This window comes from Lynx rufus, unplaced genomic scaffold (assembly GCF_022079265.1).
Source record: "Lynx rufus isolate CCGP_SWC_20201006 ecotype Redwood Valley unplaced genomic scaffold, mLynRuf1.p SCAF_7, whole genome shotgun sequence".
NCBI classification, from domain to species: Eukaryota; Metazoa; Chordata; class Mammalia; order Carnivora; family Felidae; genus Lynx; species Lynx rufus.
In genome coordinates, this window is record NW_025814889.1 from 3,477,171 (window position 1) to 3,539,616 (window position 62,446).

Consider the following 62,446-nt stretch of genomic DNA (forward strand, 5'->3'; position numbering starts at 1 on the left):
CTGGTTAACTCATCGCTTCTTGCAAAACGCCACTCACACCCTTCCCATGAGCATCTGTAAGGCTTTTCTCCTGGGAAGAGAGCACACGACAGGCACACCGTGATTTCACTGAGCACGAGGAGGTGTGCTGTGACCGCGCACAAGGAAGGGGCTGGAGGAAAGTCAGCTCAGGGGCAAGCCCAGGGGCCGGCCTCCTCGGGAATTCAGTCCCCCTTCAATTAAGGACTTAGGGACGGAGCCGCACTCCAGGGGACACCCAGGAGCCCCCTCCTGACCTAGCCTGGGGCCATGTGACCGTAATCAGCGCTAACGTGTAAGAATGACAATTACTCAGACTGGCGAAATAGTTCTGAGCTGACGTGTCAGCCCGCTGGACCCACAGCCCCTGGCGGGGGCAGGCTTTTATAGCTCTCTCCATGGAAACGGTTTCTCTCAAGTGCTTATTTTGTTCCTTACTCACTTCCCTGTGGAATGAGGCTTTGTAGTTTCCTCCGGGAAGCGACATTTCTCCAAAACTGAGGTCATGAGTTTCTGGGAAACCCCATCCTCAGGCCTTCAAAGCACTTTCTAAATGGCCATCTGACGGCCAAGCTGTCTTCACCCGTTGGTCAGACAGTAAACACGAATTCACTACGAGCACTACCTGAGGGCAGTGAAGGTTCTGCCACGGCCTGTCCTCAAGTGTGACGCCGGTCAGGACAGATGGGGACTCGGGGACCCTGACTTGGGGGCTCCGAGGTCCCTGCCTCGTCACAGGGTGGGCCGGTTTACGCGACTCCATCCACAACATCCCTCCCACCTCTGGAGCCTGTGTGATTCTGCCCCCGGTCACCCCAGACTATCACGGTAATTTCACATGCGACTGTCATCTAAGTTGTGGTCTTCTGTGACAAAGTCTTTTTTTTTTTTTTTTCCCAACTGGTTTCAGAAAACAAAGGCCACGTGATACACTGAGAAATTCTCAGGAAGTACCCACACATCAGTACTGCCTCCCACGTTGCGCACTGGCCAAGCTCCCGTCTCGCATCACGGCTGACACTGGCGTGCTCCCCGCTGCCCGGCCACCCTTTGTCCCCACCCCAGGAGAAAATCACGGGCCGCTCCACGTGATGGCCTGCACGGATGCCGCAGACCGGGCACCGCGGGCCTGGATGGGCGGGGAGGTTGGAGCGAGTGAGGGGTGTGGGGTATAGGCAGAGAATGGGATTTACCTCATCCGGGTAATCTCAAAGTGTCAACCGTTCATCGGGCACACATGTCCAGTCCTTCCGCTCCTACTCTGTCCTCCCCAGAGACCCAACTCTTTTGGGGGAGGCATGAGGTGAGGACGCGTCCGCTCGCCGGGGCCCCGGCCCCCTCCCAGGGCTGGTGCGATTCAGCGGCGCCCACCAGCGGCCCACCTCCCGCGTGGCAGGAGGGACTGACCTGTGTGAGTGCGCTGATGAGCTTTCAAGTGCGAGCTTTTGGTGTAAACTTTCCTGCAGCCGTTAAAGTGGCACCGATGCACCCTCCTGCGGCCATCTGGGGATGCGTCCCCGCTGCCCTTGTCACCCGGCTTCCCCGCAGTCCCACTGCGCACCTTCCCGGGAGGGTGCGGCTCGCCTGGCACACAGCCCCACAGGTGAGAAGCCTCCCTGCTCAGTTCTGGAGAAGAAGGGGGTGTGGAGGTGACGGACGAGCTCAGGGTCCCCGAGCCGACCAAGACTTCGCCGATGGGGTCGGAGGAAAACTTGGTGGTGGGGGACAGTTCCTCGGAGCTGTCGGAAGACTCGCTGCTCACGTCCGAGTTGAGGCTGTGGGTCTCCACGTTGTAAGCACAGCCGGGGCTGTTCAGCGCATCCTCGGGGGGAGTGGAGGAAAGCTTCGGGTCCGGATCCTCCTTTTTCTCCCGAGCCAGGATGATTTTGGTCCACAGATCTTCCTGGCTGTCGAACTTGATTTCGGAGGCCGACACATAGCAGGGCTCGCTCTGGAGGTAACGCTCCAGCTCCAGGCAGGTCTGTGCGAAAGGAACCACAAGAAGGCACGTGATTGTGACGACTGAAAATGGAACCGAAAGCAAGTTGCCAAAAAACATGCAGGAATCAAGGGCAGGTAGACCGTGGCCGTGGCCGTGGCCGTGGCGCTGCACGAATCTCGTCTCTAGGAGAGCGAGGGGGAGGCTGTTTCTAGGAATGGATATGCACTCGGAAGAAAGACCAGAGGTGGAGCCTCTCCTGGCCTTCCCAGGTCGGACCTGTGGCCACAAGGACTGATGGTCACGAAGCCATTTTGGTTACAGTTACCGGTGTTGACGTTACTAATGAGTTTCCGTGAGCCACACAAAGAAAACCGGCCTGAGACAGTCCCCCCTCCCCGCCCGACAGGTTTAACCAGATTATCTGACAGTGTGGAGCACCACGTGCATGAAGGAATGCCCCGGCCGCCCTCCCTTCTCACGCACAAGACAGAAAGGCTGCCCAGCCCGCAATGCAATGTGTTCTGACATTGCGTGTGTCTGTCTTTAGAGACACAGCTGAGAGCACAGGGCCACGCTCAGCCAGCAGGCGCAGCCCGCTGACGGTCTGTGTTCGGGGGCATCAGTGGAGCTGCAGACAAACCACCCCGTTTCCTGCACAGCCCCGACCCAGGAGGCTCTCAAAGAATGCCATTCCCAAGTGCAGGGGCCGTGCTCACCCACAACTTTAATGACTTCCACAGTGGTCCGAGAAAAACAAGAGCTTCAACAACAGGAGTGGAGAAGTAGTTCCAGAATGGCCATCTGCTATTGTAAAGAATGCAGGAGGGGAAATTCCTCCCCAGCCCTGCTGGGAGTCCCACAATGGACAAGAACTTTATCTACTGGCCAAGAGTACAACTGTATGAGTCATCACTCTGTTTCTTTCACGCAATGCCAAAGGAGACTTCCTTTTGAAATTCTGATCAGAGGCCAGAAAAGGACCCGGTTCAAACATACATGCAGGTGTCACGGACAGTGCCCCTCCCCAGCCCCACAACCAACCTTTCAAGAAGCTACAACTGCCGAGAGAGCAGCATCCCCTCTCCCCACCATCTCAAACTTCCTAGCCACTGGAAAAGAAAAACGGTAGGAAACATTTTAGGATTACATTGTGTCCGCCCTTATCTCTACTAGGATCAACTGCCTGGGTGCCCATATAAGGCTGTCCATACAACTGCATTTCTACAGATTTCAGTTTCTACAGCAAACTCTGCAAATCACGTTCAGGACCCGCAAAGCCTACCCAAAGGGCTCGTGCTTGCTTACTGAGCAAATGTGCCTGCTAGAATATAGCACATACCCTTCCCCCTCCCCACGGATTCGTCACATAGCCAGCATGAGCAAGCAAAGGGGAAAAAAAAAAACATCATTGTTTTCTCTTTACCCCTAAAATCAGACGTCTGAGTTACAGGGCATACTAGGTGCTCTAAGGACAGACACCAAGGGTTCCAACTGATGTTCCAGAGAAAAAGGAAAGCACATTTACTGAGGTCGTGCTAAACTTTCATAATCTGGCTAATTTAAAAATCCCCATTATGCTGATCAGCCCCAGGGACCGAAACGCAGCTCTCCGAGAGTTTAAAAGCCTCTGAAGGCCACCGGGAGCTCAGCCTGGCTTGGGGCCCAAATCCCAAATGCCCGAAGGAAACTACTTAGATCAATTTCAATCACGTCCTGGGGAGCAGCTACTTTAGGAGGAAAAGGGGGGAGGGGAGAGGAAGGCAGGACGGGGCTGGGAACGATTAAGCAGGCATGTGAAGGTTGCAACACTTTGCATTTCATCCCCTTTAAAAGCTTTCTAGGCTTTGAAACCCACAGAATATATTTGATCTGCTAATTCACTTAGTGACAAAAAGCGAACAGCCTAGCAGGGGCAGAGACAGCCCTGACCCCTCCTTCTATCTTTTTAAAGACAATGGGACGAGTGTCAGAGTCTCCTCTCTCCCTTCAGGCAATCCTAACAATTGGGGGGGGCGGGTAATAACTTTCTTAAATGTCCAACGTCAAAAATTCCAGTTCCACTAAAAACAAAAAAAACAAAACAAAAAAAAAATGCCGGAAACTGGGACTCTTCTTCTCAAACTCAGACTTGAAGCAATTTGGACGGGCTCATTGTCATATGACTGATAAGTCACTGGTTGTGCAAACATTGTTGGCTCTTTTTTTTTTTTTTTTCCTGGTCAACAAAAGAAGCAGGTAAGAAAAACAAGACAGATCCAAACACATCTTAAGGATTCCAAAGAGGAAAAAGACACTGGAAATGGCCCAGTAGAGAAAAGGAGCCGGTGGATGTGCCCCTGGTGACATTTTTAATTAAAAAAAAAAAGAAAAAAAGAGTCTATGTACAGACACCAAAAAAAAAAAAAAAAAAAACCAAAAAAACAAAAACAAAAAGCAAATCCAAAAACAAAAACAAATTCCCCATTAAAAAAAAAAATACCCTTGGCAGTCCATGCAAGTTCATATGACAAGACCCAGCTGTGGAGTCTGGAGCCGGTACAAACACCAAACTTCCGCCAAGGGCTCGGGCCGGGATCAGGCCGCGGGGCTGGGACTGCCCTCCGGAGGATGCAGTCCAGGAGCCCCAGAAACGGGCGAAAACAGTCCGAGAGGCGACGCGCCGCTGCGCCCCACTCATATGACAACTCCGCTCCACGCCGTGAAAGGCCCCTTTTAAGTGCCTTCCGCACGCAGGCAGCAGAAGTACGTTTTAGGACTAATTATTTCAAATTTTTGTTTTTAATGTACCCAAACCATTGAACAAGAAAAAAAAAAAAAAGAAGAAGAAGAAGAGGAAAAATAAATGCACCTCCAACCACACACCATCCTGGCCGTGCGTGCATGCACTCCCTCCTCGGTGCACCGGGCACCTGGCACACGAAAATTCCAATTTACCTGTTGCCAATATTCCTCCAGGGAGGGCAGCGCCGAGAAGTAACCAGTCTCGTGCACAATCTGGAGTTCCTGGAAGATGCTGCACATTGGGAGTACATCCATGTCGGGTTGGAAAAGACAGTCACTGCTGTTGTGAAAACAGGGAGGTGTGCGGTCTGGAGTCGAGAGCGCAGCAGCCGTGCCTGCAGCGCCGGGGAAAGTTTCATGCAAACTCAGTGCACAGCAATTAGGCGCCGCGGGTTCGGATCCTGCCGGAGCCCAGAGACGCGCTCGCGAGCCCACACAATATTTGCAAACACCGGACTGACTGCAAACGTAACCCCTGCAAAACTTCCCTATTCAAAGCTCCCTGCCAGCCTCCCCCTCTTCCCCGCCTGGCTCCCCCCACTCCCTCCCCCCCACGTGACTCGCCCGCGCCCGCCCCGTGCACCGCCCAATCACGCTGCGCCCGGCCCGGGGGCTGCGCGCCGGTGATGTCAGCTGCGGCCAATGGCAGGCGGTGACTCACAGCGGCCCCGCCTGGCGTGACCGAGCCTCTCCATCACAGCCCTCGCCATTGGCTCAATTCGAACTTCAGGCGGCTCTGATTGGGAGGCGTCCTCGCAGGCTATTTTTAGCAGGGTATATAAGGCGCGGGCTGCCGCGCGCCGGAGGAGTCGGCGCTGGGAGGTGCGGGCCGAGCGGCTCAGTGCGCCCGCGGCCGGCCGAGGGAGCCGCTCCTCCTGTCCCCGGCCCGCGTCCCATCCCCCGGTCCCCGCGCCCCGGTGCCCGGGTCGGTCCCCGTCCGGGTCGCCCGGGCCCGGCGCTCGGGCCGGCAGTCCCATCGCCGTCCCCCTCGGCCCCCGGTCCTCGTCAGTCGTCACTCAGGCCCCGTCCCGGTCACCAGACCGGCGTGCTCGTTCCCGTCCCGCCTCCCGGGCCGGTCACCTGGGCCCCGTCACCGGGTCCCCGTCCCCTGCTCCCCGGCCAAGCGGCTCCGGCGCCGCGGCGGGGCCGAGCGCAGCCAGGCGGGCCCCCTGTCCCCTCTGTGCACCCTCTTCCGACCTCGGGACCGCGCTGCTCCCCTCCTTCTTCCTCAGCTCCGTCCCTTCCGTCCCTCCTGTCCCTCCCGTCCCTCCCGTCGCTCCCTTCCCTCCGACCTCTGGGCGCCCTGCCCCCTCAGGACCCTCTGTTCCCCCCGACCGACCGCCTCCATCTCCTCTGACCCTTTTCTGTCCCCCCACCTTCGTCCTCCGCTGTCCCCTGTCCATCTTCTGTCCCGCCCCCCATTCTCTGTCCATTTCCTGTCCCCCCATCAATCTTCTGTCCACCGCCACCCATCTTCTGTCCCCCCCGTCAATCTTCTGTCCACTGCCCCCCCATCCTCTGTCCCCCATCCACCTTCTGTCTCTGCTGCCCCCATTCTCCTCTGTCCCCCGTCCATCTTCTGTCCCCCCCGTCAATCATCTGTCCACCGCCCCCCATCCTCTGTCCCCCGTCCATCTTCTGTCTCCGCTGCCCCCATTCTCCTCTGTCCCCCGTCCATCTTCTGTCCCCCCGTCAATCATCTGTCCACCGCCCCCCATCCTCTGTCCCCTGTCCAACTTCTGTCCCCGCTGCCCCCATTCTCTTCTGTCTCCCGTCCATCTTCTGTCCCCCCCATCAGTCATCTGTCCACCGCCTCCCATCCTCTCTCCCCCGTCCATCTTCTGTCTCCGCTGCCCCCATTCTCCTCTGTCCCCCATCCATCTTCTGTCCCCCCCGTCAATCATCTGTCCACCGCCCCCCATCCTCTGTCCCCTGTCCATCTTCTGTCTCCGCTGCCCCCATTCTCCTCTGTCCCCCATCCATCTTCTGTCCCCCCCGTCAATCATCTGTCCACCGCCCCCCATCCTCTGTCCCCTGTCCATCTTCTGTCTCCGCTGCCCCCATTCTCCTCTGTCCCCCGTCCATCTTCTGTCCCACCGTCAATCATCTGTCCACCGCCCACCATCCTCTGTCCCCTGTCCAACTTCTGTCCCCGCTGCCCCCATTCTCCTCTGTCCCCCGTCCATCTTCTGTCCCCCCCGTCAATCATCTGTCCACCGCCCCCCATCCTCTGTCCCCTGTCCATCTTCTGTCTCCGCTGCCCCCATTCTCCTCTGTCCCCTGTCCATCTTCTGTCCCCCCGTCAATCATCTGTCCACCGCCCCCCATCCTCTGTCCCCTGTCCATCTTCTGTCTCCGCTGCCCCCATTCTCCTCTGTCCCCTGTCCATCTTCTGTCCCCCCCGTCAATCATCTGTCCACCGCCCCCCATCCTCTGTCCCCTGTCCAACTTCTGTCCCCGCTGCCCCCATTCTCCTCTGTCCCCTGTCCATCTTCTGTCCCCCCGTCAATCATCTGTCCACCGCCCCCCATCCTCTGTCCCCTGTCCATCTTCTGTCTCTGCTGCCCCCATTCTCCTCTGTCCCCCGTCCATCTTCTGTCCCCCCCGTCAATCATCTGTCCACCGCCCCCCATCCTCTGTCCCCTGTCCATCTTCTGTCTCCGCTGCCCCCATTCTCCTCTGTCCCCTGTCCATCTTCTGTCCCCCCGTCAATCATCTGTCCACCGCCCCCCATCCTCTGTCCCCTGTCCATCTTCTGTCTCCGCTGCCCCCATTCTCCTCTGTCCCCCATCCATCTTCTGTCCCCCCCGTCAATCATCTGTCCACCGCCCCCCATCCTCTGTCCCCTGTCCAACTTCTGTCCCTGCTGCCCCCATTCTCTTCTGTCTCCCGTCCATCTTCTGTCCCCCCCGTCAGTCATCTGTCCACCGCCTCCCATCCTCTCTCCCCCATCCATCTTCTGTCTCCGCTGTCCCCATTCTCCTCTGTCCCCCATCCATCTTCTGTCCCCCCGTCAATCATCTGTCCACCGCCCCCCATCCTCTGTCCCCTGTCCATCTTCTGTCTCCGCTGTCCCCATTCTCCTCTGTCCCCTGTCCATCTTCTGTCCCCCTGTCAATCATCTGTCCACCGCCCACCATCCTCTGTCCCCTGTCCATCTTCTGTCTCCGCTGTCCCCATTCTCCTCTGTCCCCCGTCCATCTTCTGTCCCCCCCGTCAATCATCTGTCCACCGCCCCCCATCCTCTGTCCCCGTCCATCTTCTGTCTCCGCTGCCCCATTCTCCTCTGTCCCCTGTCCATCTTCTGTCCCCCCGTCAATCATCTGTCCACCGCCCACCATCCTCTGTCCCCTGTCCATCTTCTGTCTCCGCTGTCCCCATTCTCCTCTGTCCCCTGTCCATCTTCTGTCCCCCCCGTCAATCATCTGTCCACTGCCCCCCATCCTCTGTTCCCTGTCCATCTTCTGTCCCCACTGCCCCCATTCTCCTCTGTCCCCTGTCCATCTTCTTTCTCTGCTGCCCCCATTCTCCTCTGTCCCCTGTCCATCTTCTGTCCCCCCGTCAATCATCTGTCCACCGCCCACCATCCTCTGTCCCCTGTCCATCTTCTGTCTCCGCTGTCCCCATTCTCCTCTGTCCCCTGTCCATCTTCTGTCCCCCCCGTCAATCATCTGTCCACTGCCCCCCATCCTCTGTTCCCTGTCCATCTTCTGTCCCCACTGTCCCCATTCTCCTCTGTCCCCTGTCCATCTTCTTTCTCTGCTGCACCCATTCTCCTCTGTCCCCTGTCCATCTTCTGTCCCCCCCGTCAATCATCTGTCCACTGCCCCCCATCCTCTGTTCCCTGTCCATCTTCTGTCCCCACTGCCCCCATTCTCCTCTGTCCCCTGTCCATCTTCTTTCTCTGCTGCCCCCATTCTCCTCTGTCCCCTGTCCATCTTCTGTCCCCCCGTCAATCATCTGTCCACTGCCCTCCATCCTCTGTTCCCTGTCCATCTTCTGTCTCCGCTGCCCCCATTCTCCTCTGTCCCCCATCCATCTTCTGTCCCCCCGTCAATCATCTGTCCACCGCCCACCATCTTCTGTCTCCGCTGTCCCCATTCTCCTCTGTCCCCTGTCCATCTTCTGTCCCCCCGTCAGTCATCTGTCCACTGCCTCCCATCCTGTTCCCTGTCCATCTTCTGTCCCCCCTCGTCAATCTTCTGTCCACCACACCCCCCCCATGTCCTTCATCCATCTTCTGTCTCCCCTGCCCCCATTCTCCTCTGTCCCTGCCCATCCTCTGTTCCCCCTTCTCTTCTGCTCCCCCCCACCCTGTTCTCCATCTCATCTGTTCCCTAATCTCCTTCTGCTCTGTTCACTCCAGCCTGCCCCCTCTTTCCCTCCCCTTCCAACTCTGGGTCCACCCTCTCTTCTGTTCCCCTTGTCTCTGCCTCATCCCACTCAGGCCTCAGGCCCATAGTGCTGGTGACTCCTGGTCGTGTCGTGAGGGTCTGGAAGGCCTGAGTGCTGGGTGCGAATCGGAGTCGCCCCTCGTGACTCCTTCTCTGGCACACGCATCTGTACGCCTGGGAAACCTGGAATTGCAGGAAAAGGGTCAAAATACCTAGAAGGCCAATGTTGGGTCTGCTGTCTTTGAGTGGGATAGTTTAGGATAACGGATAGGTTTTACACTCGGATTCTGTGAGAAAGAATTTGGTCTTAAAAAAAAGAAATGCCTTGAGGTGCCTGGTGGTTCAGTCGGTTTAGCGTCCGACTTCGGCTCCAGTCGTGATCTCACAGTTCGTGGGTTCGAAGCCTGCATTGGGCTCTGCGCTGACAGCTCAGAGCCTGGAGCTGCTTCGGATTCTGTCTCTCCCTCTCCCTCTGCTTCTCCCCCACTCACGCTCTGTCTCTCTCTCTCTGTTTCCCAAAAATAAATAAAAGTTAAAAAAAAAAAAGAGATGCCTTATAACTGGATCTCAGGAAGGTCCCAGGCCTAGAACAGCATTCACATCCACGTCATGTACTTGTTAAAAATGCAGTTTTCAGGGTCAATTCCCAAACCTGCAGATCTGAAGCTGGGCGGCGGGGGCTGTCCCAGGCACTGTGTTCCAACAAGCCCGCTGCCAGGGATCTAGGACTTAGTGTCCATTTACTTGTTACCTACCACAAGGCCTTCATCCTAGGACGATGCCATCTCGTTCTAGTTGGAAGGGATCTGTTTTTCTGGTAGGGCTGCAAACCTCAAGAACCCTCCCCGAGGTTAGCAACTGAGCTTTTCCTCTGAATGTGCAAACCGTTTAAATTAGGGTGATGCTGACATTCAGTGTGTTTCTTCCCATATGAATTATGTCCTAAAATATACCATCATGTTCATTTTCAAGACAAATGCCAAGACCACAAAGAATGTGCATTTTAAAATTCAAAATGGAAAAGTGAATTATAACTAGTACTTTCATTTTTGTCTCAAGATGGAGTTTAATGAACATCCTTTTAAAGTTTTTAAGGAATGGGGCATGTAAAAGAATTTCGAGAGGATTTTATGTGTTAGATTTTAACAGACTAGAATATACCAGGATTATGACCCTGGAAGGTTCTAGGCAGGGACCTTTGTATCAGAATCTAAAGTTCGAAAAGATTATTATCCACATACTGTACCTGTTACAGAGTCTGCGATGGTGATCCAGAACGAATTGATAAAAATTACCATTGGCCTGCGTTCAGCTCATTTTACCCCGGGAACAAAGAGAATGACTAGCCTTCTGCAGGTGGGACCTGTACCTGAGTCTGTTTCCAGGAACAGAGATGGTTTGGCCTTGAACCACCCACAGGCTGAGCCCACCCTGGTGAACAGCAGCTGGTCATGTTTGGGAGATGGTTCCAAGAGCGTGGTTATATTGGGGATAGGACTTTCTCCGTCATTGGCCATCGCCAAAGGAAACAAGAGTCTGGGGAATATGCAGGTGACCAAAGCTGGCCTCCTTGGCAGATGGGGGAAATTCCAGCGAAGGGAAGGGCGTCCTCCCCGAATCAAGATTAGGACGTGGCTGTCCGTGCAACGCGTACGGGTGTCGTGGCTATGGTGCCGGTGTACCTTTTGGACAATTAATTATTCATGGTTTTAATACTTTCCTTATCTACGTTCCCACAGAATGTAGATTTGTCCTTGTCTGTTGCACGCACTGACAACTGTGTCGAAGATTGTATAGTCTATTTTTAAAATAGTGAACCTAATTGGACATGATACGGATACATTCAACATGGTAATTTTCAGCAAAAAGAAAAACAATAGTATAAAAAACAGGATAGGTAGACTGATTTTCAGAGAGAATGAGTTCTGTGTCTTCCCCCTGCACCCATGAGCCACCCAGCACCTATGACTCACGCCCTGTGACTGGCCACGTATCCAGGAGGCAAGAGATACACAGGACAGGAGCCGTCTTAACAGAGGCGTTGCTGCTCCTGGTTCGAGTAGCTGTTCAGTGGGGAAGCAGTGTCCGCTTCCTGTGGGAAAGTGTCTTTGTGGGGTCTCAGTGCAACTAGTCGCATCTGATTTCTAAACAGATCAGCCCAGAAGAATCAGAGAAGGCCAGAGCTGTTCAGAGGGGGGGACGTGTGGCATGCGTGTAGATGAAATAATGCAATAATGCATTAAAATCCCTGGTTTATGACAGAGAGTCGTTTAATGCTTTGAAGGTGATATTTCACTTATTCGGCGTCCATCCGTCTCTTCTGTGTGTTCTTGATATTTATTTTATAATCGCCCCTCCCCCGCTTTTTTAAACGGATGAATGAATGTAGACACTAAAATGAAACCCCCTTTGCAGGTCACGTAGCCAACCAGACAGTGAGATCATGACCTGAGCCACGATCAAGAGTCGGACGCTTAACCGACTGAACCACCCAGGTGCCCCCAAAGTTTGCATTTTAAACCTAACTTTCAGCTTAAGGATTTGGGGATGATATACAAACTTTTGGTACTTTTGGTACTTCCTATTATTATTTTTTTAAAGCTTATTTATTCTGCGAGAGAGAAAGACAGAGCGAGCAGGGGAGGGGCAGAGAGAGAGAGAGCAAGAGAAAGAATCACAAGCAGACCCCACGCTGTCAGTGAAGAGCCCTATGTGGGGCTTGAACCCCCAAACCATGAGATCATGACCTGAGCTGAAACCAAGAGTCAGAGACGCTTAACTGACTAAGCCACCCAGGTACCCCTGATCCTTCCTATTCTTCTAGATAATTTAGGTAGGGCTCTTGCAAGGAGTCTTATGAAGTTGCTCCAAAGGTCATTCCAATAACTCCCCCAATAATATTAACTGAGGATATGCTCTGTTGGGCAAGAAGCTGCTTTTGTTTTATTTTGTTTTTGGTGTTATTACCAAAACAGCAGTTACTATATGACATGAAGGTATAGATTTGTTATTTATTTATTTATTTATTTATTTATTTATTTATTTTTTTATTATCCTTAAAATGTTTATTTACTTTTGAGAGAGAGAGAGAGAGAGAGCATGAGCAGGGGAGAGGCAAATGGATAGGGAGAGACAGAGAGAATCCCAAGCAGGCTCCATGCTGTCAGCACAGAGCCCCCATGGGGCTTGAGCTCATGAACCATGAGATCATGACCTGAGCCAAAATCAAGAGTTGCTTTACCGACTGAGCCCCCCAGGTGCCCCTCGATTTGCTCTTTAAATAACCATTAGTGCTGAGAATAGCTAATAAGGAAAGTTCTCTATCGATAGTTTTTAATAGATGTGCAACTTAATTTATCAACATACGGAATATGCTCAGTACTATGGCCCAGAGAGCAGCAGATGGGGAGAATTCATACAGATCTAAGGCCTCAGTTTTAGTGGCCCTCTTTTTAAAATATAGTAACAGACTCTGGGATGTTTGGGAACGGTGGGAAAATACGTTGCTATACATCAGAGTTTTATAGAAGGAAATGAAAAGAGGAGAAGAAGAGAAGTAACCCACGCTGGATAAATATGTGACCCATGGCAGGCACTGTGCTGGACGCTTTCCATGGTGTTCCATTTGGTGCCCACAGGACCCTGCGAAGTAGCTGTTATAATCAACAGTTGAAAAAAAAACAAAAATCAAACTTAAAGCTCAAGGAAAGTGTGCAGTTTGCTAAGTAGCAGGATGAATGTTTCATCCTGGTCGTTCTCGTTTCCATAGACGCCCGCAGTTTACCTGCCCAGACCTTCTCAAGAGGGATTCTCACGCCAGACGGCGCACCAAGATCCCCTGGTGAGCAGAGCTCTAAGGTGGCCGATGGACGCCTGACCTGCACTCTCTCTCCTCTTGAGCGCTGGCTGGTGGGCCAGGCTGCCCTCCCACGTCACCTTCCTGGCAGCTGACTTGAAGTTTATCAGAAGGGACATTATCTTGGGTGGGCCTGACCCTTAGGTGGGCCGCCTTCTAATGTCCTTGAGAAGAAGGTAAAGCTCAAAGAGACCGTTCAAGATGTAACTGCTCGGAAATTTGAAATGGAAGGGAACATCCCTAGTTTGACAAAGGGACCTGGGACACCTGCCCTGCCTGGCAGTGGCTGCAGCAACTCTTCACGGAGCTCTGGGCTCGCAGCGAGAGCGGAGTGTGTTTTCAGCTCAGATCTAACTGCTGTTGCAAGCGCCCTGTGCACCTGCGCGTTGGGACTTGCTTTTCTCCATGTTCCTGCTTCTTCCCCTTGGGCAGCCAGGCGTCCTTGCACCTGTCAGGGGAGGGTTGTGAGGTGAGGGAGTCCTGCCCCTCTCCTGGCAAGAGAATTCTGCTTCCTGGACTCTGCCCCAGCTCTGAAAGGGTTTGCTTCCTTTGAGACGAGGGTCTGGGAGTGTGGGTGGGGCTTCATGCCTTGGTTCCACTTGGGGGTGCGGTGGTGGGGGGGCAAGGGGTGTCTGCTCTCCTGCCCCGCCTACCCATCTCTCCCGTGAGCACCCAGTGGGGGCCTGTGGAAAGAGCTCACAAGTCAGCTTGTGTCTCAGGCTCCCATTTATTCCAGACTAGCATCCCAGCCCACACTTAGGCGTTAACAAATTATTACAGTGCCACTGTTTTCTCCTGGGGTGGGAGCCTCTTCCCACTTTGCCAAAGGTGAACGGTGTGTGGCATGATTTCTCTTCACTGTGTCTGGTCACCTTTGAGATTCACTTCCTCTGGGGGCCTGTTGCCCTCTGCTCTTAAATAGGCCAAAGAAAATGAGGATTTTGTAGATTATCTGGCTTTTTCTTGTTACCAGGGTATAAGGGAGCAACGTTCTCCTATGACTTTCTTCATACTAGTCAGAAGCAGAACACAGGGAAATCCAAATGGGCACAGAAGTTCTTCGACACATGAAAGGAACACCTGAGTATACATATGGGTGGTGGGGCGGACATTAGCCCAATCTCACATCTTACACAAAAGTCAATTTGAGACAGATTAAAGAGGAAATGAAGGACTAAACAATAAAGCTTCCAGAAGAAAACATGGGAGAAAATCATCATGATATGAGGGTAGGCAAAGTCTTCTTGGACAAACACAGAAGGCCGTGCCATAAAGAAAAAAACTATTTTTTTCCTGCTTGACAAATTAGACTTCATCAAAATTTAAGAGTCCTTCAAAAGACACCACTAAAAACATGAATAGACAAGTCATAGACTGAGAGAAAATACTCTTGAAACGTGCATCTTGTGTTGAACAAGGATCCAGGGTATCTACAAGTCAATGAAATTTTTTCAAAAACATAAAAAATAGGCAGAAGATTTGAACAGATACTTGAGTGAAAAAGATATATAAACGACTAACAAACACATAAAAATACGTTCAACTTTGTCATCGGGGAAATATGAAATAAAACCCCCTAGAAGAGCTAAAGTTAAGAAGACCCGGAACATTAAGAGCCGGTGAAGATGTGTGGGGAGCAACCAGAACTTTCCTACTTGATTGGTGGAGATTGATGTGAAATGCTACAACACCTTTTGAAAAGGTTCTGGCCACTTTTAATAAAGTCAAACATATGCCTACTCTGTGACTCAGCTCTCCCATCTTGTAGGCATTTAGTTAAAAGCCCTGAAAGAACATGTTCACAAAGAAATTTGTGCAAGATCATTCACAGCAGTTTAGCCATAATGGTCAAAAACTGGAAACTGCCAGGTGTCCATCAGCAGGAGCTGTGGTATTTCTGTATCGTCTGGCACTGATGATCGGTACATGTGGCAACATGAATGTATCTCAGAAGCATTAGGCCGAGCGAAAGAAGCCTTGCACACAGGAATATCTACCGAGAGACTCAGGATACATTAAGTTCTAGACAAGGTAAAACTGATGTTTGGTTGCCTTTGGTAAACAGGGGTGGAGATTGACTGAGAAAGGACATGATGGAGTCCTCTTGGCTCTTGGTGATGGGTAATAATGGTGGGTAAAGGATGTGGATGATGGTGATGGTGATAGTGATGGGTGGATGCTGATGGTGGTGGTGGTGATGATGACGGTGATTGTGTTGACAGTGATGATGGGTAATGGGAAGTGTGATGGTGATGACAATGGTGATGTTGCTGGTGGTGATGGTGATGATGGTGTTGGCAAGTGATGGTGATGCTGATGGTGACAATGGGGATGATGGTGATGTTGATAGTGGTGATGGTGATGATGGTGATGTTGGTGATGATCATAATGGTGGTAATGGTGATGATGGTGTTGGCAGTGATGCTGATGGTGGTGATGATGATGATGATGGTGAAAGGGATGATGGTAATGAAGGTGATGATGATGGTGATAATGATGGTGATGGTGGTGATGATGAGGGGTGGCAATGATGGTGATGGTATTGGTGATGATGATGGTCATGTTGATAGCGGTGATGGCGATGGTGGTGATGATGATGACGATGGTGATGATGGTGATGGTGGTGATGGTGGTGATGGTGATTATGTGGATGGCGATGGTGAGGACGATCCTGCTGATGGTGGTCATCCTGGTGACGGTGATGGTGGTGTGATGGTTGCTGGATGATGGACCTGTTTTTGATCTGGATATAGGTGTGTGGTTACACAGGTGACTGCATTTATTTGATGGTACATTTAAGACCTGTGCATTTGGAGCACCTGGGTGGCTCAGTCAGTTAGGCGTCTGACTCTTGATTTCAGCTCAGATCATGATCTTGTAATCTGTGGGTTTGAGCCCCACGTCAGGCTCTGTGCTGATAGTGAGGAACCTGCTTGGGATTCTCTTTCTTCCTCTCTCTCTGCCCCTCCCCCACTCTCTCTCTCTAAAAATAGATGAACTTAAAAAAAAAGACTTGTGCATTTAACTTTCTGTGAATTTTGCCTCCCTCCACCAAAATAAAGAACTGTAAACAAATATTGAACTATAATTAATGATATGCAAGCCACAGAGGGGGAGTATACTAAGGTCTGCAGTGTGTTTTGATACAGAGAGAGGGGATGAGAGAGACAGAGACAGAAAGGAGGAATGTGCTATCTTGATTTAAAGCATGTAATAAGTCAGAATATGAAATTAATGTTTATCATGTATTAGTTTCCCGTGAGTGTTGCAGCAAATTACCACAAACACAACTGAAGTTTCTTCTCTCACAGTTCTGGAGGTCGTGAGTCTGAACAAAGGTGTTGGGGGGCCACACTCCCTCTGGAGGCTCTGGAGAAGGACACTGCCTTGTCTCTTCTGTCTTCTGATGGCCTCTGGCTTCCTTGGCTTGTGGCCACATCACCGCTCTTTGTCTTTCCTGGTCACACAGTTGTCTCCTCTTCTGTCTCAGATCTCCCTCCCTGTTCTAAGAACCTGTGTCGTTGGCTTTAGGGCCAAGCCGTGCAACTCAGGGTGAGTTCGTCTCAAGATCCTTCATTTAATTGCATCTGCAAAGACCTATTTTCCCAAAGAAGGTCAAGTTCCTCAGTTCCAGGGATTTGATGTGGATATCTTTCGGGAGGCCATTTTTTGTACTTTGTGAAAAGAATGTAAATGTACTTGTATTAAATAACACAGCAATAGAGTGATAGGATACGACAAACTCCACCTAGTTTCCTAGGTTGTCGGCAGTAAGCATTTTCACACGCTAGAGAATATGTTACTTACAATTTTAGAGATTTTTTTAAGATAATATGGTACCTTTTAGCGCTTGATCATTTTGTTGCTGTTTAAAACTAGTAGCCACCAGCCGTTAGGGGCCCAAGTCTTAATGTTCCCGTTAAAAACTTGGTAGAGTGTAGATACAAACCGGCAAGGGACAGAAACACCTGTTGCTTTCCTTCAAACATTTAATCACTTCAAATTGAGGGCTGTTGGTCCAGGGTCCAGGGCTGGCACTCTGCTAACTGCAGAGGAGAACGGGTTTTCTGGCCTGTTTCAGAAATACACAAAGGATTATCTGGACTTGTGAAAATGTCAGTGTTGCCCTGTCTTGGTTTGTTCATCTGGTGGAGGAGAGATTAGGGATAAGGCCCATTCCTTCCTACATTCCAGGGTCCAATCAGCAGCCTAGAGAAGGCGGCCGTGGGCACAGTGGGCAGTGGAGACACAGAGGAGACATTGATTTCGCCAGTAGGAGGGAGCAGCTTTGTGGGGATGGTCTTGAAGGGAGGTGACAGCTCAGGGAGGGAGGGCCAGACCCCGAGGCAATGCAGCCTGGCGCTTGTTGGCTCCTTGCCTCCTGGAGCTGAGGGTCTGGGAAGGTGAGGCTAAAGGATGAGGGTAGAATTCTTCCTGCAGAGAAATTGTGGCAGGAGTGTGGTTCGAAATAATCTAGCTAGGAAAACGTGATCTGTCTTATGCGTCTGGCGGTAGAAACCTCTGAGAGAAATGTTTTTGTTATGTCATTTCACAGAAGCTCAGGTGAGGAGAGGCAGATCACTTGCCTGAGGTCCCTTGGCTGGGAGTGGTAGATCTAGGTTGAAACCTGGGAGTGAGCGGAGAGGGGAATATTCCGGAGCCCACAGCACATGGTCTGCAGCCTCAGGGCAGAGGGGTCCAGCTGGGCTTTGAGTCAGGGCAGCAGAGCCCAGCCCAAAGGCACACTGTGTGACTGTAGCCGTGGGTTCCCAGAGAGAAGACGGCAGGTCTGTTTCTGAGGAACTCCACCAGGATTTGCTTGCGGGGAGGTGAGGCTCACTGTGATACCATCTCGGGTTCGGGGTAGTGAGCTATGGAGCCTACACATCAGCCTTTATGGCTTGATCGCTCCCTTGGACCTCCCTGCAAAGCACCGGGCTGTCACCTCTGGTGTCACTGCCTCTTCCAAGTTCCTCCTGATTTGGTCAGCCACATGTGTGTCCCACGTTTCAATCCCTGAGAGCCCTTTGTAACTGTCCCCTGCATGTCCTTTGCGACTCCACCCAAATGCACCCCTAGAAGCCTCCCCCAGTACTCCATCAACGTGCCAGACACCTCGTCTTGTCCTCTGTCACCTCTGCTCTAATGGCCCTGGGCTGGGGCTGGGGCTTGCTGTGCCTTTGTCTCCCCGAGGTCTGCGAGCTCCCCCAGGAAGGGCACTGACTGCCATGTCCATATCTCATTGCCACGGTGCACAGGGTTTATGGCTGAGACAGAAATGTAACTCAGTTCACTTCCTGTGAGATGGTCCTTAGAAGGCAAATTTTTTGAGTCTACCTGTCCAGAAGTGTGCCATTGTCCGCAATGACAGCTGTTTGCTAATGCTTCTTTTCCCTAGGAGACTGTCAGCTTCCGGGAAGTGATAATTGAGTCTGATCATCCTTCTTCCCTCTGCAGATCAGCAGGCACTCATCTGAAGAGAATTTTCTAGAGGCTGTAATGTTGCCTACTCCGTAAGGCAGCCTTTAAAAATTAAGATTCAGAGCTCGAGTTTATAAGAGGGCAAAAAGAAAAGGGAAGATTGCCAGAAGTTAATGATTGATGCATTTGGTATACATCCAAAGCCTGTCATTGAGCATTAAATTGTTAAAGAAAGAAAAAAGGAGGAGGAGGAGAGAGAGAGAGAGAGAGAACACAGAAGAATTACAGTTAAGGAAAAGAATTGCAGACTGACGATTGCAAGCAAGATTAAAGTCTGCTCTTATAAGTTAAATAAGGTATGATTATGTTTGCTGGTGAACGTCTTGGATCTCACTTTCACCTAGTCTGTTCTAAATAAAAAGGATCTACCAGTAATGTCTTCTAAAAACTTAGCAATCGCTAAACATTTTCCAAGGAAATCGAATTTCACACACAGGTAATAGCACAGATGGCCTTCAGGTATTGGACACCTACAAATACACACTACACACTGACCCACACTTGCAGGATATCTATATCGCCTCTTACCGCCACAGACACTCACGTCTTTTGTTACTGGCTTATGCCCTTGTCTCCTCGAACAGTCTGTACAAAGGGTGTACCTATTCTTTTTTTTTTTGTAACCAGCGTTTAGCATAATGCCTGACCTAACAGTCACTCAATAAGTACTTTTTAAGTCTATGAGCGATTTTACACATCTGTACAAATAAAGGATGTATCTTTAGGTCAACGATGTCACTTCAAAGTGTTTTCTAATTTTAGTAAATGAAGATAAAATGGGTTCTTCAATTCATTCTTGGTTTTACTTCACTTTTCTTCCCTCTTTTTGCCCTTCTAGAAATTCACATAAGGGCTGGCCCTTTTTATCCTAAAGAAGTCATAGTTTATTTTATTTTAGGTCCTAAATTGCTTTGCACTTAGGAACTAACTATATGAGTGGTAGTGCTGAATACGTGTATGCCCATGGGATAAATTACACGACAACTCAGAGGTATTTTGAAAATTTTATAGTTTGCTGGAGACACTGAAGGAAGAAAAAACACAATGAACTGTTGGACAGGGTGACCCTTTGGTTACAAACAGCAGCTGCTCCTGGACGGTACCACTCTCTGTGGATTCCACTGTGTCCTGTTTTCTGTGCTTACTCCTCCGTTTTTCTGGAGCGCATCCTCCAGGAACTTCTCGGTTCTTCTCACGTGGCTGGGGACATCTGGACGCCTGTGGTCTTGTGGGATTTTACATTTCTGGCAGTGTTTCCAGGTAGATGACTTCTGGGAGCAACTCTTTTCAGGACCCGAAGGGACAAATCATTTAGGGCAAGTGGGCAGGGAGCTCCCACAGGCTGTGTATTTACCCGATGCCGGACATTGGATCATTGTCTCTAGAGTCTTTGGGAAGGCGGGGTGGGGGGGCTGCTGAGTGGCTGAGCTCTACGGGGATGGCCGGAATAGGGGAGTGGGGACTGAAGTTTTGCCTGGTGTCCCTACCCCACAGCTGGGATGTAGTTGCTCCTCCTGACCTCCCCCCACACCCAGCTGTGTGTCCCTCGGTGACAGGCGTCTCTGGGGTTCAGCTGGGTGGACTGACTCTCACTTCGTCTGAAACCCACTTTCACTGCGCTGCAAGCTGCAGACTTCTCGGCCTAACACCTCGCTCTGCCTGCTGTTGACGGCTTTGTTCTCTAGACCCTTATTGAGATCGCCTGTATATCTCCCTATTTAATCCGTCTTACGTATTTGTGATTGTAATGGTGAATTTTTATTTCAATGGAGCCTAGAGAGAAGGGGGGCAACATTATGGGCCCGGTCTGTTGGCTGAAACCAAAGGGAGTGAATTTCATTAAAAAAAAAAAAAGTTGAACAACCCACAATAATGATCATGGTTATGTTTTTTCTTACTCTGCCAATGATAGAATCTATTTTCTTTCTGTTTTCATGTACTGGGTTTTGTAATGCTTGATAAGCCTAAGATGTAAAAGAGAGAGAGAGAGGGAGGGAGAGAGAGAGGGAGAGAAAACATGAGGCTTGGAGGAGAGAAAGGATGGGAAGAAAGAATGAGAAGAAACAGAGCACCTTTAAAATGCTTGCTTGGTATTTCAGTAGGAACCCAAAATGAACTTCCCATAACCAGAGGGACCACACTGGGAGCTTGGCAATCCGTACGTGGGCCAGATTTTTGTGCCACTTTCCTCTGAAAAGAGAAGTCTCCTGAAGAAAGGTGATCTCCCACTTAGGCAGCTCAGAAGGTCGTCTACCCTTCCATGCAACTTTCGTCTTTCCATGAAACGTCCGCGTTGTGGACGATTCACAAATCTGTATCATCTCCGGTAACGCCTTCCCCGGTGCACTTAGGCAGAAACATCCCGAGTGCTCAGAGAAAAGCCCAGTTTACTTCCAAGCGCTTACTCTCTTTCTGGGCACTGGTCTATGGCGTCAGGATACAACGGCGTCCCAAACTACGTCCCCACCCCGCTCCTGTTCTATCAGAGGGACCAGAAGGTAAACAAATAACAACGCAGGTGATGACAGATGCCACCACGAAGGGGTGGGGTTGGGCATGCTGGGCAGGAGGAATTAGTAAATGTTATCTTAGGATGGTTCTCGATGAGGCGCGTTTGTGCGCAGAGAGGGGGAAACAGTATCTGGCAGGAAGTGCCTGCAGAATGGAATAATCAAGCGACGATCTTTTCTCTTCCACCATGATTTTAAAAGATAGTTAAGGATTCCTTATCACTTCAGGACTTCTTTACCTATTAATTGCTTTTTTTGGTTGTCAGACAATGTTTCTTCTTTGGCGATCTCGAATATAAACTCCAAGGACGTCATGGAGACCTGCACTTAACGTTTTGGAGGAAGTAAGTACTTAAACACTTAGAGTAAGTGTGTGCCTAGAAAGTCTTGTGTTTGAATATGTTGTAAGACTATTTGAGTTCGAGGCAGGAAACCAGGGCGACCACCGCCCAGGGACGATGAGACCATTTGAAAAGCCCCTCAGCTCTCCAGCCAGTGCCACATCTCTGTTCTGTGGTTTTGTTGATCCGATAAGGAGCCTAGAACAGCCTGAGACACAGAGAGGTCTTCTAGAAGCTGCAGAGGCCGGAGTGCTTTAGCCTCCTTCCTGGAATGTTCTGCAAGATTTATTTCCGGTGGGGCCAGAACTCCCAAGAGTGAGGCAAGCACAAGCTGGCTTCTGAACAGCAGTGTTTGCTCGGGACACATGCGCAGCTGGGCCATGTGCACGACCGGGCTCTGCACAGCTGGGTACTTGGAGATACTTCTTTTGTGTTTTAATAAGTGATCCTTTTCTTCTCTTGGGGTCAGTGGCCGCAGACCGGGAAACCTTGCTGCTCTGAGCCCTGCATCTCACACAAACCTTGGGCAGCCTGGTAGGCCACCCCACCTTTCCCCAAAGCCAGAGGTGATGTCAAGGACTGGCCTGATACCGAGGCACTCGTCCACTCCACACTTTCCGGAGTCCTCGACACCTGTGAGGGGCTCTGGGCAGTGTTGCCTGTGATAACAGATTTAGGCGTCCGTCCGCAGAAATGGAATTTTAACAGCAAAGAGCTTAGTGATTTCCCGCTCCCTGTTTGTTACTGAAGAATTTGGAAGCCAGTCGGGGGGACTTGGGATTGGTGACTTCTGATAACATGGCCTTAGTCTATGGAGTTTAAACACAGAATGCTGATTTCATTTCATTTAACCTCCTTTACTGTCAAAGCAGAGGGTCTATTCTTGGACACAAACCTGGGTTTACCTAATCTCTAATGTCTAACTGGCTGCTTGACTCAACTCTTCTGAATTTCAGTTACAAACATGCTTCCTTTAGATGATTGGCTGGGATTAAATGAGATAATGTGTGCTTAGCCCACAGTTACAGACACGTTCGGTGTGAGGGACAGCGACAAACCCCGCCTTCCTCCCAGGCAGATTCCACAGACGTTAAATGTGGGGAAGCATTTGCCAGCAGACTACAGAGGTGTGGTTTTCCTCTTTTGGGGTGCAAGGACAGCCAGATTTGTGGACGGCGTGGGGACAGGTGAATTTTTAGAGGAGGAACGCTTGTTGTGTTGGCTTTTTACCCCCCATATTTCCATCTCTCCTCGGGTGTACTGACATCTGGTCACGCACTGGCTCTAAACGGCCTCAGACCACAAGAAAGTCCCCACGTCCCACTGTTGTGGTGCCTTCTTGGTTCTTAATGGCTAACATGTAAGAGGACTTCGGCAGCGTCTGTACCCAGCCGTCCTCGTGACCATGGTCCAAGTGCACACCGTCTGCCTTGATTTCACTCTTTGCTTGGCTTTCGTTTGCTTGTTTGCTTGGCTTTTTTTTTTTTTTTTTTAATGATTATTTATTTTTGAGAGGGGAGGAGGGGTGGAGAGGGAGACACAGAATCCGAAGCAGGCTCCAGGTTCTGGGCTGTCAGCACAGAACCCGATGCGGGCCTGGAACCCACAGACTGTGAGATCATGACCTGAGTCAAAGCGAGAGGCTTAACTGAGTTTTTATTTCTCCTAGAATAGTCTTGGTTGGGACTGGACACACACAGAGACACACATGGACACGCATAGAGAGATACACAGGCTCACACACACAAACACTGAGATACACACAGGTACACTCACAGGCATACTCAGAGGTACACACGTATCCCCATTCACACGGATAGACACATACAGAGACACACATTCAGACACAGACACACAGACACAAATAAGCTAGGGTACCCTGGTTATGTCGTAGCCAATTAATTCATGGGCTATTAGAGTTTGTATCTGACCTAAGGCAAATTACAGTCTGAATGAGTACTTTAGATTTACTTTGGAATAAAGTATAGTATTGTGGTGATAAACAGATTCGTAAAAAAAAAAAAAAAAGCCAGATTTCAAGAGTATTTTAACGGTTAGTTTTAAGGACTGAGCGTGTAGCAATATTTGGCTAGAATTACCTGTCCTCAGACAGTGCAATTGCAAGAAAATCCTCGGAAGGATGAGCTATTTATAACACTATTTTAAAAGGTTACCCTGTTGAAATGCAACATCTCATTAGGAGTTAAATCCTGGAACCGGCTGGCACAAAAAGAAAAAAAGTGACACCGTAGTTATTTATTTTAACGTTTATTTATTATTGAGAGACAGAGCGTGAGCAGGGGAGGGACAGAGAGAGAGAGAAGGAGACACAGAATCCGAAGCAGGCTCCAGGCTCCGAGCTGCAGGCACAGAGCCCGACGCGGGGCTCGAACTCACCGACCGCGAGATCACGACCTGAGCCAAAGTCGGACGCTTAACCGACTGAGCCGCCCAAGCGCCCCAAAAGTGGTGCTTTAAAATAACGTGTTGTCAGGGCAGCATGGAAATGGTAGACTGTGACACCTGTCTGGGAAGGGAGCACGCGACCACAGGACTTGAACTCCGTGCTGAGAAACCCTGTCGTCCTCCTGAGCCCAGAAGCCCTTACAGGTGGCACAGATGTTTTCCTAATGCTTTAAGGTAAAATATTACATGACAGAGCACAAGAAAACATGTTCCTCTAAAAAGCAAATTGAAGGAATCTGTCATTTCGGAAAGCTAAAATTATCAAGGACTCTTCATGTCTCGAGGAAAATAATGGAGAGGAAATGTCAGGCACTGTGGTTTTCCTGAAGAGGCTTTAGCTGCCATACATCACAAGTCATTTTTTAGGAAAGTCAATTTTTCACACATTTACAGAAATAATTTGCTTCAGATCTGCAACGAAGGCTCGAAACCACACGCAGTTTTTTGAAACTGCCAATCCAGGATAATGTCTGGGGTATCTTTTTTTTTAAATACCTAAATTAGATCTCCATGGAACGTGGAAATAGCAGCTAACAGCCACCGTGAAGCTAATAAAGGCAGACCTTTCAGGGGCACCTTCTTGAAGCACATCCCTCCCTCCAGACAAAGTGAAATGGCGGTCGTGGGGGTACCCCCACAGTCACAGGCTGCGGACGCAGGGGCCCTTTCAGAGACGACGCCAGGGCTCTTGGTTCGCTATTTAAAAATAGAAAAGCGATGATCACACCTAGAAATTATTCATTTGAGATGTAAGTGGCAGGACAAGCCGAACGCAAAGTGAGACGAGCCGGTGTCCTGACCCCTGGAGCACCCGGCAGGTACCTGAGCCCGGGCGATCCGGACTGGCCCACGAAGGGACAGGCGGGACGTGGGGAGGGAGGGAGGGAGGCACAGGGACCCTGCGGTGGCTCTGGCTCTCCTTCCCCCCCCGCCCCCCCATGCCTGGGCACGCGTCCCAGGGCCCTGTCTCCCAGGGTCCGTCCACAGCCTCCCACCGTAGCAGACACTCCTTCAGAGCAAGCAGTGGGTCAGGTGGAGAATGTTTCCACCAGGAAAGCCGGCAACTGACGAGAACACCGCCTGCCTAACCCGGCGGCCAGAGAAGCCTCTCTGTCTGACTCATTGAAAGGCTGGGTGGGGCCATTTGTGAGCACCTAATCGTAGAATTTTTAAAACCCTTTTTTTCTTTATTTCCGCAGCAGAGGCATTGTTCTTGAAGAGCCCACACACTAGAAACGCACTCTCAGTATTCTATAGACAGACAGCTTCGGTTGTGTATATGGAATCACGTTTCAATGTTTTCAGCACTTGTCCTGAAATATAGGTTTTATATTGCCAGTTTACACGGTATAGATGCAAAGATTTAGTGGACAAAGACAGGTTTTATCCCCAGCCCTGGTCACAATGAATAAAAATTCTGAAATTAGTAATATCTAAAAAGTCAGTGCCTTAAAAAAATTTTTTTTTAATGTTTAATTTTTGAGAGAGAGACAGACAGACAGAGTGTGAGTGAGGGGCAGAGAGAGGGAGATACAGGGTCCGAAGCGGGCTCCAGGCTCCGAGCTGTCAGCACAGAGCCCGACGTGGGGCTCAAACTGACAAATCTCAGAACCCTGACCTGAGCTGGAGTCTGACACTTAACGGACTGAGCCCCCCAGGCACTTTGGAAAAATCAGTACCTTTTGGTGTCTTAAAAACTTCCCCTGACTGATGTTAAGTTTCCAGGGTATAGTGACCACACTACTGTTGAGTTTGTAGGTTTAACGAAGCCTACCAAATACCAAAATCCATGCCCTGGAAAGTATGAAATGTGCTTTCTCTTTCATTAAAAAACACTCATTTGGTTCCATCATAATACTCGTGAAACCCATTTTGCAATATTTTAATGATGAGCTATTGATGGAGGAAATCTCTCTTAATTTCCTAGAAGCCATTAATTAAAATTTCAAAGCATGAGTCTCTGTGTTACATTTTCATCCAAAGAAAATGCATTATTTGGAAAACAAACGCTGTTGCCTTGCGATAGGTTTCTTTCTTTTTTTTTTCGAGGGAGCCAACACAACGGAATAAAATATATGATCTGTCCTGGCTGACTCACTTCCTGTTTCAATAACAACAGTGTCATCAGCTAAATGCTAACCAGCACAGTTTGTCGCTGTGTGTGTGGCTTTATGTATACGCGTTGCCAGAAAGTTCTTAGGGAAAATACACTCATCATTCTAATACCAAAAAAGAAACTTTCGGTGCGCAGTTGTGGCCGCGGCTGTTGCCTTGTTTCTTATTTATGGGAGAACCAAAGCTTCCCTAATGGAAGAGAGAGTGCTTGCCTGGCAGCATAGACAAGAGTTGTAATTTTGCCCGGCGAAGTGGTGATTTACTCCTGTCCTCAAAGTCCTGACACAAATGAGCAATGACTTCCCCCAGATTGAGAGATGGGCCCCAGCTGTGTGACAGAGAGAAAATCCTAAGAGTGGACTCTTGGCTTGGCTTGGCTGTCACGTGACCATTGGATCTCGGACTTCCATTTCCACATTTCCGAAATGATGGTGGGCGTCCACTAGCATGATCTCCCCAGGCTTCTTCCAGTGACAGACCTGTACGGCTCTTCCCCAGAAGCACGAAAGAGCGCTGGTAGTTTTCTGTGTGATCAGGGCCCCATGCTCCCTGAGTTGTCAACATCTCTGGCCCCCCAGAGATGTCAACGGGACACATTTTCAGTGCTTCCCCTGTGTGATTCACGGCCACACCACCTTCGGGACAAGGCAGCTGACGCCCCGGTGTGTTTTTGCAAATCGCTGCAGCTCAGCAGCTGGAGGGCTCCATGCTGCCCCTGGTCAGCTGGCCTGGGACACGTTGTCCAGTGCTCTGAGGACATGGCTGGTGGCGGGGCCGGGGGAGGGAGAGAATTTGTGTATCTAGTCAGACCACTTCTGAAATAGTATCCTTAACTTTCTTGGATGTTAACGTGGTTGGGGGCAGATTCTCTGTGCACTGAGACACATTCCAAGGCCCTTGCAGAGTGTCCCAGCAGGGAGCCACCTCCGTGACTCATGAGGTGTGATGCGGCCCTGAGAGTGAGAATTGAGCAAGGCCTTCTCGGAGGGGAGCAGTGCTTCCTGTGGTGGAAAGGGAACTTCAGACAAACACGAAGTCATGGTTTTGCCCCAATTTAAAATCTTGTCTCCTATGTGGCAGCATCTGGGTACTAACCATTCCTCTTTCAAAATCCCCGTAGAGAATTACGTTATGACCGTGTTGCTCTCTCAAGTGTGTGTTAAAAATTCATCTGGAGCCTCGCTCTGAAGGCATCATGAAGTTATAATAATTAACATCTTATTTACATTCAGTAGACTTCTACCCAAGTGTCTAATCTAGTGGAAGGCATTCTATGATTGCTAAGTCAATATTTGCTCTCAGTGATAAAGAATGAATAAAATGGGCATGACCCTGTTTTCCTGTCCCCGATTGCCCAAGGTGGACTTCGGTGTGAGTGGTGTGTGAGTGGCGCTGGGGCAGACAGAACTGTGCGGTCGGCCTGTCGCATCACACACTGTCCCTGGGCCCCCACGGTCGGGGCCAACGCTCTTAATGTCACTGTGCTTCCTCCTGGGCCTCAGTCACGTGGACACAGTTTAAGATTATGCTGCCCCATAACTGCTGACGATATGTGAGTACCCCTGTTTTCTGCCAAAGCCAGAAATTCCTAGAGGGGGAATGTATCGTCCTCAGGAGCTGGGCCCACAATCTGTAATGGGCCGTAGGCATGGGCTCGCGTCCCAGTCAGACACAATCTGGGCGTGCTGAAGCGGATTGAGCTCACTTCAGGGTTTCAATCCATTCCAGAACGACTCGGCTCATCGCTAGCATTTAGAAGTCATTTGGATCTCCGGGTCCCGTCAAGAACCCAAGAAATACCAAGTCGACCCCTGAATTTGTTTCTGCTTATCAAGAGCTTATGGGCTGGGCAGGGAATGGGGCTGGTTACCTCTTGTCTCTGCTCGAATTAAGGCAGCAGGTCGGTCATCTGTGGCCTCCCTCCAGGCCCTGTCCTGCTGCCTCACTCGAGCATCTTTGGGGCATCGGTTCACCTGCAGCAAAGGGACAGGTGTTTCTCTATGTCTCGCTCTCACTTCCCACGGGTCCCTCCGGCCCGAGTCCCAGAGCTTGGCCACGGGAGTTGTAAGCTTCTCGATCTCCAAGCCCCACAGCCTACCCGCGACTAAGACCTGCAGACTCGCATCTTCTCTTTCGGCTCATCTCCCGTGAGCTGCCCCCGTCCCCGCCCCCCTTTCTTTGCTAAGGCGTCCCTTCCCTTCCTCCGGCCACTCCTGGTTTGATTGATGTCCTTCCCCTGCCTGTCTGCGGGGCCCCGTGTCACACGGTTTGTTCGGCGATTGGAAATGGGTAACTCCATCTGCCAGGCCGCCTTCCGTTAGGTGTGTCTGTGGTAACTGCTTCCTTGACCCCCAGCTCACCGGTAGATGCGTGGTTTGCTAGAAAGAGCTTTCTAGCTGTGGGCCCTTGGGCCAGTCTCACGTTGGCCTCGGTCTCCTCATTTGTGGCATGAGGACCCGAAGACGGACTTCGTAGGGTCTCCGTGAGGGCGGAAGCCTGGTCTGTTGCTGGCACAGAGCCGGTGCGCGGCAAACACCACTTACCGACCCTCCCCGGTCTCCGGGGGAGCTAGTCTCTTGTGAAAACCCCCCAGAAAGGTGACTCTGCCCCAGGTGTTATTGTTAGAGTTTCTGATTTGTGGTTCTGAACTTGTGTGCTGGGCGGCCCGCTCGCTTCTGAGCCCCACGCCCCCACACCCCCCAACAGTGACGAGCTGAATAAAGGGCCCTGGCCAGTGATCAGCAGCTGCTCCTGCTGTGGTGGTTACAAACCCTGCTGCTATTTTAGGGCCAGTGGTGTTCAGTCTGGGTTTCGTTTCCTTCAGCATCTATTTTGGCACCGCCTTGCTCTGAAAGGGCAGGCTGTGTCATGGCCAGGGGCTCCTCCTCAGCCTCCATCTGGTCTTACATAGTGAGATGTCACCCATGGAGGAAATAAGGGATGGGAGATGTTAACAATTATCTTTCATTCAGAGTGTCTTTTTAACGTTTATTTGTTTATTTGGGGGGGCATGGAGAGAGAGAAAAAAGAGAGAGAGAATCCCAAGCAGGTTCCACACTGTCTGTGCAGGAGCCTGTTGTGGCTCGATCCCACGAAGTATGAGATCATGATCGTGACCTGAGCCGAAATCAAGAGTCGAATGCTTGGCCGACTGAGCCACCCAGGCGCCCCTCAGAATGGTTTTAAAAGTATCTTTTTAAACATGGGAGATATCCCAGAACATTTTAAAATTTGTTTTTATACACTGAGTTAAAGGAAATCAGATTTACCCAGGGATATGCAATTGTAAAGAACATTCTAGAATGTCTATATGTATAGGAAGAAATTGTACCGAAATTGTAAAGAACATTCTAGAATGTCTGCATATGTACATTGCAGTCTCTGTGTAATAAACATTCTAGACATTGTATAAATTGCAAATTTATAGGAAGAAATTGTACAGAAATTGTAAAGAACATTCTAGAGTGTCTAGATGCATACATGACAGTCTGCGTGGGTGTGTTGGGGGTGATTACGGTGTGTGTGTGTGTGTGTGTGTGTGTGTGTGTGTGTGTGTGTGTTGGGGGTGAAATTCCTCATCTATTCCTGGGTTTTCTGAACCGGATTGTTCCTGGGATCCCAGGAAAGAGGCTTTCCTTACACCCGTCAGAGAAGTCTGTCAATACTCGTGTCCTGAAGAACATTAGCATGTGATTGTCTCGTAATTGAGGGGCTGGCATTGGGAGTTTTGGCCGTGGGTACTTAATACGACTTGACACCACCTATTAAAAACTACAAGATTCGCTTCCTGCTCACAGGGGTCAGTGTACTTTGTATCGATCATTCGATGTCATTCAGGTGACTGGGCAGCTGTGTGAGGACCAGGGCAGGCTGGTAAGTGTGGCCACTCTATGTGGAATTTTCCATAATCCAGAGATACCTGGGGAATTAGTCTTGAGGACGATGCACGTAAAACCCGAAGAGGTTTGCGTCACTGTCAGAACCGGTCGGCTCCCCACGCGTAGTCAGCCGGGCTCGCAGCAAATGCACTCACAGGTGAGACACCCTTTGGCCCAACCTCCAACTTTGAGTTCAGAGAGCGGTGAGTTCCCGGTACTGGGGAGTGGAAGTTTATGTCATCGAAGAGATATTGCCTTGTTTTGAATCAGCAAGTGCGTTCAAAGTCCTCCAGCACGCACACACACACTGAAAAATGTGTTTCCGAAAGGCCACGAGCCGCCCTTTGATTAACAGATGTGCCCAAAACAAAAACAGAAAAATAAAGACAGTATGTGGTTTCTGCTGGAGAATGCCACACAGTTTTTACACGGGCCTTATGATCCGATTTTCACTTACAGCTTTCCCAGAAGATATAGTTGGGAGTGAAAACCCAAGCTCGCTTCAGGCCAAGAGTGAATGATTTCAACAACCGTTCTAAAATGGCTTGTATGTTTGGAGCCATATATGGGTGAAAGTAACAATTTCAACAGGAAGCAAAAAAAAAAAAAAAAAAAAAAAAAGGAAAACTTTTGCACAGAACAGAAAGTACTTACACTTTCATTTGTGAAAGAGGCCAGATTTCCACGACTGACTTAGTGACATTCTAGGTAGTTTTCAAATTTTGGTTTTATAAGATATATTTGAAATGCTTCGCTGACTTTCGGGGCCGAATCAGGAAACGTCGCTTCCAGCAATTATTATTTAACAGCTGGCCAGCGTTTCTCTCCTGTATGTGTTCTCCGTTTCGTAACGAACATCCAGTGAACATTTAATTGAATTTTGATGATAATCTTCAGAGCGCCATTCTACATTTACTCCTGAAAGCAATTTCATGTTTGCAAATTGCTTTTGTGTTTCTTTTAGCTTAGTTACATAACTTACTTTGCTCAAAGAGTAAAATTAAATTCTTACTAATATGATGTGTTTTTGCTTTTCCGGGGTAAACATAAATATGTCAAGAAATGCGCGGACAGTGGATTCACTTTGATAGGGACTCATCGGTGCTAGTTATTAAGTGTCCGTGGCGTTTCTCTTAGACTGCACTGCCGTCCTTTCAGATCAGGGAGCGGGCACTGAAATCAAGTCCTGAGATATGGTGTTTCCTGGCATGCTATCAGGTGACTTCATCACCCAGACTCCCATCAGCTGGCATCCTGGGCAGCCGGGTCAGAGTCCAGAAAGCATTCCAAACTTATGTTTCCGAGGAGATTACAGGTCCCTCCTATTTAATGATCGCCTTAAAGATCGCATTGATTTCAAAAGAGCGCTCCACTGTGGAAGGGCAGCTGAGAGAAGCAAACTCTTTATTGGAGATTTAAACTCCTGGTGACAAAATCCTTCGACCAGTAGCTATAGAGGAACACTCCAGTCTGGGCAGACTCAGGATGCAAAGCTGCGCAAAGAAAGGCTACACGACAGTTGTTGTTGTTAGTATTAAGAAATAATAATAGTATCTCCAAAGTGCTAGTGTGTTAGACTCAGTCTCCAGACAGCCGACCAATGTGCAGGGGCTGAGGTGGGAAGGCACAGGGGCAGCTGTGGGCTGGGACGCTGTCCCAAGGATGCGGTGTCCACACATTTCGGGGATGGATCAGTTACGGAAATTCAGGTGCAGAGTAGTGTCATGTGGGTCAGCATCCAACTGTTGGCTCTTTGTCATCAATCTTGCCAAAATGTCAAAGATCATCGACTTGGAGACGCCCATGGTGGAAGAGAGGGAGGACACGGGGCCTTTAGGAGCGAGTTGCCGGAGAGCATCAACTCTCCCTTCCTCCAGGGAGAAGCCTCACGGGTCCAGGAGGCCCACGGAAATCAGTCTTCGACCAGTGCCCCATCCAGTCAATGCCCACATCCACTCTCTGCACCTTGGCCAGTGGAAGTAGCCGGCAGCTTCCCCCACTACCCAAACTGTTCTCCACGTGGAGTCCTTGGCTCAGCTCTCTGCCACCACCTCCTGCAGCTGTGTGGTCGGTGCCTGCCAAGACAGCACGACCTCTTCCGTGTCCATGCCCCAAATGCAACTCCCCTCCTGAGGCCACCATACATTTCCTACTCTCAATACTCATGTCTTCAACTCAGAATATCAAAGATGGCCGCATATTAAATGGCTGGTGGAGCTTGGGATCTGGTTAAAAGAGTACAACTTACAGACCACAAACTTCCCTGAAATGAGAGAGAGAGATTTCCCCTGTGTTCTTGAAATTCTAAAAAGAGGCAGAACTTTTAAAACATTTCCTGGGAATCTGAGTTTTTCTCCTTAATGGAGATACAACCACTTTTGAAACTTGATTCACAAAGGCAATCGTTTTGGCCCTTCCCAGTAGATAAGTATCATATGCTTTCGAAAGTAGGGTTTACTTGTTTACGGTAATGGTGATTAGCAGAATAGAATATAAGCGCACTAATTTTTCCCAGCTGGAGAGGAAAGAAAACAACCCAGCACCTTGACTTATCAGCAAATATGTACCGGGCACTTTTGAGTAAGTAGAAGCTGGAGATCCCAAAGGAACTCAAAGGACTTATATGACCCAGCCAGTCCATGGCGGGGCTGGTGAGCACCCCAGTTCCCTTGGGCCCGTCACACAGCTGCTATGCAGATGATTATCAGGAGGTATTTAAAAATTAGTCTTCTTCCAGATCACTGGCTTTGTGACCATTTTATTCACATGTGTCCCGTGTCACCATGGTAACACTCGCCATTCCTGCAGTGATTGTCAGGGCAGTACGGAACTCTAGGAGGCCTGGACGGGACTCACATGGGGCTGTAATGTGACAGAGCGACCCCTCCCCAAAGCTGTCATGCCTGAGACACTGCTCTGTACTTATATGACTTCATATTCCTCAAACACAATGTACTGTGGCACATTATAAATACATCTGTGGCAGTGATTTGAAGAAGCGCTTTTTCCATAAATCCAAAACCTACCGGCGTAAGAGCTAGCATTTCTATTTTTTTAAAAATCCTAAAGCTATGAGCTCTTGACTTGCACTAGGGGACTGAGGTTGGGACATAACTCAAGGATGGACCCACTGGGACACCTTCTCCAGAGTTGCGACACGGTTTCCCGTCGTGTAGTCTCACGAGCTGGTTCTCTCCTCTGCCCAGCTGTACCGAGTGCCATAGAAAGCGCATTCGCTGTTTAGATGATGATGGTGATTCCATCAGCACCACGACCATTCACTGCCCTTCCTGGATTAGAGCTCACTCATATCAGCCTAATGCCCCTAAAATAGGTCTATCTCCTGCTGCCACCTTTTACAATGCACAGGCCACCGCACTGGGAGTCACAGAGTGTCTGTGGGTAGGGAGTTGAGGACAACACGCGGAGTTGGAGAGTCCTTAGCTGTGCGTGTGTGAAGTTGACTTTCTGTCTCGCTGTTACTGGCCTCCCCATCAGTCTCCTTTTCTGTCCTGGCAGCTCTCCAAGTCAATGAAAGAGAAAAAAGGAGGCCAGAAGTAATAACAGGAGTTGTATTTCACTTCTGAACGTGGCCACCCCATCCTCCCACAGACGCCTGCGGGCTTCATCTTTCTCAACTGGCTCCAACCGTGCCTGGCTTGTTTCTTATGAAAAAGTGGGAACGTCCAGGATGGTGGCTGCATGTTGTCATAGATAGTCTACCTCAGGGATAATATACTCAATCCTGGCCAAGGTTTGGGTCTGTGACCCAACGTAACTGGTTTTTCTGTTTTCTGGAAGCAGATTAGAATTCACTTACCTTCCTCAAAATAGCTGAGGTTTAGACATTAAGAGTTAATATGCTTTAATTGCAAGTAAGTAAGAAAAATACCCGCACTCTATTGGGTTAAGTCGGAGAAAGATGTGTTTTGATGTAGTCCTAAGTCAGAAATAAAAGATAGATGTTCCTGTTTTTAGTAAGGTTCGGTGGTGGTTCCCAGTATGTCCACAAGCTCTTTGATAGTCCCTCTCTTGGGTGTGGGCTGGACTCGGTGAGTAGCCTCTCGTGGATAGGATGTGGCAGAAGTGAGTTTGACTGCACGTGTGCCCCTTCTCCTCTCTGGGTCCCTCAGATCACCTGCCTTGGGGAAGCTTAGCCACCCCGGGAAGAGGCCCGTGCCAGGGGCCACGTGAGCAGATTCTCTCCACTGTGGTTTCTCCAGCCTCGGTCAAGTCTTCAAAAGACGACAGCCTCATGCGTATCTTCCGTGCAACCTCCTGAGAGATCCTGAGTCAGCTCACCCGCTGAGCTGGGCTGGAGCTCCAAGCACGGACTATTTCATAATACACTTTCACTGCCTCAAGCCGCAAGGTTTGGGGATGATTTCTTTCTTGTCAGTAGATGCCCAAGACGGAAAAGGCTGCTGCCATTAAAATACAGAGCAGTGGGCGGAAATCCCAGGAATTTGCTATTTCCTTTACCTAAGTGGATTTTTGAGTATTTTGGAAGGATGGGCCCATGAATTTATCTTGTACTGACTGACGCTGACATGACTTGGAAAGTGATGGGTGTGTGTGGCTGTGACCTGTTCTTATTGTACCTCCGCCCTCCCCCCCCCCCCCGGGTTAGAGTGTCACCATTTACCAGCAGGATGGTTAGATTTCTGGTCTAGGCAATTTTCATAGGCATTGTGTTTCCTGTATGGCCGAGGGTGGGAAGATAGCCTATTCATATGTCTTCAGCCACAGGCACAGGCCAAAAGCGAAAGACATGTGGAAGAATTCAGAGGAAGACAGAAGCCATGTATTTTAAACGTAAATCATCCCACATGTACCAAGTCCATAAGAAACGGAAGTATCAGAGACGTTCTTGGTTCATTTTTCTCCTTGCTCCAAGCCACCTTTGCTGACCCTCGTCCAGTTTTTGAGTCTGTGTTGTTCAGACCATTGGAGCAGACAGGAGCCAATGGCCAGAGAGATCCCACATCAGCGCCATCGGCCGGGCGGACACAGGGGGTGCCGGGCCGCGGCCTCACAGCCAACAACCCCATACCTATGATGCCTCTGGGCGCGAAGGGTGGGGCTGGGGGTGATGGGGGTTTTGGGTGGTGCAAGGGATTTCGGGGCCCCGTTTTTTACAAACTAGATAATCATACTTACGCAGGGTAGAAAAACTAGAAAATAGAAACGAGCAAAGAGGTACGTGCTGTCAGGGCTGACCGGCCTGGCCACTGGTCGGGAGCGGGGGGTGGGGGGCAGTGGCGGTCGGGGTGGGGGAAGAGCCTTCTCCATGGACAGAGGGATGTGTCGCCTCACGGAAGCTCGGATCGCTCTGAGTTTTAGCGCATGTTCAACCTGCTCCACTTTTCCCTCCTCCGTGTTTATCTATTGACGCAGCCATGCATGTCTTCAACTTCTCAAGACGAAATAATAGTCACCATAGTGTTTGGGAACCTGCTAACTATAGTTAAAATATATATATTAGGCGTATTATTCCGTATCAATGAACACATACCCATTTAAACATCTACATAATAAAACGTCGTATAAATACATAGTTAATTTGCAGTGAATACCTGTGCACCAATAGCGAGAAGGCTGGGGATTCAAAGGGCTAGGTCAGAAGGCAGACACGTTTTTAGGGACTTCGATATATTTCACCAAATTACGTTCTCAGGGGGTGCCTGGGTGGCTCAGTCAGTTGGGCGTCCGACCTCGGCTCAGGGCATGATCTCAAGGTTCATGAGTTTGAGCCCCGTGTCGGGCTCTGTGCTGACAGCTCAGAGCCTGGAGCCTGCTTCAGAGTCTGTGTGTGTGCCTCTCTCTGCCCCTCTCCCACTTGTGTTCTCTTTCTCTCTCTCTCTCTCTCTCTCAAAAAGAAATAAATATGCATTAAAAATATTTTAAAAATTATGTTCTCAAAAAGTGATACCAATTTGCATTCCCATCAGATGATGTTTCGGAGAGGACATACAGCGTAAGTTTTACAAATCTACTGGCATTTAAGCATGAACTATTTGCTCCAAGTTTTATTTATTTATTTATTTATCTATTATTTTAAAAACTTGTAACATTTATTTATTTTCTATTTATTTATTTATTTATTTTTAATATATGAAATTTATTGTCAAATTGGTTTCCATACAACACCCAGTGCTCATCCCAAAAGATGCCCTCTTCAATACCCATCACCCACCCTCCTATTTGCTCCAAGTTTTAAACATTGGAAAGAGGACATACCACAGTAGTCACGCACGCAAGCCACACCTTCCCTCGGGTTAGATGGAAACCCCCCTTGTTGGAATTAAAAGATGCTCCTATTTTGTTTGGTACCGTTCCTACTTTACATGTGAGGGAAACCAAGGCTTACAAATTGTGGTCAGTCTCTAAATCACACAATGGGTAGTTTTCAAAGCCAGAATTTAGGCCCAAGTTGAGTTGGTTCCCCAGCCCAGGCGCCTAATTACTCCCCATTGTCTCTTGTCTCTGATGTCTTCCTGCCGCCAGGACTCACCAGCACCTACCAGAGTCTGAACCCGGGCCGCCTGCCCTTTACGATTGCAGAAGCTGCAACCACATAATTTGGTCCCATTAGCCAGGTTCACATGAGAACTTAAAATATTACTGCTGTATTCATTTTGAATGCACGGTGCATTAGAGGCTTCTGAATGCAAAGGCTCGCCAGCGCTTTGGAAGAAGTTAAGTCCACAGGCTCTTTCTTCATGTGACTTTGGCATCGCATTTTAGGCATCCGGGGATGTACTGGGACGAACTCCCCATGACTAAGTCTTCTCTCTTGCTACAAGAGAGTCACGTGCGAATTAGAGGAATGGCTGTGTCTCCTTCGTTTTCCTTTCTGGCTTTGCAAATATACAGCGGGGCGGCGGGGGTGGGGGTGGGGAGGAAGACTCTTTTAAAAGCATCTACGAATCTGGTTTGTAATATGTGCTTCCTCACTTGGGTACAGTGTTAGTCACGTGAGAAAGGCACATCTGTGTGTGTTTCGTGAGCATCCGCGAGTGATGGCTCCCAGCAGCTTTAAATGGCTTAGTGTTATTACGCCTTCAAAAGGATGCGGCCCCAACCTGTAACCGTTGGGATAAAAAAGAGAACCCAACCCCCCAGCACGTCACTTTGTCACCGATGCTACATGACAGGCGCTTGTCGAATTAAAACCGGGGCTCCGTTGACACTTTCTGGGACTAGCACCTAATCTGTTCTCTTTACTTTCTTCCTCCCAAATTCCCAGGTTTCTTTAGAAGGGATCCAGGGACTTGGATGTTCGAGTTCCCCTCTCCCTGCGGCCAGGGGCGCGCACCTGACATACTCCCGACTCTGGTTCTGTTTAGGATGCAGACCGTGCCGTCTGGGAGTGACTTCCACACTCAGCGACTTAACACAACCGCTTTATTTTTGTCTTGTGACTCTGTGGGCCAGAAGTTTGGGGAAAGCTCGGGCAAGCCGTTCTTCTCGGGCCCCTCATGCATTTGGCGCTGGACTTGGCTTGGCATGGCTGCTGTCACCTGAAGGCCGACTGGGCTGGAGGCTCCACGTGGCCCCGTTGCTCGGGAGGAGTTTGGTGAGGCCCGTGGTCTGGGAGCTCGGCCGGGGCTGCCCCCTGGGCCGCCTACAGGTGACCCCTCAGAAGGCTGTCTCGGGGCGGCCGGACAGCACACGAGCAGCTAGCTTCCCAGGGCGGGTGAATTCCATCGTACGCCGTGGGTCGGAGCCCCCCCACCTCCAGCCAGAGTCACAGGGAAGGGTGACAGACATCACCCCATAGTGGGAGAAGGTCAGAGAACTTGCGGCCGTTTTTTAAAAGAGGTTCCCCACACAGCATGGAGCTCAGCCCAAGACTTGAACTCATGACCCTGAGATCAAGAATCAGCCACTTAACGGACTGAACCACCCAGGTGCCCATGGAGCCATTTTTTTAAACAGCCCCAACCAGTGCTGTGTTATGCACTTTCCAAATTCAATGATGCATTTTTAAAAAATTTTTGTAATCTTTATCTGTTTTTGAGAGAGAGAGAGAGGCAGAGCACGAGTGGGGGAGGGGCAGAGAGAGAGGGATACACAGAATCTGAAGCAGGCTCCAGGCTCCGAGCTGTCAGCACAGAGCCTGACGCGGGGCTTGAACTCATGAACCGCGAGATCATGACCTGAGCCGAAGTTGGACGCTCAGTCGACTGAGCCACCCAGGCGCCCCAATGATGCATTTTTTTTTTTGAGTGACCAGATTGACATTATACCCATACTTCCTTATACTCTGTGTTCTCATCGGTCTGCTTAGACATAACAGAGCACAGCACTTGGAAGAATTCTGCTCACAGAATCATCACGCGTTGGATTCCAGTGATAGACGTGGCCGACTAGGGGGTCGGCGTTTGCTAATTGCAGTTAGATTTTGTGTGGGATGTTTCTGACTGCAAATGTAAATGGTTCCTCCCACAAATGAGCCCTGGAGAAAATACTCTTGATGACTCAGACTCATTTCTCTATTGGGATGTCAGCACTGAGGTGGGATTTGCCACCCCTCCACAACCTCTTAGGAATCAGCTGAAGCGTGTTCCACGCCACGTTCTAGTCATGAGTTTTAAAGAAGGTTTGAAACAGAAGGCAGCTGATGGACCGTTCTCTGCCTTTCTCCGACATCAGAGAAGGAGAAAACTGGGGAGTCTTCATGAGCATACTGTGTTTTACGCTAAGGTTTCCTTTTGGGAAGCACATGCCCATTCTTCTGTCTGAAGAGTCCTGTGTTCCGAGAGCTCGAGTAAGCCGAAGGGACTTCCGACCCACGAGAAGGGCTCATTTATGTTTGTATTAGGCGTGCTCCCACTCCCCAAGCCAAGCTGCCAAAGTAGAAGATCTCCAAGCTGGCCGAGGCCACTGTGACATCACTTCCCATTCCAGAGCCCTGTCCCCTCCCAGGGCAGGAATGAATCCAAACCAACCCAGTGGACACCAGCAGCTGGACACGTGGGGGGCTTCATTCCTTATCATCCACCCTTTGTCTGTGGTCTCAGGGTCTCTGGACCTGAAAAAGTAACTGTTCCCCCACAGAAATTAGGGGACCCATCTGTAAACATACCACTAAGTAACAGATTCCACTCAAGAATACGGATTAATGGAAATCTCAGTTAGTTAGGGGAAAAGTTCTTTCCCTAGGAGGCACGCTTGTGTGATACCAAGAGCCCATCAATTCATATTCCAAAAAGTGCCTGCATGGGAACATTGCTGGGATACATCACACATCCTGTCTCCCGTAATTGCCATCTTTGTCACAATTGTTGCCAAAGTTCCTTTTCAAGCGTATGTATGTTCAGGGTAAATGTATTCTACAGCTCATTATTATCCCTTAAAAAATATTTACTTTTTATTCTGCAGCTCAGTTTGTAGAAAGTAGAAGGGATTGCCCTGGGCTGGCTGTCTTGAGAAGGTCTAATGAGTGAAGGCATGATAGAAGGTGAGAGAAAGGTGTTCTGTCAGATCTAAAGTAGATACCACACACTCAATTCATATCCCACTTGTAAATCTGCTGCCCTAATGTTCAGTGGGAAGGCTGCCTGGGTCATGGCTATTACTTCTTTTTTTATTGAAATATAATTGACACACAGGGTTATGTTAGTTTCAGGTGTACGACATAGTGACTCAGTGTCGTTCATTACTCAGTGCTCTCTGCGATAAATACGGTCATCATCCATCACCGTGCAGTGCTATTGCAGTGTTACTGCTTGTATTCCTTGTGCTGTACTTTCCATGCCTGTGACTAATTTATTTTATAACTGGAAATGTGTGCCTCTTAATCACCTATTTCACCCACCCTGCCACCTCCCTCCCCTCTGGCAGCCACCGGTTTGTTCTCTGTATTCAAGAGTCTGTTTGTTCATTTGTTTTGTTTTATAGATTCTACACATCAATGAAAGCGTGCGGTATTTGTTTTTCTCCGTCTGACTTACTTCACTTAGCATAATACCCTCTAGGTGCACCGGTGTTGTCACAAATGGCAAGAGAGACACATAGATCAGTGGAACAGAAATAAACCCGTGCTTACACGGTCAATTAATCTGTGACAAAGGACGCAAGAATATACAATGAGGAAAAGACAGTCTTTTCAATAAATGATGTTGGGAAAAATGAAAAGCAACATGCGAAAGAATGAAACTGGACCACTTTATTATATCTTACACAAAAATAAACTCAAAATGGATTAAAGACCTACATGTGACACTTGAAGCCGTAAAACTCTCGAAAGAAAACACAGGCAGTAATCTCTTGGACATCAACCTTACAAAACGTATTTATGAATATGTCTCCTGAGGCAAGGGAAACAAAAGCAAAAATAAACTATTGGGACCACATCAAAATAAAAAGCTCTCACACAGCAAAGGAAACCATCAGAACAAAACAAGGCAACCGACTGAATTGGACAAGATATTTGCAAATGATACAGCCGATAAGGGGTTAATATCCAAACTATATGGAGAGCTTGTGCAACTCAACACCAAGAAAACAATTTGGTTAAAAAATGGGCAGAGGACCTAAATAAACATTTTTACAAAGAGGGCATCGAGATGGCCAAGAGACATGTGAAAAGGTGCTCAACATCAATCATCATCATAGAAATGCAAGGAGATATGACCTCACACCTATCAGGATGGTTAATATCAAAAAAGCAAGAAATAACAAGCGTTAGCGAGGATGTGGAGTAAAAGGAACCCTCATGCACTGTCGGTGGGAATGCAAACTGGTTCAGCCACTCTGGAAAAGAGTATGGAAGTTCCTCGCCAAATTAAAAATAGGATTACCATAGGGGCACCAGGGTGGCTCAGTCGGTTAAGTGCCTGACCGGCTCAAGTCATGATCTCATGGTTGGTGAATTCAGGTCCTGCGTCGGGCTCTGGGCTGATGGCTCAGAGCCTGGAGCCTGCTTCGGATTCTGTGTTTCCCTCTCTCTCTGCCCCTCCCCTGCTCATGCTCTGTCTCTCTCTCTCTGTCAAAAATAAATAAACATAAAAAAAAAGACAAGAACTCTAATTCAACAGGAGATATACATGCCTGTGTTTTTGCAGCATTATTCACAATAGCCAGGACCCAGAAGCAGTCCAGTGCCCATCAGTAGGTGAATGGATAAAGATGTGGTATATACGTATCTACAACGGAATATTACTCAGCCATTACAAGGAATAAAATTGTTGCTGTTCTTAATTGACTGGGATCAATCAAACTTGCAGCTTGGTTGACGAGCACAGAGAAATCTTGTTAATCACAGCCAATTGTGTTTACCTTCATCACCATGTTTGTTCTGCACAGAGCTGACCCTAAGTCTGGTCACTTAGCATGATCTGATGTAACCTTCTGCACTTGGCTCTGTCATAGCAACTGTAGGAGCAACGGGGTGGTGAGTCGTGGTTCCAGGCACACGGGAGAGGCTGCGAGCCGGACGGGCGTCAGCTGCCGCTCTCAGGGCTGGTGAAGCAGCGGGCTTTGTGAAGTGACCCTGAGCTCTCCTGCAGCTGGAGAGCAGAAGCCACTGACCTTTGTGACTTTTCCACACATTCTCTGCTCGTTCCGGAATTCCCAAGAAAGGCCTGGTTTCAGAGGTCATAACTTGCTGAACCAGCAACCCGAACCCACTGCGTTAGCAACCCCGTCAGGGCTGGCGAAGGTAGACGTTGGAGCAAGATACCCAGTTCTCCAGAATATTCCCTCGCCAAAGGGAACATCCAGCCTGGCCTTACTTCTCATAGCGGGGAAATCATGTGGTCAGATGGGCCTGTGGCTTGGGCTGGGGTATTCGGTGGCAAAGAAAAGAAACTGCTCAAAGTGTGGTGGAATAAGCAAACAGACTAGCTAGCAGGGGTTTGTACCGGAAGATACAGGGCCTAAGGGCGGGAAGGGCTGCCAGCCTCACGGGATACTGGAGCGGGGAGCCCCAGGAACCGTGGGGAGCCCAGGCCCTTCGGAGCCCACACGGTTTACAGAACACGTCCCGTTCAGAAATCGATGATCCCTGTCTCCAGACGGCTCAGAACTACAATTAGAGGAACCTGCTTTTCCCCTAGACGTGTTTGTGCGTGCACACGTCCACGCATGCAGGCAAGCACAAGGGATTTCTTTTTTTTTTTAATGTTTATTTATTTATGAGACAGAGACAGACAGAGCCCGAGTGGGGGAGGGGCAGAGAGAGAGGGAGACACAGAATCCGAAGCAGGCTCCAGGCTCTGAGCCGTCAGCCCAGAGCCCGATGTGGGGCTCGAACCCATGAACCACAAGACCATGACCTGAGCTGAAGTCGGACGCTTAACCGACTGAGCCACCCAGGCGCCCCAAGCACAAGGGATTTCTAAGGAAGACTTTGCGTGATTGTCTGTTGATGTTTATTTGATGATCTTACTCTGACGCTTAAACTATTAGCAGGTGACTTTCCCTCCGTGACATGGGAGCGAAAACCTTCATGCTGGTCCGCAAACCTCCTTCCACCCCCGGTAAGGTCGTGCCGGATTCCGTGATCCTTACTTCCCTCCTCTGACTTTGGAACAATTTCATTCCATATACGTGCATTTCTACAAAACATATGTTTTAACTTTAGGTTTTCCCTGAACTTAATAAAAAGAGTACCAAGTTGTATATATCATCAGAAACTTCTGGTTTTCAGCAGATATTATATCGTTAAAATTTATTTGGCGATTTCTGATGTTGAGTGTTGTACGTTCGGGTGACGGCTTTGGGAAGATTACTCACCGATGGTTTCTAACAAGTTAAATTAGAAGTTTTCTCCTGTGTCTACTCTGTTAAATCATTTAAAAAAAAAAAACATGAATGGAATTTGAATTTCATTCAAGTTTTCAGTATCTGTTTGCTGGAACAGAAATATCTGGTGGGAAATGACCCAGAACGTGCCGGGTTAGCAGGACAAAGCCTATCAGGTGCTGAGCAGAAGCAGTGAGACAGAAGACACACACTGTGTGATTCCATTTCACGGAGAGGGGCGTGACCATGTGGTCTCAGAGACGCTCTCGTTGATTTGCGTGTGGCTACACAGGTGTCTGCAGCGGTTAAAAGCCATCCAACGGAACCCTTAAAATGGGTGCACTTCAGCATATGCAAATCACACTTGAGGAAAGCTGATTGAAGAAATAATGCCTGCTTCCTAGGTTTGTCACAGTGATCGAATGAGACGCAAGGTGCGGGCCTGGGACCGCTTACGTTCTGCACACGTTTTCATCAGTGAGCTGCTTTCTCGTCCACTCAGCTACACTTGGGGAGCTGGCTGGGAGGGGAGGCGGGTGGAAAAGGCAGGGACTGCCCCGCTGACGGGCCGGGGTCCAACCGGGGAGGCCGTGGGCAGCTGCGAGGAGTAAACCCTCATCGTGCGACAGCACTGACCCTGCCCACACCCTCCAGGTTCAGATGGTTCAGATCTATCTCCTTATGTGCGCATCTGCAGGTCTCGTGCTGATACCCGCCGGGTCGTGGGGTGTCACTGGGAATTTGAGGATGAGGGGGCAGGACCATGGGGTTAGAGCCTTCCAGGGCCCCCGCTGCCCTTTCCGTGTTCCCCCAGATGCCCAGGTGCATCTGATAGGCTGTGCAGGTGCTTGTGAATGAGTCAGTGACCGAGTGAGCACATCCTTCACCTATTTTCAGTCTTTCTTTTTCTCTCAGTAAAGTGACAAAGTTACCTTCTCTCCTCCAGGGCTGAGCATATATGTAGGTTCTAAAACTTTTTATCTGTGGAAAAAGGAGATTTCCACTCTAGGGTATTTCCATTTTTTCCAGCTCTATGGAGCTATGATTGACCAACAAAAATTGTGGGTGATTACGGTACAGGACGTGATGTTCTGGTAGACGTTGTGGGGCGAACACCATAATCAAGCTAACGAACATCCATCACCTCCCGTAGCTACCGTGTACAATCTAGCATTATTAACTATGGTCGTCACACTACACGCGAGGTCCCCAGAATCTTCTACTTGCATAGATAAGTCAGATGATTCAGTGTCTTGTCTTTCTGCGTCTGGCTTATCTCCCTGGGCCTAAGGTCCTCCAAGTCCATAGATCTGAACCATCTGAACCTTGTTGCAGATGTGGGATTTCCTTCTTTTTAAGGCTGAAAAAATCTTCCATTATCATTTTAAGTTATATCATTCGTAGATGTTGGCACTCCGTATCCCCGTCTGACATCACTGTTAATCCTTAGGCCATGCCCACAAACTTCTCAAGGGGAAAAAGTTTCCTTTCTTTTCTTTCTTTCTTTCTTTTTTTTCTTTAACGTTTATTTATTTTTGAGAGAGGAAGGGAGACAGAGCGTGAGCAGGGGAGGGGCAGAGAGAGAGGGAGAATCAGAATCTGAAGCAGGCTCCAGGTTCTGAGCTGTCAGCACAGAGCCCGACGCGGGGCTTGAACCCACGAACCGTGAGATCGTGACCTGAGCCGGAGTCAGACGCTCAACTGACTGAGCCACCCAGGTGCCCCAGCAAGGTTTGTTTTTAAGGGAAAGACCAGCAACCAGATTACTAGAAGAAACTGGATTCCTGGCTGAGGAACTGATTATTATTCTGCCCTGGCCTCACCAAGGACCAGAGTCCAGAGGGGGCTGATTTGGGCTTATGCTCTCTACAGATCCTGGTCAGCCCAGGAATTCTGTTTCATGAGCCAGCAGGACGATTCCCGTTGAAATGTATTATTCTAAATACCACTGTGGGGAAATAAATGGACATTTCATACTCTACATTCAATTAACAAGATGAAGGTGTTTTTCTCATGACTAATCTTTGAACATCCCCCAACAGCACATTCAAATACTCTAAAGTACGGATGCTGACATGATGTTTTTATAAATCGACTTCCTTTCTGAAGGCTTACACCGGCATGCGCATGAATACACAGTCAGGAAGCACACACTCAGAGACGCGTGAGTCATACGGCAAGTGAGTTAAAACTCACATGCAGATAAATCACTACAGCGCTTTTTATTTTAAAGCTACATTTTACCTTCTAATACTCAGGAAGACGGCAATTCTACGATTCTGCGGCGCCTTCAGCATTTATCGCACTGCGCAAAAAATAGCACGTTCATTTCCGAATCCTGCTCAAAGCACCTAAGGCTGACGTCCTAGAGAATCTGTGTGTGTCACCCAGCTGTCGGCTTTGGAGGATGACCCATCGTTTCTAGGCCTTGCCGTCACGAGGGTAGAGAGGCAGACTGTTAGAGTTAACTGACAATGTACGGGCTTCTGCCCCCACCTCGAAACAAACAAACAAACAAACAAACAAACAACTAAGGCCTTGTCTTTCTTGGAACGCGTCAGGTTTTGTCTGCCTATGATGTGAAGTTGTTTGAATTCCCTCTGTGTGCATCTATGCTTCTGGTGTGACAATATCTGAATTTCCTGTTCATCTCTCTCTCTCAAGCAGCGACTCCGTTCCTTGGTCCACGTTTGGCCGATTACGGTACACACAGTGTTCGGTGTGGATCACAACTACGAGACCCTTCATTGTGGCATTGTTAAACCTGGAACGCAGGGGGAAAAGACGAACATCAGTCAAGAGTAATATGGTATCATGGGAGGCACACAGCGTAGGATTCCCTCTCCCGACAGCCTGGCCTGATGTGGCTTCTCCTTCTGAAAACACCGTTTCTTTTGTGCAGGCCTTTGTTTGGAGAGGAAGAATGCTAAGCGTTTTATTTTAATCAGCCTTGGTTTCTGGGAAATCCAGCTATTCCCCCTCTTGTTTATCAAGGTAGCGATGGAAACCTACCAGCCACCCTGATTAGATAGTTGCCCAAATGTGCTGAAGCTCAAGCTGGAACATCTCCCTGTGATCTTCAAAGAGAGGGAAAGTCTAGATGAAACGCTGAGGTATCCTGGTGAGAACACACGGCCGTGTACTTGAGAGAGAAATTAGGTCATGATGAAGAGCCTTCACAGACACCGCGAATTATCTTCCTTCTGTAGCCCATTTGATTGACGCTCACTGACGTTAGGGAAGTCTCGACATCTCGAAGGGAGCAACTTCGCTTCGTCTTCTCAGTGCTGATTTCCTCTTTCTAGGCATGATGTGAAGATTTTTAGGAATGAACGTGAAGCATTAGAATGCGATTATCAAAGTGTTTTCAGGTTCTTTATCTCAAGGAAATAAATGTCCAAGAGCAGCGTGGACCTTTAAGAGGTATTCACATCTCCCTAAGACAGAAGAGTATACAGAACTTAATGACGTTTAGTGACTTTCTTGGGGCCAGTTGCTAGTGAAAGTGTGGATTCGGGGCTAGATCAATGGCGTGTACCAATTCTCTCTTCTCGGAGTGGCACATGGTATAAATAGTTTTAAAACATATATTTTACCTGCTGTGCCTTCTTGCAAGAAAAGGCGATTTCCTTTTGACTTCAGCATACTTAGCAGATTTTTTGAGATCTATGCTTAATATTATTGTGTCGCTGACCTTATAGATCTATCTAGTGGTCCTGGGATCCAGGTCACAATTTTTTTATATTTAAGGGTTCTACGCGAGAACAATATCCAATTCTGAACCATTACATAAAAACGGTAATTATTCAGCTAAGGTGAAAATATTTCCAGAAAGAGTCTGGAACACAGCCCTCACGCCTTCCTCTGAGGCTGCTTTCACCGGAGAAATCCAACCTCTCCGAAGGCATTGTGGCTAAAAACTCAGTATTTTTATTTATGACTTCTTTGTTTCTTTGTTTAGGTCCAAGTTGAATATGACAGCAGGCTAGTAGATGTGGAGGTGGGGTCTTCTTTATGGAAAGAGGCTTTAGTTAAGAAAATATAGCAGCTTAAGGGCAGATGCGTGCTACAAGACCTGTGGGAAAGCTACAAAGTGATTTCAATATACTTATTTTTTGTGTGTTGTTGTGGGTGGTTCCTGTCACCGTGGTGGTGTTCGATCCCTGAGCAACAAAAAATAACTCGGGAGAGGAAATCTGACTCTGAGTACGCCTTTATTTAGGGTAGATGTGAAAGGGCTCGCGGCTAGCATGGTGTGCCCACAGCCCCAGGAGCAGAATGCCCCGGCCATGAGGTCACAGGGGAGCGTCTGCTCTGAAAATAAGGTATCTGTTACTTGGGGGAGGGGGAGGGGGTTGCAGGGGGAAGGGTACAGGATTATGAAAAGCCTTGGAATATAGCCCAAGCAATTTGACTTTCGTGGACATTTAACCTCAGGCTACATCAGGACAATTCAATTTACCTTAAAGTGTTTGAATAATGCAGAATGAACATTGGAGAAAACCTGCAAGCTGAGACAGTCTTCCGGAATGGAATGAAAACACTGCCCATTTTACAGCCCCTCCAAAGAGAAAAATGTACTTAAGTTGGGGATGGGGGTTACTTAAAAAAAAACAAACTTAAAAGCATAGAACAGAATAATTTAATGATAGGAAAATTATACCAAGTCAACTGTACGTAAAGAAGATTTATGTAAATGGCTTTGTAAATTAACAGGGAGTTTCAGGGAGGGCTGAGGTCCCACACGGCCACCTAACGTCACCCTTGTGTTCAGGACGACATTGGTAATGAGGTTGACCTGCGTACGGATGTGTTACTGCGCTGTGGATAATATGCCGCTGAAGTACAGCTATATATGTTGGGGGTTAACGTGACTTTTTATTTATTTACATTTTTAATGTTCATTTATGTATTTTGAGAGAGAAAGAGAGAGAGGGGGGGAGAGCACGAGCAGGGGAGTGGACAGGGAGGGAGAAAGAGAATTCCAAGCAGGCTTTTCACTGTCAGCAAAGAGCCCAACTCGGACTCAGTCTCGCAAACCAGATCACGAGCTGAGCTGAAATCAAGAGTCGGACGCTTAACCAACTGAGCCACCCACATGCCCCAACTTGAGTTTTTAAGAAAGCTGTGATTCACACACAGCAGACATCACATCTGGCTTGCTCACACTGGAAGTCACACATAGGGAGACAGCTTCTCACGCATGGAGGGGCCATGCGGCACTTGGTTTTGTTTGTTGAAGTAGGCTCCGTGTCCAACGCGGGGCTTGAACTCACAACCCTGAGCTCAAGAGTCACATGCATCACCGTCTGAGCCAGCCAGGCACCCGTTGCACTTGCTTTTGATTCCCCGCTGCTGCCTCCTCTCCGTGACTCGCTGGTGGAGTAGAGCTTCAGCTGGGACACCCATATGGACCATTGACCAGCAGGACTGGCTTGAGCTCTCACTCTAGTTAGGAATGAACGGGCAGTGAAGAGCGTCCCATCATCCCCGCTGGGCTGCTTTGTCAACGTCAGTGGCTTCCCGTTTTCCAAGGTGACGTGTCGACTGAGACCAGGCTAGAATATGAAGACGGTATCCTAGGCAGGGGGCGTTATTTAGATATCTCCCAGTGGTGGGGCGCCTGGGTGGCCCAGTCGGTTGAGCGTCTGACTTCGGCTCAGGTCATGATCTCACGTCTCGTGGGTTCGAGCCCCGCGTCGGGCTCTGTGCTGACAGCTGGGAGCCTGGAGCCTGCTTCGGATTCTGTGTCTCCCTCTCTCTCGGCCCCTCCCCCGCTCATGCTCTGTCTGTCTGTCTCTCTCTCTCTGTCAACAATAAATAAACATTAAAAAAAATGTAGCTATCTCCCAGTGGTCTCCGATTTGGAAATCTTCCTAATACATCAGTGGGAATTAAAAAGCCATTTGTGAAACCAGCATATTCTGGAGGGCTGGAACTCTCTCAAGAGACTGGGCCCAAGTTATGTAGGACGGATTCACTTTCAAAAGTAATTCTGAGTGGGGCGCCTGGGTGGCTCAGTCAGTTAAGTGACCGACTTCGGCTCAGGTTATGATCTTGTGGTCCGTGGGTTTGAGCCCTACATCGGGCTCTATGCTGACAGCTCAGAGCCTGGAGCCTGCTTCCGATTCTGTGTCTCCCCTGCTCACACTCTGCCTCTCTCTCTCTCTCTCTCTCTCTCTCTCTCTCTCTCTCTCTCAAAAATAAATACACATTAAAAAAATTTAATTAAGAAAATTATTTCCGAGGTTTGACCCCACTGTTGGCTGGAAGAGTGTGCCCTGAGCCCGGGCCTGGCCAGCTTTGGCCCCAGATGACACTTCCCTGGAGACTCAGTGTCACAAAAGCTCTGAAAAACCCGACAAAACCCCACAAGCCCCGTGACCACAGCTCTTGTCCTAACAGGATCCTGACAGATAAAGAATGCTTGAAAGCCGCTGCTGATATTTTGATGACAATGACGAGGAAGAGGAGGAGGGGGTCTGTGAGCAGCCACATGTAACCATAGGACGTCGACGAAGGTTCAAAAAATGCCTGTGGCCTGAGCTGGCCGCAGGGGGAGTAATTCTGGGACTCTGTCCCGGGAAGCACTGTGTTTTCCTTCAGAGCACAGGGACGCCCGACGCTTTCTCTCCTGTCTACCCTCCCCAGCTCAACACACACACTAAAGCTCCATCTGTGGCCTCGATGGGCGACGCGTCCGTGAATGGGAGAGGAGCGATGTCCCAGGGGACGTGGCCAAAGGCGAGGCTGGAAGGTGGGCGGGGAGCGGGCTCACTGGAGACGCGCCGGCCGGCGGGGCCCGGGGGTGCACCGTGAGGCAAGGTGGGCAGGGGCTCCTGTTGCCCCTTTGTGGACAAGGAAACAGAGCCAGTCACGTCCCGGGGGCCACACAGCCTTCGCTGGTTGGGGGAGAGCTCAGCCCTGGGTGTGGATGGCCCTAGTCAAGCTCTAGGGTCGCAGCCCCAGAGAAGTCACTTTATTAACACACCTTTCCTCTTCGTTAGTCAAGACAGAGCTTCTTATAAAGCCTGGGTACGTCTCCGTGGTCAGGAGCCCTGCGATCTGGACGAGGAAGCTCCGAGCTGGCGTTTGTCTGATGCCTGGTCCCTGCTTCTCATTCCTGGCCAGGCTTGTCTGCCTTCTGTTCCAACATGCCAGCGACAGGGGCCTCGTTCGGAGTAACTGGGGTTGACATCGGCTGGGGAGCCCTCCCGAGCAAGGGCAGTGCTGGCTGCAATGTTGGGTAAAGAGAGAAGAAAGGTGAGGTCATATCCTCGCCACCCCCACCCCAATCTGTGTGTGCCCCTGTGTGCATGCGTGTGCATAGATCTCTGTGTTCGTACGTGCTTACACGTAAGCATGTGCGTATGTGTGTGACTGTGGATGTGTCTGTGTGCGTGAGTGCACGTGTGTGTCTGTGTGTGGGGTGTATATATGTCTCCGTGTGTCTATGTGGGCATGTGTGGGTGCACATGTGTGTTCTGTATGTATTTGTGAATGTCCTGCTGGACACACACTCTCTCCGAGCACAGAATAGCTCTGCCCTGCGTTTTCGCAGACACACGTGAAGCACAGCTATTCAGGAAGTACGGGCGTAGATCTTCCCTTGAAAAATTTTTTTTAGTGTTTTTATTTATTTTTGAGACAGAGAGAGACAGAGCATGAGCAGGGAAGGGACAGAGAGAGAGGGAGACACAGAATCTGAAGCAGGCTCCCGGCTCCGAGCTGTCAGCACAGAACCCGACGCGGGGCTCGAACCCACGGACCGTGAGATCATGACCTGAGCCGAAGCTGGACGCCCAACCAACTGAGCCACCCAGGCGCCCCCTTTTTTTAAAAATTTTTTTTAGATCTTCCTTTGAAATACAGATGGACTAGTGAATGAATTCCTGAGCACTCACAGAAATCTGTTTTGAAATCGCTTCTAAAACAACGAGTAGGCAAAGCTGTAAATGACATTGTGCATCCTATAACAACACGTTAAAGGAACAGATGTGCCTTAAGGGTTTCTGTGGGCAAGACGTTCCCAGTTCCCTATGTCCATGTTCTCTTAACTACTGCTGAGTCTCTAGCCTTTGACTGATGGACGTGTGCTGTTTAGGGACTAGTGACCCTCTCCCTTGTACATCACAATCAGAATTGAAAGGGAGATGAGAGAGACTGAAAGACTTCAGTGTTACCTTTTGAGTCCTTTGAGAAACACAGTCAAACCTGAATGTGGTCATCAAGAAACAAAATGATATCATTAAGAAAAAGTTGCTTTAGCAAAGCCTGGCATCAAAGGTGTTTCAGTTTCTGTTTAAAAATCTAAGATGAACATATATTGGTTTTAAAAGGGGTTCTGCCTCCTTTTGCTGGAAGCCTAAAGGGGGGGAAACACTAGAAAGGATGTTGCCGTGGCTTCACCGTGAGGTGGAAACAGATGTTCAGATCGCCACAGCTCTCATACCCTGGCACGGAGAAAGCCTGATCCTACTGCGTTTGCCTAAGCACACAGACAAAACAACAGTCTCTCCTCAAAAAACAAAGCAGAAACAAAAATAAGGCAGCCTCCCCTGTGGCCCTTTGCCTGAGTAGGCGATGTCCACATGGAAGTTTCTAGAAGGTGTGCTCTGTTGGGCTCACTAGTGTCTGCTGCCTGCTCCCAGCACTTGCCTGCAGTGCCTCTGCATCCCCTCCTGTGTCTCCTTTGGACTTCAGCTCCGCTGACGATGGGAACTTTGAAGAAAGCACTGGATGCCATGTTCCCCAAGAAGAGGTGCTCCCTGTTCTGTGTGTGGCTCAGGCTCTCCTCTACCAGCGTTTGGGGATGGGGTCCTTCTCTGCCCTCATCACCCCTGACGAGAGCCTCATCTCTCAGCTCTGGCCCCCCGTGTCTAAAACAGGGCCTGACTCAATGGACACCCTCAAAGGGTGAGTTAAAGCCAAGTAAATAGTCCATTGCTCAACGTTGGTCAAGTTAATCAAGGCCAGGGGCTTGGCTGTGAGGCCATGTTACATGTCCCAGCGCTCCTCGGACCTGGCTTGCAAGGACGGCTCAATCCTGCAAAGAATGTCCCCCCTTGGGGCATCTCAGAGTCAGTGGGGGAGAAACAAGTTAGAAACTCCATGCTGTGTTCCTTTCTTGGACGTTCACAATGGTGTCGGCATATTTTAGGGGGCTAAGAATTCCTACTGCTGCAAAAGTCTGCTAAACGTTGTGTTAGTCCGTGTTTCCCAGATTTGGTTGACCCAAAGGACAGTATAAAAAACAACACTGACATCTCTTACCGTCCCCTGGAATCAGCTCTCACGAAAATGATCGGGAGTGATGACGTGATGCCATCTACGAAGGTATGGGGTTGAGGCCTGTTTTGAGTCCTGGGTCTGCAGCACCTTACATACTGTCTGACCTTCCAGGTACCAAGCCATTTCTCCAAGTGTCTCCTTTCAGTAAAACGTGGAGAAAATCCAAAGTTAGAAACAAAACAGGGAAAATGCCTGGAGCACATTAATACAATGAGTGCCAGCGTGAACTGGGGCAGCAGAAAATGCTAAAACTTATGTGATCAAAGAGTCAAAGAATTAAAACAAAACAAAACAAGTATATTAAGACATTCAGCCTGGCGGCCCACATCAGCACCTTTAAATTCCCATGGTTTCGATTAGGATTCTAATATCAGCTATCTTGAAACATACGACTATGCCAATCATTTACTTTTCTGTTATTGATCCCAATACGCATGTACACCAATTAACAGAGGGTTCCAGAGAACAGGTCCCAACACACTCAAAAAGTACACCGCACAGTCATTTGAAATTCCAGACTTTGGATGGCGCGCAGAAGGTTCCAGCGATTCCAGAATTCCAGAATTCAAAACAGGAGGCTGATAACAGTTGTGAGCCAGACATAAAAATGGCAGAGTGTCCTGGTCAGATCATCAAATTTCCCATTAGGGAGATTAGATTTTAATCTGTTTTCAAAGTGACAGAGTGTTTGAACTTGTACAATAGAAATAACTCCCTCCTGACAAAAGGAAAGCTCCCTCCGTAAAATGCAAACACAATTTATAAGCCATTATTTCTCTTTAAAATCCTATCCGTAGAGATTTTATTTGCATCCTAAATAAAGATGTGAAGACTGGCTATTTATGTCTTCTGAACTCTGGTTGATTGTGATGCTACAGGAGGTAGGAGAGGAGGGAAGGAAATATTTGGGGAAAAAAATGTACAGCGTGGTTCGCTCCATTGATTTGGAAAGATCGACTCTATGTTGCAAATGTGATCCTTCTGTCTGAGATCAGCTTTCTTTCAGAAGTTAAATCAATTTTACTTATGTGGTATTTATGTCGACATGGGTTGACCACAACGTGGAAAACCGAGGCTTGGAACAGGCATCATCAAGCTTGGATGGTAGAAGGAAGGGAGTTTCCTATTTTCTAATAAAACAACCTCTGCATGAACATTTTCTGAAGAGCGTTAAGCATCGCATTAATGAAATACCTTCGACGTGTTGTTCTTATGGAGAGAAATTACGTTGGCTACCAAAGAGCCATTTCTTTGGATGGGTGGAGTAACGGGGCATCCGTAAGTCAACCATTAACGTGCCTGGGATCTGCACACGTCCGTCTTAGAGTGTGCAATGTACCCCCTCTCACGGGTGGCCTAACGATCCTGCCGAGAACTTATATAACTGCACAAAGAATTCTAGACCTGAAAAATCACGTGCCTCTTTTCGTTTTACCTACAATGTCACCTGAATCAAACATAGAGACATTGGGGTTGGACATTGGGGTTGGACATCGGGGTCTTGGATTTCTTGTGTGTGTTTGAACAGCCACTCCATGCCGTCGAAACCAAACAGCTGAGTTCTGTTGGGCAGGGTATGGAGTACAGTCTCAGCAGGTGTGCAAGGTGGTAGGAATGTGGGAGGGAGTTTTTAATTGGAATAAAATGACCTTACTGCCAATTCCCTCAAAAACTCAAAGAAGGAAGGAGCTTTATTTATGAAGTTTGGTGAGCATGTTGACATGTTTGTTAACTTTCATATAAACTAATCTTTTCTGAGAAATCACTCTGGGAAGGTGTTAATGCGTCATACCTCCCATTTCATGAATGAAGACCGAGACTCAGGTTTTAAAAGAGCCTTAAGGTTTGGAGCATCTGGGTGGCTCAGTCGGTTAAGCCTCCGACATCCGCTCAGGTCATGATCTCGCGGTCTGTGAGTTTGAGCTTCGCGTCGGACTTTGTGCTGACAGCTCCGATCCTGGAACCTGCTTCAGATTCTGTGTCTCCCTCTCTATCTACCACTCCTCCACTCACACTCTGTCTCTCTCTGTCTCTGAAAAATGAATAAACGGTAAATAAATTTTTTTTAGTGTCCTAAGGTTAGACAAAATCTTCACGATGAAGACAAAACCCAAGTATCATGCCTTCTTGATTACTGCTTTCCTTTGATCAAATATTCATATCCCATGGAATGAAAGAGACAGAGATTATTATACCAGTCGCCAGGTAGATAAGAACACAGCCTATGGACATGTCATGGATTGCTGACCATCGCTGAAATATAAAATTCTTCCTGCCAGGGTGCCTGGAGGGCTCAGTTGGTTGAGTGTCTGACTTTTGATTTCAGCTTAGGTCATGATCTCACAGTCCTGGGATCGAGCCCCACGTTGGGCTCCGTGCTGACAGCATGGAGCCTGCTTGGGATTCTCTCTTTCTCTCAAAATAAAGAAACTAAAAAAAAAAAACACCAACTCTTCCTGTGGTTTTCCCTCCCTAGACACTGGCAAATATTCTAGAGCCTGAGGTCTAGTTTATGAATTCTTTTTCTAAAGGCTACTTATCAAAGTATGAAGCATCATTTGAAATCAATAGGAAAAAAGATTTGCCTGAGTATCATGGGGGACTTGTCCTTAGCAAGAGAGGAGACATGTCCCGGGAGCCCCGCTGGGAGAGGCAAATCTTCACGGAGGCAGAAAATAAAGGTTTGTAGACAAGAGGGACAGAGATGAGTGGGGTACCACCTCTGGTAGGTATTCCAGCACCTTCCCTACAAGGGAGAGCTAGACAATCGCGCTTGGTGGGTGGAAGGGAAACCCTTCTTCTGTGCCTGGGCAGATGTGATTCCTTCTGTGGGCTGAGCAGTCCGTCAGGGTTAGGGGGACCACGGCACGGTGCGGGTGGGTTTCCTCAAACGTCTCCACCATGGTTCAGACCCAACAACCAGCTGGGAGGCCCCGTGTTTGTCCCGAATGACACTCAGCAGTCCCTAGTTCAAAGAGGATGGGATCAGACTTTCCTGAGCACCTGTTACATGCCCAGTGTCACTGCTAGGGCATCAGTCCGGTGTGTGACTGAGAGTAACACTAAGAGCCTGGAAACAGACTGCCCAGATGGGGATTGTCTGTCTCTTCCCAGTTGTGCAATCGAGGGCATGTGATTTAATCCACTTAAACTCATTTCCAACTTAACATGATGATAGGGCTCCTCACCTGGTGGGGTGCTGTGAGGACAAAAGGAGACTATCCATGTAAAATGCACGTGTCTCTGCCTGGGACTCCCAAGTGCCTACTATTAGCCGCTTCTGTTGTATTAGTAAATCATCACTTTAGTTCGATGGAGTGAGTGTTCAAGCATCTGCAACTCAAAGAAAATAGACGTCTAATCTAAGGGCGTCCTTCTGCTTTAGCGAGGTGGTTGAGGCCCCAGGCTGCTGGGTCTCTTGCAGTTTGGGGGAGGGGAAGGGAGTTTCCAGGTAGCCCTTGAAACGAATCAGGCACCCTAGAGGTTGGTGGGGCCAAGATGTGTGGGGGCACACAGAGAAGGGGAGGTTTTGAGAAGGGCTGACCGCATACGTTTTTGAACCCCACCCCCACCCCCACCCCCACCAGTGCCGAATCTCTTTTGTGTGAAAAGCGCGGATGGGGTGCCCGAGCAGAAAGCTGGATCCCCATCTCTCAGTTTGAGTGGAGAAGGAAGTGTTGTGATATGACTCAACCCCCTCATCTTTCAATTCTGTCACATACTCCACGCCGCACGGAAGGGCTAGGTCTGTTCTCCTTCACATCCGCACGTCAAGGACAGCGGCTGGCCACTCGAGGCTCTCACACCCTCGCTCAATAGATGCCAAACAAGCCTTCATTGTGGATAAAGACAACTTCTAAAGCCAGGTCTTATCCTTCCTTGACCATATCTGAAAAATGTTTGTTTCGATGTAAAGGTATACATCAGCGATGCAATGAGATCCTTGTATGGATTCACATCAAATCTGTTTTAGAGTAGGACTATTGATTCCTGCAGACTGAATTATAATCTCCTGGAGGGAAGTGAGCGGCTTTATTCGTCTCTGTTTCATCCAATGCGTGTAGCACACAGTGGTTGCTTTTCTATGTGGACCCTCCAAAACTCTTCCTGCTATCAGATTACATTTAATCTATTGAAAAGAACCAGAGTTGGTGGTCTTTGAAGAGAACGAATAAAACCGAAACTTTAAGAGTACCCCGCTGAGGTATAGAATGACAAAACAATTGATGTATTTAGTCAGAAGTTTTGGGCTATAAGTGGACAAAACAGCAAAAATTGCCTTAATTCTGCATGGAGTCGGTTGAATGAATCACACCATTGACCATTAGACACACCTTTTTTTTTAATCCAAATGAATAAAATTTTAATGAGCCGAGCATATCTTAAACACCCAAGATACTTAACTGAAGATTTTCCAGGAGAGGGGGATAACATTTCTTACCTATTTTCCTCTTGTGAGCATTTCATCTATGTAATAACGTTTTGTTGAATGGAAACATACACGTGCGTGATTGAATCTTCGTTAGTTATTTTAATGTGAGTCATACATCTGTGAAGTGAATTTTAAAATTTGTTCAAATTAATAATTAAGAAGTTTCCAGTTATTTATGAGATCTCTTAATAAATGTGCTGATTTATTACCTCTGTTAACAGTGTTAGTAACTCTCTAAATACACTGATTTATTGAGGAATATTAAACCATTCGTCAAGTTTTTTCTCTATGAGGGGCTTGAAAATTACATTGACTCAGTTGTGACTGTTTGAGTTCTAGTGAATGTAGAGAAATGGCCCCTTCCTTCCTCAGGTGATGTACAGAATTTGTTTGTTTGTTTGTTTGTTTGTTTGTTTTTTAAGCCAAACTGCTTTCTGATTTTTCTCAAGTTGTTTTCTTTGGAGATTATTTAGTTATGGAATCATACCTTTTATTTATTTATTTTTTTAAATATGAAATTTATTGTCCAATTGGTTTCCATACAACACCCAGTGCTCATCCCAACAGGTGCCCTCCTCAATACCCATCACCCACTCATCCCTTCTTCCCACCCCCCATCAACCCTCAGTTTGTTCTCAGTTTTTAAGAGTCTCTTATGTTTTGGCTCCCCTCCCTCTCTAACCTTTTTTTTTTCCTTCTCCTCCCCCATGGTCTTCTGGTAAGTTTCTTAGGATCCACATAAGAGTGAAAACATATGGTATCTGTCTTTCTCTGTATGACTTACTTCACTTAGCATAACACTCTCCAGTTCCATCCATGTTGCTACAAAAGGCCAGATTTCATTCTTTCTCATTGCCACATAGTATTCTATTGTGTATATAAACCACAATTTCTTTATCCATTCATCAGTTGATAGACATTTAGGCTCTTTCCACAATTTGGCTATTGTTGAAAGTGCTGTTATAAACATTGGGGTACGAGTGCCCCTATGTATCAGCACTCCTGTATCCCTTGGGTTAATTCCTAGCAGTGCTATTGCTGGGTCATAGGGTAGTTCTATTTTTAATTTTTTGTGGCACCTCCACACTGTTTTCCAGAGCAGCTGCACCAGTTTGCATTCCCACCAACAGTGCAAGAGGGTTCCTGTTTCTCCACATCCTCACCAGCATCTCTAGTCTCCTGATTCGTTCATTTTAGCCACTCTGACCGGCTTGAGGTGGTATCTCAGTGTGGTTTTGATTTGTATTTCCCTGATGAGGAGTGACGTTGAGCATCTTCTCATGTGCCTGTTGGCCATCTGGATGTCTTCTTTAGAGAAGTGACTATTCATGTTTTCTGCCCATTTCTTCACTGGATTATTTGTTTTTCGGGTGTGGAGTTTGGGGAGCTCTTTATAGATTTTGGATCCTAGCCCTTTGTCCGATATGTCATTTGCAAATATCTTTTCCCATTCCGTCGGTTGCTTTTTAGTTTTGTTGATTGTTTCCTTTGCAGTCCAGAAGCTTTTTATCTTGATGAGGTCCCGATAGTTCATTTTTGCTTTTAATTCCCTTGCCTTTGGAGATGTGTTGAGTAAGAAATTGCTTTGGCTGAGGTCAGAGAGGTTTTTTCCTGCTTTCTCCTCTAGGGTTTTGATGGTTTCCTGTCTCACATTCAGGTCCTTCATCCATTTTGAGTTTATTTTTGTGAATGGTGTGAGAAAGTGGTCTAGTTTCAACCTTCTGCATGTTGCCGTCCAGGTCTCCCAGCACCATTTGTTAAAGAGACTGTCTTTTTTCCATCGGATATTCTTTCCTGCTTTGTCAAAGATTAGTTGACCATACTTTTGTGGGTCCAATTCTGGAGTCTCTGTTCTATTCCACTGGTCTCTGTGTCTGTTTTTGTGCCAATACCATTCTGTCTTGATGATTACAGCTTTGTAGTAGAGGCTAAAGTCTGGGATTGCGATGCCTCCCGCTTTGGTCTTCTTCAAAATTACTTTGGCTATTCGGGGTACCTTTTAATTGAAGTGAAATTAGTCAGTTAACTAGTTAGCCACTTGTCAAAGGCAGGCAGAAGTCCTTTGGACCTTTGGCACTTGCTACTTGCAAGAGCAAATTTGCAAGTTATTGACTGAAGACAATGGGGCAGAGATAAGGGTCTCTCCAAATGGTGGAGACACACAGAGGCTCGACTCTGCGTTCTTTGCGGGACTTTCCAGCTCGAGACCACGCACTCTGGTTCTTAAATTACTGCTTTGCAACTTAGTGTACTTAAAGAATCAGTGATGTCTTTGGGACAAAGTTAGGCCGGGGGTATCTAGCCATACCATTTCCCGAGAGCCTGCAAAGGTGTGATTCTAGTAACGTGGTTATTTGTTACTGCTTGTATTTTTTAACAGCTGACCTAAGTAATCTGGTATTCTTGTCTCCCCCAACAAGAAATAATGCAAATAAAACAAATCTAATATGGAGTCAAGTGTTATGACTGGGTTTTCTTTGACCAGATTCCCTGGATGATTGACAAATCGTCAATCCTGCTTTGGCCACACAGAGTTGGTGAAGTGATAAGCGGCCATTCCCAACTATTCTACCATTCGTCGAGAGCCCCCTGGGTGTGGAGAAGGGAAGGAACTCAAGCCAACATGTTCATTTCTATTCCTGCTTCACCGGTTTTTACTTAATCTCTCTGTGCCTCAGTTGACTTCTCCAACATATGGTACCTACCTCATAGGGTTCTTGTGAGGATAAAGTGAGTTAATCCACTTCAAGTAATTAGAACAGTGCCTGGAATGCAGTAATTCCTGTATTTGTGTTGACTTTTCATCTTTCCAATAATGGCAATAATAAAACTCACCATGTCCGAATTATCTGAGACGGTTTAAACATTAAAATTAAATCATAACACTTGAACCAATTTTCTGTGACGTGCCTGCTCTATTTTTTAATGGCAAAAATTTTATGACTGATGGTATCTTTCTAGCACATGTGAGTGGTTTCAATCATCTTTATTAGTTTAATAGTGCCTTGGAGTGCTTTCATGGCATTTCCACACCTCAGTGATTCCCTGGGAATTTTCTGTAGCCCTCTGGCTTGCATACAGCAGAGTCGCATGGATCGCCTTTAGAATCCCACCCAGTCAGCCATCCACCCTCTTGGGTTAGGCTGGGCAAATGGGATTCAGGGCCCGGTTTGGGGATGATCTCTTCTAGAATGAGAAATGCAGAGCATTCTCACATTTTATTCGGCTTTAAAAAATATTCCTCCTGAACACAGTGTGTCACAAATCCCTCCCCCCATGCTGGTTATTAGGGGGCTCAGAGAAGTGAGGGGCAGATAGTGTCCAGGGACTGAAGGTAATGGTAACACTGGTCTAATAAGCGTTACATTGGGTTTCTAGTATGTTCACAATGCGTGTATTGTGTTATTATAATTTTATCAGTACCTATTCAAATGGACTGAGACAATTTAAATGCTGCAATGATGTGCATTTTAATATATTCCTTCATTCAACATGGAAGTGTGCGCTTGAAATGGACTGACCAATGGAGGAAATTCAAATAAAGTGAGATTAATCCAGGAGAGGCACTGAAGGCAGCTAGGGGCAGTTCTCTGCAGGAGAAGCATTGGGCGGAATCCAGGAGGCCCCTGGAGAGAGCAAGGCAGTGTCTGGAGCTGTCCGGGCAGGTGGGGAGGTGGTGACATGGTCAGGGGTCTGTGTCCTTGCTCGATGGTGCTCAACCCCGAGGCTGAGGAGGGGGGAGGGCGGCGATCCTAGGGTGAGACTGGAAAGGGGGCATGTGCCTGGCCCACTAAGAAAGGCCAGACTGTGCCTTAGAAGTGATGGCGGGCATCACTCCAGGATTATAAATAAAGAGACTGTGTAACCAGACGGGGACAACACAGCAAAAATAAATATAACAGCAACAGAAGCAGTTTAGCGAGTGTGAGCGAGCCTCTAGAAGCTTATTGCCGATCTCCGCTCAGCTCATCTCAGAGGAGGCCACCCTACGTCAAGCAGCAGAATCCATTTGGACCCCCTTGACCCATTTGTTGGACAATAAACCTGGAGCTTCTAAACGAGACTGACACAATGTGTCCTTGAATATGGGGAGGAGGAGGTGGGGGAAGGGAAGAAATAAGGCTGTGGGAGTGGGGTCCACTGCAGACAGAAGGAACGGTGAGTGGCTGCGAAGTCAAAACCCGATGAGAGATCTCTTCGCACCTGTCCGAGCGGCTGTCACCAGGGAGACAAGAAGGACAAGCGTTGGCAAGGAGGTGGAGAAAAGGGGACCCTCGCGCACTGTTGGTGGGCATGTAAATGGTGCAGCCACTCTGGGAAACAGTATGAAGTTTCCTCAAAATATTAAAAATAGAATTGCCATATGATTCAGTAATTCAGTATATCTGAAGAAAACAAAACCACTAACTCGATCGGTGCCCCCGTGTTCGCTGCGGCGTTGTTTACAATAGCCAAGATGTGTCCATTGGTAGACGAATGGATAAGGAAGAGGTGGTGTCTATACACAATGGGATACTATTCAGACGTAAAGAAGAATGAGATCCTGCCATTGCAACAACATGGATGGAACTTGGGGACGTCATGCTGAGTGAAATAAGTCAGGCAAATACAGTGTGATCTCTCTTATATGATATGCAACTGATAATCATATGTCAGTCACATTTTTACTTTTATTTATTTTTAATTTTTTTAACGTTTATTTATTTTGGGGACAAAGAGGGACAGAGCATGAACGGGGGAGGGTCAGAGAGAGAGGGAGACCCAGAACCCAAAGCCGGCTCCAGGATCCGAGCTGTCAGCACAGAGCCCGACGCGGGGCTCGAACTCACCGACCGCCAGATCATGACCTGAGCCAAAGTCGGATGCTTCACCGACTGAGCCCCCCAGGGGCCCCTGTCAGTCACTTTTTAAAAATACTAATCCGGGGCGCCTGGGTGGCACAGTCGGTTAAGCGTCCGACTTCAGCCAGGTCACGATCTCGCGGTCCGTGAGTTCGAGCCCCGCGTCAGGCTCTGGGCTGATGGCTCAGAGCCTGGAGCCCGTTTCCGATTCTGTGTCTCCCTCTCTCTCTGCTCCTCCCCCGTTCGTGCTCTGTCTCTCTCTGTCCCAAAAATAAATAAACGTTGAAAAAAAATGATTTAAAAATACTAATCCTCTTTTGATTTTTTCCAGCCATTTAAAAAGGTAAATATTATTCTGAGATCATGGTCATACAAAAGTAGGCAGTGGGCTGGAATTATCCTGAGGGCTACAGTTTGCAAACCTTGGATACCACCAGGCAGGGAGAATAGGGCTGTGGTCTTGGCAATGATTCCACCCGTGATGCTCAGTGTTCCCAGAACAGAAGGGTAACACGTACTTGTTCACTGGAAGGGCCAATGAACTGGATGGTTGCTGTGGAAAATGCTGTTGGTTTTAAAATTATTGTTAGTTTTTTTTTAAATATTTTTTTATTTTTTGAGACAGTGGGAGAGACAGAGTGAGAGTAGAGGAGGGGCAGAGAGTGAGGGAGACACAGAGTCCGAAGCAGGCTCCAGGCTCCGAGCTGTCAGCACAGAGCCCGACGCGGGGCTCGAACTCAGACTGCAACATCATAACCTGAGCCGGAGTCGGACGCTTAACCGACTGGGCCCCCCAGGCGCCCCAATTATTATCAGTTTTTAATTCCAAAATACGGTTGGTTTTTGAAAGATGAATTTAAGTGTACTTACTGTTCGATAAAACATGCTCCATCCAGGACCAAGACTTCAGCCCTAACTCCTTAATCGGAGTCCTCAGGAACTGACCCTTGAATTCATCCTTAGTCCTCTAACATGGACCCTCCTCAGCTCCTAATCATATTAGCACAGTCTGGAACCCTGCTCCCTGCAGGGCTGAGTCGGCTGAGCCCAAGAGAAATGGGGGTTTTGGTCAGCGCTCTGGCCAGTCAGACGCTAATGCGGGAAGCTGGCACCACACCAATCCAATTTGGTGCAAAAGCAAATGGAGACTCGACGTTGGTTGTGCTGGTATCTGACATAGTCAAGGGGAGCTGAGACATGCAACACCCCACAATCAAGCGCTGTCCCCAGCTGCACAGCCCATCCAGGAGAGCCCACGGTGCGTCAGCCAATGAGGAGCTGGAGTGCAGACTCATCTCCAGAGAGCCTCTTGGGAGTGTGCTGGATAGCGGGTTTTCTAGACGTTGC

General features: G+C 48.5%; 1 protein-coding gene and 1 long non-coding RNA gene across 2 annotated transcripts in view; one reads left to right on the forward strand and one right to left on the reverse strand.

Annotated features, from left to right (window-relative positions):
- Positions 1 to 5,203, reverse strand: part of KLF6 (KLF transcription factor 6) — an 8,973-nt gene extending 3,770 nt beyond the window's left edge. The window contains exons 1-3 of the mRNA XM_047065086.1: positions 4,895 to 5,203; positions 1,426 to 1,999; positions 1 to 70 (exon numbers count right to left, since the gene is read on the reverse strand). The exon at positions 1 to 70 is cut by the window's left edge and continues 54 nt beyond it. Coding sequence (XP_046921042.1) covers positions 1 to 70; positions 1,426 to 1,999; positions 4,895 to 4,996 — 746 coding nt within the window. The 5' untranslated portion in view covers positions 4,997 to 5,203. The remainder of the gene's footprint in view (positions 71 to 1,425; positions 2,000 to 4,894) is intronic.
- Positions 5,204 to 27,338: 22,135 nt separating this feature from the next.
- On the forward strand, positions 27,339 to 59,144 carry LOC124502138 (uncharacterized). The gene is made up of 4 exons (XR_006959855.1): positions 27,339 to 27,456; positions 48,941 to 49,292; positions 49,548 to 49,798; positions 58,744 to 59,144. It is a non-coding gene; the product is annotated as an uncharacterized LOC124502138 (long non-coding RNA).
- Positions 59,145 to 62,446: the final 3,302 nt, after the last annotated feature.